The 71,681-nt window shown below is 42.3% G+C and overlaps 1 protein-coding gene across 3 annotated transcripts; it reads left to right on the forward strand.

Moving 5' to 3' along the window:
- Nucleotides 1–4,579: 4,579 nt before the first annotated feature.
- On the forward strand, nucleotides 4,580–44,399 carry RPF2 (ribosome production factor 2 homolog). 3 transcript variants are annotated; one of them, XM_055330561.1, is made up of 10 exons: nucleotides 4,580–4,648; nucleotides 6,884–7,016; nucleotides 8,758–8,795; nucleotides 14,567–14,606; nucleotides 19,490–19,571; nucleotides 20,218–20,294; nucleotides 27,365–27,464; nucleotides 37,371–37,473; nucleotides 43,309–43,453; nucleotides 44,211–44,399. In XM_055330561.1, exons 1-10 carry the CDS (start codon nucleotides 4,626–4,628, stop codon nucleotides 44,388–44,390), a joined length of 921 nt encoding a protein of 306 aa, XP_055186536.1. In that variant the 5' UTR covers nucleotides 4,580–4,625; the 3' UTR covers nucleotides 44,391–44,399. The 3 variants fall into 3 exon arrangements, with proteins under 3 accessions (XP_055186536.1, XP_055186539.1, XP_055186538.1); XM_055330563.1 differs by lacking the exon at nucleotides 4,580–4,648 and adding an exon at nucleotides 4,706–5,146; XM_055330564.1 differs by lacking the exons at nucleotides 19,490–19,571; nucleotides 20,218–20,294.
- Nucleotides 44,400–71,681: the final 27,282 nt, after the last annotated feature.

A 71,681-nucleotide genomic window follows, 5' to 3' on the forward strand; every position in this document is an offset into this window, starting at 1 on the left:
CTCTCAGAAATTTAGAAATGTTTTGAACTAAATGAAAACAAAACTTCTTAAAAGTTGTGAGACACAGTGAAAGCAGTGCTTAGAAGGAAATGTATAGCATGGAATGTATATATTAAAAAAGAAGAAAGACCTAAAATCAATCATCTAAACTTCCATGTTAGGGAATTAGAAAAAAAAAAGAGCTAATTAAATCCAAAGTAGGCAGAAGAAAGAAATAATAAAAATTAGAAGTAAATGAAATTGAAAACAGGAAATCAGTTGAGAAAGTCAATTAAAACAAAGGCTGATTCTTTGAAAAGATCAATTAAATTGATAAGACTCAAGTCTGGCTAAAAAATGAGACAGATTATTAATATCAGAAATGAAAGAGGGGAACTTCCTCAACTTGATAAAGACTGTCTACAAGACTGCTATCATATTAATGGTGAGAAACTTGAAGCTTTCCTGTTAAGATCAGGAACAAGGTAAGAATGTCCCCTCTCACCACTGCTTTTTAACATTGCACTGGAAGTCCTAGATTACCTAGGGTAATGCAAACAAGGAGAGGGAACTAGAAGCATACAGATTGGGAAGGAAGAAATAAAATTGTTCCAGATGATATGATCATCTATGTAGAAAATGTGAGAGCAACTATCAAAAAAGCTTAAAAACAAAAACTCGTGGAACTAATTAGCAATGGTAGCAGAGATGCAGGATAGAAGTTAATACACAAAAGGCAATTGCATTCCTATATACCAGCAATGAACACATGAAATTTGAAATTTAAAACACAATATTATTTATATTAACACCGCCCAAATGAAAAAAACTAGGTATTAATCAAAATACATACAAGACCCATATGGGGAAAATAACATTCTGATAAATCAAAAAAGAACTAAATGGAAAGATATTCCATATTCATGGATAGGAAGACACAATATCGTCTGGATGTTAGTTCTTCCCAGCTTGCTCTTTAGATTCAGTGCAATCCCAAAATCCTAACAAGTTATTTTGTGGGTATTGGCAAAGTGATTCTAAAGTTTATATGGAGAAGCTTCTGGTGGCAGGGTCTGTGAAAGGGGTGCAGGTGCCATGCCTGGATGTGAAGGTGGCAAGAAAATGCCCCTGAAGTGGCCCAAGAAGCAGGCCAAGCAGATGGATGAGAAAGATAAGGCATTCAAGAAACAGAGGAGCAGGAGAAACTCCAATGGGCTAAAAGTGAAGGCTGTGGGGATGGGCCCTGGGGTCACAGGGGAATTAAGATATCTGACCAAAAAAAAAAAAAAGTAATCTGACAAAAAGTAAGCTGTTCCTTATGCTTGAGGCAATGGTGATTCGTAATTCCATTCTTGTTAAACATCTGGATTCCCTGTCATGTATCTGTTGCCACCTATAGCTAGAATGAACTGTTAGATCCTGTTGTACATTTAAGAATAAACTTCGGTAAAAAAAATAGTAATAAATCACTCCTTAAACAAAATAAAGTTTATATGGAGAGGCAAAAGACCCACAATAGCCAACACAATATTGAAAAACAAAGGATGATAGACAGTACCCAACTTCCAAGACTTGGTATAAAGTTACAGTAATTGAGACAGTGAGAATTGGCAAAAGAATAGACAATACTGAATAGACTGAATACAGGGCCCAGAAATATACCTACATACATGTAGGCCACTCATTTTATTTTTATTTTTATTTATTTTTATTTTATTTTTAAAAGATTTTATTTATTTGACAGAGAAAGATGTAGCTTACGGTATTAAGTAAATGATCCTATTTCTTCATACAAAAAGCATGTTACTGTGACTTCTTAATTTTATTTTTTAAAGATTTTATTTATTCATGAGAGAGAGAGAGAGACAGGCAGAGGGAGAAACAGGCTCCAGTCAGGGGGTCTAATGTGGGACTCAATCCCAGGACTCTGGGATCATGCCCCAGGCCAAAGGCAGATGCTCAACCACTGAGCCACCCAGGCATCCCGACATCTTTTTTTTTTTTTTTTTTTTTGTCCTGACATCTTAATTTTAGATCTGCATAACTAATTTCAGACTTCAGACTTCTAGAACTCTAACATTTACAGAGATTTAGAAAGATTTGCAGTAACTAATATATTCCTATATAAAATTATTTTTATATTTTTTCAGCAAAAGAAAATTGTAATATTCATACAATTCCTAGTGAATAAAGACCATGCCTAAAGCAAAAAAAGAAGAAAAAAAGAGAAAGAAAGAAAATAAAGGTGTAAATCTTTATCATCTTGGTTTAGGAAATGGCTTCTTAGATATGACAAAGAGTACAAAGCAACGAAAGAAAATAATGGATAAATTGGACTTCAGCAAAATTGAAAACTTTTGTTCAAAGGACACTCTAGAAAATGAAGATACTCAATGGGAGAAAATATCTGCAAATTGTGTATCAGATAAGGGTCTCAGGTCTAGAATATATAAAGAATTTATGTACACTCCACAACAAAGACAACACAGTTTTTAAAATGAGCAAATAATCTAAATAGACATTTTTCTAAAGGAGATAAACCTATAAATGTCCAATCAGCCCATGAAAAGATTTCAACATCATTTGCCCTCAGGGAAATGCAAATGAAAACCACAATGATACCACTTCACACCCAGGTATGGCTTAATAAAAAAAGATGGACAATAGCAATATTTGCTAAAGAGTAGGAAAACTGGAACTTGTGGTTGATAGAATAGTGCTCCCCTCAAAAGATGTCCTTACTCAGGGATCTGAGTTACCTTACTTGACCAAAGGGAACTTTGCTTTATAAGTAAAGGATCTTGAGATAAGCAATGATGTGGATTATCCAGGTGGGCCACATGTAATTACAAGGCTTTTATAAGAGGGATTCAGGAGTGTCAGAGTCAGGGACGCTGGGTGGCTCAGTGGCTGAGCGTCTCCCTTCGGCTCAGGGTGTGATCCTGGGGTCCCGGGATCGAGTCCCACATCGGGCTCCCACAGGGAGCCTGCTTCTCCCTCTGCCTGTGTGTGTGTGTGTGTCTCATGAATAAAAAAATCTTTAAAAAATAAAAACTACAATTGTGCCGTCACTCTGCACATAATTGGTAATGCTAAGAATGGGTAGGATTCATAACCTAAGGGATTAGAACCTGTAAATCTCTGTTACACGGGTGAGAACACTATCAGTCAAAATCAAATTTTTCTTGCCCAATTTAATGCACGATGAACTCTAGCCATGAAAATATGATCATAGTATTCTGATCTAATGTCATTGAGATTACGTACAGAAAATTCAGGAAATATGGTACATACAGCATTTCAAGTGTTTTACTTCCATGTAAACTTAAAAGAACATACATTTCCCACAAGGAAGGGTTAGTCTAGGTCATTGGTGTATATTTACAAAACATTTCATCACCACAAATGCTAAAAGTTTCAAGATGGGGCATTGGAAGTGTTTTGCTTCCATGAGAAAAAAGGTAATATGATAGAAAGCTGTAGCTTATGATATTAAGTACACAATCCTTATTTCTTCATACAAAAAACGCATGACTGTGACATATTAGTATTAGATCTGCAAAACTAATTTCAGACTTCAAACTTGTAGGACTCTAATATAAATGTGTTATTTTTACACCAGAAGGTGGGGGTAATAGAAAATAGAATCCAGGGGGTCCCTGGATGATGGCCCAGCGGTTTAGCGCAGGGCGTGACCCTGGGGTCCTGGGATCGAGTCCCACATCTGGCTCCCTGCATGGAGCCTGCTTCTCCCTTGACCTGTGTGTCTCATGAATAAATAAAATAAAATAAAAAATAGAAATAGAAATACCAATACAAAGAAAGAAAGAAAGAAAGAAAGAAAGAAAGAAAGAAAGAAAGAAAGAAAGAAAGAAAGAAAAATACCAATACCAAACCCTGTTCCACTGCTAGGCGGGAATGTAAGATGTTGCAGGCAGAGAACAGTTTGGCAGTTCCTCAAAGTGTCAGACCCAGGGTTACCCTGTGATCCAGCAATTCTACTCCTAGAGAACTGAGATCTCTACACAAAGACTTGTACGTGAATGTTCAAACCAGATTCATAATGGTCAAAAAAAGTGGAAAATAGTCTATTCATAATAGTCAAAAAAGTTCAATAGACTATTGAAAATAGACTATTCATAATAGTCAAAAAAAAAGTTCAAATTCATAATAATCCAAAAAAAAAGGTGGGAAAAACCCCAAACATCCATAAATCTCTTGAAGGAATAAACAAACGTTCGTAGAATGGGGGATGAGGCTCGGCGGCGTTACTCTCTGCACGTCCTTTGCGAGCCCAACTCGGCCTCGCTGAGCTTCCAGTGCGGCCACCAGCGCGCGCTGCGCCTCGACGTCGGCATTCCGAGGGACTCCCCGCAGGAGAACAGCGGGTCCCCGGACACCTCATTCCGCGTAGACGTCTACACACGGGCGCCTGCTGGAAGCGGCTGCGGGCGGCGTCCCCGCGAGCGCCCACTTCCGGCGAGGAGCCCAGACCGAAGTCTGTAACCAAGGGAACGGGGCGGCCCCCGGAAGTGGCGTGCCGCGCAAGTTCCGGTTCCGCCCGTTCCGGGGCGCTGGCCTATCAGGCGTGGCCGCGCGGCGCACGCGCGCCCCTCCCCTCCCGCCGGGTCCGCGTGGCCGTAGCCATGGACGCTCTGGACCGAGTCGTGTGAGTGCGCTGGGGGCCCTCTCGGGGGTCGTTGGGGAGCGGGACTCCCGCGGGGGGAAGGAGGGCGGAAGCCTCCGCTCCGCCGGGCTGCCCCTCGCTCCTCCCGCTCTTTGGCAGTTGGGCCTGCGGCGGGCCGATGGGTGCCCTCGCCGGGGGCCCGAGAGCGCGGAGGCCCCGGGCGGCAGCCCCGGCGGTAGCGCCCGGATGGTGGCCGCTTCCCTCCCGGCCGGCTGGAGACGCCCTGGCTTCCCGAGCGCTGTGAGGACGTGAGCGGCCGCGCGAGTGGCGTCCTGCCCGAGGCCTCGGGAGCCGACCGGCGGAGGGGACGCTCCGGGTCCGGCGCGGGCGTCAGGTGACTTTGGGCCCGAGGTCCCCCGCCCCAGCCCTGGCGGACGTGGAGCCCTGATCGTGCTTCGTGGAGCCGCGAGAATTCCTGGCGGGCAGTAGAGCCTTCGCTGCGCCGCACGCAGGACAGGGCGCGAGCTTGTTCTTTCTCGGGTCGGTGTTTGTTTTCCGCGCGTTCAGAAAATATGTATCGATCTATCTCCTACATCGTCCCGCTGCTGCGTCTTGGGAGACGCCTGGGTTGAGACCCCATCAAAACGACAGATTCTTCTTTTGGTCATTAACTCAGAGGTTTTTGCGCATCTTTTCTGTGTCTGATTGGGGGACAAGCAGCTGATCAAATACATGTGATTTGCATTAGCCGCTGGCCAGGGACAAGTGACAGCTCACACGGACTATAGAGCATAGAGCCCTTTTTTCTTTTTAGTATGGACATACTAAACATTTCGTGATTTAACACACCTGTGTCTTCATCAAACAGTAGATGATTGGAAGCTTTATATTGCTTGACGCTTTATCTGGAGGAGAATCTTTTTTTTTTTTTTTTAAGGTTTTATTTATTTACTCATGAGTGACACAGAGCCAGAGACACAGGCAGAGGGAGAAGCAGGCTCCATGCAGGGAGCCCCATGTGGGACTCCTGGGTCACGCCCTGGGCCTAAGGCGGGCGCTAAACCACTGAGCCACCCAAGGGATCCCCCTCTGGGTGGTAAATTAAGTATGTGTATATTCTGTTTTTCTTTTCCTGCCCAAAGTGTCCACAGGACTGAAAGGTTGGAGGGTCATAGTTCCCTAAGAGAGGAGGAACTCTTTCAGTAGATGGGAGAGAACTGTTGGAAAAGCAAGATACACGGTGGAAGCAGAAGTGAAGCCCTTTTTCTGAAAACAGAAATGTATAAAAACATTCTATTCCTGCTGTCCCGTCATAAAAATCAGGATAATGAATTTGTTGTCCCTTCATATTTTGCAGAGTGATTTGTCTAGATGAGTTTTCATATCTAGCTCATTTTGAAGATCGGCCTACTTGTGAATAGTGTGACCTTGGCCAAATTACCTCCCTGGCCTCAGTTGCCTCATCTGTGAAATGAAAATAAGTTTACCTGTGTCATGGGATCTTGGTGAAGATAAGCACTAAGAGTGGCTCTATAAAATGATGAGTCATCATTATCCCCCCCTTTGGTGGCAATAATATTTGACTTTTTTGCCTGTGATGTTGGAGTGGGATATTGTATACTTCCTGGTAAGGATTGTGGTCTTAAAACGGGACGGAAGATAGGCAGTTAGTAGCCTCTCTGTGTTTAGTGACTGCTCACAGATCGCTCTTTGGTGTGCAAGACTGCAGAAAAAATAATGCAGTAAAAATAGCCACAGTATTCATTAAATCTTTAAAAACATTTTTTTCTTTTTTTTTTTTTTAAGATTTATTTATTTTTTCATAGAGAGAGAGAGAGAGAGGCAGAGACAGGCAGAGACACAGGCAGAGGGAGAAGCAGGCTCCCTGCAGGGAGCTGGAGGTGGATCATGCCCTGGGCCCAAGGCAGGTGCTAAACAGCTGAGCCACCTGGGCTGCCCACATTTTTCTTTTTTAAGTTTAGAAAAAAGCAGTAATAAGAATTGCTGGGGATATAAAAAAAGGAAAGCCTTTTTTAAAAAACCAAAAGCTAATAAAATTAACACTTAATAGTAACAACTAAAAACCCTCTACTAATATCTCCCTGAAAAGTGAGATTTTGTTTAATGGTAGAATCCTAACTGATAAATGTTATGTAATATTTGTTGATTTTTAAGAATTTGCACCTTAGCCAAGTTGTGGTTTTGTACCATGAGGATAATGTTTTAAGTTATTTTTTTTTGTTTTAAGTTATTATAAATTGTGATTTTTCTGAACAGAAAGCCCAAAACGAAAAGAGCAAAGAGATTCCTTGAGAAGAGAGAACCGAAACTCAGTGAAAATATTAAAAATGCAATGTTGATTAAAGGGGGAAATGCGAATTCAGTGGTGACACAAGTACTTAGAGATGTGGTATGTATATGTATACACTTATTTTTTTAATTTTCAAAAAAGATTTTATTTATTCATGAGAGACACACAGAGAGAGAGAGAGAGGCAGAGACACAGGCAGAGGGAGAAGCAGGCTCCATGCAGGGAGCCCAACGTGGGACTTGATCCCGGAACTCCAGGATCATGCCCTGGGCTGAAGGCAGGCACTAAACCGCTGAGCCACCCCGACTTCCCATGATCAGCCCTTTTAATCAGTTTGACCAGAGAAAACTGAGAGCAAACGTAGGAAACTGATTCAGCCATTGCTGTTATTGAGATCATGAGTATCTGGAGTGTGGTAGTGCCAGTGAAAATGAGAGATGATCGGAGAGACTGGATGTTGAGGGTAGAAGAGTGTGGCCATGGTGTCTGGATTGAATTCTTGAGTGGCAATCCCAATTCGAGAGTATACCAGGTGGAGCAGGTTTAGAGAGAGAAGTGATAATGTTCAGTTCAGGTCCTATAATTATAAGTGATGAAGATAAAAGTTTTATGTTTTTTTCTACCTCCATAGCCTGATTTTTAGCCCAGTTTGTGGAACATGGTAGATGCTCAACAAATGTTTAATCAGTGATCAAAAGGCACAGTCTATGGAGTCACCTAGTTGGTGGTTGAATATTTAGGCCTTGAATACAACAGGTTCTTTGAGTGAAATTAAGTAATTGAATAGATTTTTATACTTGACTAAACTCAAAAAGCTTGTTAAACACTATAGTTTGGATATATGAATGTCTAATACATGCTCATCCTTTGTGTCCGTGTCATTGTGTTGGTAGGATTCTGGCCCTGTATTTAAGTAAGCCTTGGGAACAGAACAATATTACAGGTTATTGCAGTAGTTAACATTCATATTGATGATTCTTGAGTTGTCACTGTGGTAACGTGCATGACACCAAAGCAGGGAACCACTTGGTCAAGAATTATCAAAACTTGTAGTACTGAAGGGACACCTGGCTGACTTGGAAGAGCATTGACTCTTGATCCTGGTGTTGTGAGTTTGAGTCCCACGTTGGCTGTAGAGATGACTAAAACAAATAAACTTAAGAAGTTTTAGTACTTAAAAAGAGCTTTTACTGCTGAATTTCCCTGGTTCATCAATTCTGATTGTTGATGAATGATCATTTTTCTTTTCATTATTTCCCTTATTTACCCCTTTCCCTAATGCAAGGGGATGCCTTAAGTCTTTTTTTATTCCTTACGGTAGAGCAGAACTGACCCTAAAGATAATAAGTGATTATTCATGAATGAGTGGAAAGAAGTAAGAAAAAAATGAAGGTTCAGTGACAGGAATTTTTTAAAGGGCTGTGTTTTAAACTTCAACTAGCGTTCTGATTGTTATTTCTGGGACTCTTTCTCTGGTCTCCAGACGTTACTTCAACTCTTTCAGCCTTTCCTGATAGGATTTATTTTTTATATTTTCTTTCTACCATCAAAGAGTTTGCCTGGAAAGAACGGAATGGGAATTTAAAGAAATGAAAGGAATTATTTGAGTTGTATAGATTTTTGAAAGGACGTAGAAACTTTGAGAAACTCCAGTCTAAGAGGATATTAAGCTTATGTTGCAGGGTTATATAAATGATTAAAAGGGAGCCAAGCAGAAGACATTAGAATAGGACCCTGGGACCAGGTGATCCTGTGTAATGCCTGATACAATGCAATTTTACTTTTACTTCTGCTTTTCTGAATGTAATTTGTTTTGAAAGCTATAAATTATGTCTTACAGTATGCACTGAAAAAACCGTATGGTGTTCTGTATAAAAAGTAAGTACTGACTTATTTTAAGTTATATTGTTCTATTATAAAAGTAACAGTTACCTATGGGAGATTCAGAAAACTATTTTGTTTAAAAAATATGATAGTTCCTTATATATAACTACGAGTATTTTAAAATTTTATTTTGTTCCAGTTTGTGTTTTTATTGTATTAAATATGATTACATAGTTAGAATCTTAATACATATATATTATTTTGAAATGATTATGGCCTTCCAGAAAAGTGGACAGAAATTAGTAGAGTTCTCATGACCTTCACGCACTTAATGTTTCATCTTGTGTAACCATAGTTATCAAAAGAAATTAACATTGGTATAATAATTTACTTGATTTGGTTTGCACCAGTTTTTCCAGTAATATCCTTTTTCTCTTCCAGGATCCTACACTGCACTTAATTGTCATGTCTCCTTGCTCTCCCATTTGTGACAGTTCCTTAGTCTTTCCTTTTTTGATGACTTTGACAGTTTTGATGAATGCTTGTTAATTATTTTGTAAAATATCCCTCAATTTGATTTGTCTTAAATTTCTCATGAATAGATTGAGCCTTATGCATTTTTGTCAAGAATACCAGAAAAGTGATGTGCTTTTCTCAGTAAATCATACCAGGGAGCACAGGATATCTTATGCTGGTAGCATTAACCTTGGTTAAAGTGGTGTCTGCTTGGTTTCTCCACTATACATTAACTATTTTTCCTCTTATAATTAATAAATGTTTGGTGGAAATATTTTGAGACCATGCAAAGACTATGCAAATAATCCTTTCTCTCCACACATTTTTTCTTATTAATTTTAGCATCCATCAATGGATCTTGTCTACAGAGGTGATTGCTCCTGGTGTTCTGATAGTGGTTTTCTATCTTCCTCGTTATATATTTATTAGTTGGAATTTTATGAAGAAAATCTCTCCCTTCTCCTTGTTGAATTACTCATTTATTAGTGTGGATTTACAGATATTTATTCTTTGGAGTTATAGTCCAGCGTTATTATTTTGTTGCTCAAATTCTACATTTGGCCATTGGGATCTCTTTCAGTTCGGCTCCTGTCCTCTTTCAATATGCTCCTTGTATTTGAGTACTTCCTTTCTGGTGCCACAAGATGCTCCAAGCTCATCTTTACTTTTTCTTTGTGGCAACCCTGAAATCAACCCCTTCTCTATGGAGACCTGTTTCTGTATATTGGAAATTGATAATTTAGAAATGAAGATCTGGGCATTAAGTATACTCTGTTGCTATGGGAGTGTCATTGTCCCTAGATGCCTATGCATACACACATCTAAATTTATATTTATCTATATTTGAAAAACTCTGAGTTCATACTGATACTTCCTGAAGAATCATGAGTTCATACTAATACTTCAGTTCCATTCCAATGCCACAGACTTCATTCCAGCCTTTCTTCTTTCCTTGTAACTTTTTTCTTCTGACAGTAAGAAACTTGGCTTTCTTTATTGGTAGTCCATATATATTTATTTATTTGTATCATTCTAGTACATACATAGTTTCAGAATTTCTAGCCCTATAAGAAACAAATTAACAAAAAAAAAAAGAAACAACAAATTAACTGGAGGATAAAATGTGTAAATAGTTCTTTTTAAGTTTAGAGTATCCAGTACAAATACTGTTTTCCAATGTAACATAAGTTAGGTTTTTTCCGCCTTTTTAATGTGTCTGTGTTGTTCCTTTAAAATACTATTAGGGTCATTTATTATAGTTTGAATTCTGTTTTGGGTTTTTCTCCACATCCTGGTTGTTGTTTTTTAAGATTTTATTTATTTATTCATGAGAGACACAGAGGCAGAGACATAGGCAGAGGGAGAAGCAGGCTTCATGCAGGGAGCTCGATGTGGGACTCAATCCCAGGACTCTGAGGTGTCCCTCCTGGTTGTTGTTTTAATTTATGTATGTAAAATTTACTCTGTGGTATACAGTTTTATCGGTTTTGAAAAATGCATTGAACTGTGTCAGCCACTACAGTTCATGATACAGAAACAGTTCCATCATCCTGAAAAATTTTTTTTTAATTTTTATTTATTTATGATAGTCACAGAGAGAGAGAGAGAGAGGCAGAGACATAGGCAGAGGGAGAAGCAGGCTCCATGCACCGGGAGCCCGATGTGGGATTCGATCCCGGGTCTCCAGGATCGCGCCCTGGGCCAAAGGCAGGCGCTAAACCACGGCGCCACCCAGGGATCCCCATCCTGAAAATTTTTTAGTGCAGTGTGCTCTTGTTGTTCTCCTCCTCCCCCTTAACCAGTGAACTGTTTTTCATCCTTACAGTTTTTCCTTTTTCAGAATGTTACATAAATGGAATCATATAGCCTCTGGAGTCTATCTTCTTTCATTAACAAAATGCCCCCAAATTACCTGTGTTGTTGCCATATATTAAATTTTATATTAAGCCTTTTTTATTTATATTGTAAATATTTTCCTATTGATAATTGATCCTTTAGGTATTATTTTCATTGCCAGTATAATGTCTATTAAGTGGTTACACTAAAATTTACTTGTAACTTACCTTAATTTGAGGGAATTTGGGTTTTTCTTTTTTGCTGTTCTTATAATAATGCTTAAATGACCGTTTTTACAGGAATGAGTTTTCCTTTTGAATTAGTTCCTATATGAGATTCTTAGACATAAGATTACTGGGTACAACTTCATGCCCAGTAGAGCATATTAATTATATTACTTTTTGAAAAGATTGTCCTTTGGGCAGAGTGCAATATACAAGTTCCATGGGCCATTACCTCCTTCGGGTTTATATTTTTTATTTATTTATTCATTCATTCATTCATTCATTTATTTATTATTTATTTATTTATGATAGTCATACAGATAGAGAGAGAGAGGCAGAGACATAGGCAGAGGGAGAAGCAGGCTCCATGCACTGGGAGCCTGACGTGGGATTCGATCCCAGGTCTCCAGGATCGCGCCCTGGGCCAAAGGCAGGCGCCAAACCACCGCGCCACCCAGGGATCCCCGGGTTTATATTTTTAAGCTAAGAAGTAAAAATCATACTTTGTTTAATCTGCATTTTCCATGTTTCCAACAGGTTATATTTGCTAATTTGTGAATTATAGTTTGCTATTAATCATAAATGCTGCAATAATTTTTCTTTGTTTGCCTTGCATCATTAAAAATAATAATTTTCTTCTGACTATGAGAGTAATACACATTTCTCTTAATTAGATTAATGTAATAATCACCCATAGCACTATGTACATTCTGACATATTTTTTTCCTGTACATTTTCTTTTCTTTTTTTCATTTGAGTATAGTTGACACACAATGTTACATTATTTTCAAGTGTAAAACCTAGTGATTTGACAAATGTGTACATTATGCTCTATACTCACTACAAGTGTAGCTATCTTCTGTCACTGTTATAATGTTTATGCTGTGTCTTTTATTTCCATGACTTTTTAAAAAAATATTTTGTTTATTCATGAGAGACAGAGAGAGGCAAAGACACAGGCAGAAGGGGAAGCAGGCTCCATGCAGGGAGCCCAATACGGGACTCGATCCCGGGACTCCATTATCACACCTGGGCCAAAGGCAGGTGCTAAACCGCTGAGCCACCCAGGGATCCCCCTATGACTTTTTTTTTTTTTTTAATATTTTATTTATTTATGAGAGATACACAGGGAGAGGCAGAGACAGGACAGGGAGAGGGAGATGCGGGCTCCCTGCTGGGAGCCCGATGCAGGACTCAATCCCAGGACTCTCTGGGATCCTGCCCTGAGCCAAAGGCAGACGCTTAACCACTGAGCCACTCAGGTGTTTCTATTTCCATGACTTATTGATTCCATAACTGGAAGCTGGTATCTCCCACTCCCCTTCATCCCTTTTCACATCTGTACAGATATTTCATGTCTTTACGTTTATTCTTTTTTAAAGACTTATTTATGTTTACATGTGTGCGTTCATGTGAACAAGAGAGAGATGGAGGGAGAGGGGGAAAGAGAATCCTTAAAGCAGATTTCCCTCTGAGCATAGAGCCCGGGGTGGGGCTTGACCCTGGACCCTGAGATAATGACCTGAGCTGAAATCAAGAGTCGGCTGCTCATCTAACTGAGTCACCCAGGAGTCCCATTTTATTCTTTAAACAAAATTGAGATCATGTTATATATAGATTTTGCTTCATAAAAATTATGAACTTTTTTTAATAAAAGATTTTATTTATTTATTCATGAGAGACACACAGAGAGAGAGAGAGAGAGGCAGAGACACAGGCAGAGGGAGAAGCAGGCTCCCTGCAGGGCTCCCCATCCCAGGACTCCAGGATCACGCCCTGAGCCAAAGGCAGACACTCAGCCGCTGAGCCACTCAGCATCCCTGAACTATTTTATAGAAGCTTTGTTTACATGATTGGAAATCAAAAATTCTAAGTGAAAATATAAATACTCTTCTCAGAACAACTACGTCTCAGTTTATCATGTATTTTACCAGAATTTCTTTATGCATATTTAAGCAAAGAAAAAAAATATATTTGTATTTCTTTCCTGTTTACTTGAAAAATAGCGCGTTTTATTCACTGCTTCTTCAGTTCTCCTACTAGGGTTCTTGGTCCAATGCACCATTTATTTCTCTCTTCTGGATTTCTGTGATAGCTTCTTATTAACTCTTTCCAGTCTTGCCATACTACAGTGCATTCTCACACTGTGGACAGAACAGTCCTTTAAGTAGAAAATTTGAGTCTGATCTTTTTTTTTTTTTTAAAGGTGAATTTATTTTATTTAAAGATTTTATTTATTTATTCATAGACACAGAGAGAGAGGCAGAGACACAGACAGAGGGAGAAGCAGGCTCCATGCAGGGAGCCCAATGTGGAACTCGATCCTGGGTCTCCAGGATCACACCCCAGGCTGCAAGCGGCACCAAACCGCTGCACCACCGGGGCTGCCCGAGTCTGATCTTTTTATCACTCCTGCCTGAAACTCTTTAGTGCTTCCTGTAGTGCTTCCTGTTACTCAATATTTACATTCATTACCTTGACCAACAAGGCCCTATATCATCTGGGCCTTGTCTACATCTTTGATCTCACGCCCCACCATTTTCCCTTTGGACACCAAGCTTCAGTGATACTCTCCTTCTTTCCATTTCTTGAATAGTCTAAGCTTGTTTCCATCTCAGGATATTTGCTTATTCTGTTCATTCTTCTTAGAATGTGCTTAGCCTCAAAACTTTTCAACAGCATATTCTTCATCTATCGAGTCTCAGCTCAAATAGTCATTTTCTACTCTTCATAACAGACTACCCTATTTTATTTTTGTCACTACAGTTACTACTTTTTGCAATTTTAATTTTTCCACTAGAATGTAGGCTCCAGGGATCCCTGGGTGGCGCAGCGGTTTGGCGCCTGCCTTTGGCCCGGGGCGCGATCCTGGAGACCCGGGATCGAGTCCACGTCCCTGCATGGAGCCTGCTTCTCCCTCTGCCTGTGTCTCTGCCTCTCTGTCTCTCTCTGTGTGACTATCATGAATAAATAAATAAAATCTTAAAAAAAAATAAAAGTTTAAAAAAAAAAAAAGAATGTAGGCTCCATGAAAGCAAGAATCTTGTTTGTTTTCTAGGATCCTTAGCTCTTATAACAGTGCCTGGTACGTGATAGGTACTAAATACATGTTTGAATGAATGAATATCCCTCCAGTTTCATTTTTGATCATCTGAACATAAAATTATCTTAATATATTACTTAATTGTTATGGGTGAATAGCTTATTAAGATTACTGAAATTAAGGTAACCTTTTAAAAATATTCTTAGGAAAAACATTACAAGACCATTTGAGGATCAGACATCATTGGTGAGTACAACAATCTTTTTGCTTGTTTTTTATTTTAGGGCACATGGAGGGAGGGTAGGACCAGAGGGAAAGGGAAATACAATCTCAAGCACACTCTAAGATGAAGGCAGACCCCAATGCAGGGCTTGATCCCATGACCCTGAGGTCACAACCTAAGCTGAAACCAGGAGTCATTCACTTAACTGTGCCATCCAGGCACCTCAAGAATCTTTCTGATTTAAGAGAGCGTATAAATGATTACTCAAACTAATTACTACTCGTTTGGTATTCCTAATTTGTGATGTTTTGAATTAGAAATCATCCTATATGAGGTAATTTTAATACAAAGTGGAGGAGAAATAAGATATTATTTTGAAATAAGACTTATACTTTCAAAAATATGACTATGATCTTACATTTCACTATGACTAGTATTACTGTTCACTGCTTGGAAATATATTCACAATTTTTAAAAATTGAATTTTATGTGTATAATTAGATTATCAAAAGGAAGCTTGATACAGGTCTTTTTATAAAGCAGGTTTTATTTTTCAAAATCTGACTTCTTTCTTTGGGTATTTTTAGAACAAGGAATGCTGCTTGAACTGTTGCTAACAGTTGTCAGTTGCTTTACTAATTGAATTCCTTTTTGAGTGTATTGGCAACCAAACTAAATGAAAAAAGCTAGTGAATGGAATTAGATAAAAGATAGTGAATGATGGACTTTGGGCATGTGATTTTTTTGCTTCCTTTTAAAGAAAATCTTAAGGGAATAAGTAGGTTAAAATAAATTGAGCTTAAAAAAGTCAGAATGGGAGATGCCTGGCTGGCACAGTCAGTAGAGCATGTGACTCTATTTTATTTTATTTTATTTTATTTTTTATTTTATTTTGAGATACAGAGAGAGAGGCAGAGACAGAGGGAGAAGCAGGCCCTCTGCAGGGAGCCTGATGAGGGACTCCCATCCTGAACCAGAGATCACGCCCTGAGCCAAGGGCAGATGCTCAACCACTAAGCCACCCAGGCGTCCCGAGCATGAGACTCTTGATCTCTGGGTTATGAGTTCAAACCCCACATTGAGCCTAGAGCTTACTTTTAAAAAAAGGAAAGTAAAAGATACTGAAAAAAAAATCGGAATGGAATTATGTTCTCCTAAGGGGAACACCATTACTTATTTGTTTTTCCTTTTAGTGAATTTCTTTTATTTCTTTATTTAAATACTTACTTTAGAGAACGCGTGGGCAGGTACGCACATGTGGGGGAGGAGTGGAGGAAAAGAATCCTCAAGGAGACTCCCTGCTGAGCATACAGAGCCCACCACAGGGCTCCAGCCCTGGATCCTGAGATCATAACCTGAGCTGAAATCAAGATTCAGATGCTCAAACGACTGAGCCACCCAGGCACCCCTGGTTAGTGAATTTAGAAGAAAGAACTTTTGAATAGAATCTTAGTAATTAATTAGAAGGCAAAATTGGACATCTTAATTCTAATGTAGCAACTAACTAATTAAAAATTATAACATTTTAAGAAAAATCAATATTTAGTTTTTGAAAAAAAAATTTTTTTAAATTTTATTTATTTGAGAGAGCACAAGCAGGGAAAGGGGCAGAGGGATAAGCAGACTCCCCACCAAGCAGGGAGCCTAATTTAGGGCCTGACCCCAGGCCCATGACTTGAGCCGAGCCAAAGGCAGATGCTCAACTGACAGAGCAACCCAGGTACCCCAATATTGAGGGGTTGTTTTAAAGATTTTTATTTATTCATTCATGACAGAGGAACAGAGACATAGGCAGAGGGAGAAGCAGGCTCCATGTAGGGAGCCCGATGTGGGACTCGATCCTGGGACTACAGGATTATGCCCTGAGCCAAAGGCAGATGCTCAACCACTGAGCCACCCAGGCGTTCCAATATTCATTTTTTTACAAAATTACTTTCATTGTAGTTTTGAGTTTTCAGTCATTTGTTGAAGAGATTATGAAATTGAAAGTAAGGGCTCTAACCCAAAATTCTGTCTCTCATATACTGCTTATCAAGGGCTTGTTTTGTCTAGGCACCATGATGCTTTTAGTTGAGTGATCACTTTGTAGCAGTGATGTGATGTAGAATTTGTAGCATTCTGCACTTCCTTTTCTTTCTTGTTTTTCTTTTTAAAAGATATTTATTTATTCATGAGAGACACACACACACAGAGGGGGGGGGGGGCGGGCAAAGACATAGGCAGAGAGAGAAGCAGGGAGCCTGATGCGGGACTTGATCCCCAGACCTGGGATCTCACCGTGAGCCAAAGGCAGACGCTCAACCACTGAGCCACCCAGGCATCCCCGTACTTTTTTCTGTTTTTTTTTTTTTGTTTTGTTTTGTTTTGTTTTTTTAAGATTTTATTTATTTATTCATGAGAGGCAGAGAGAGAGGCAGAGACACAGGCAGAGGGAGAAGCAGGCTCCATGCACGGAGCCTGATGCAGGACTTGATCCCTGGACCCTGGGATCATGCCCTGAGCTGAAGGCAGACACTCAACCATTGAGCTGAAGGCAGACACTCAACCATTGAGTACAGGAGTCCACCTGTACTTCTTTTTCAATCCAGTTTTGAGGGCAGCCTGGGTGGCTTAGCGGTTTAGTGCCGCCTTCAGCCCATGTCATGATCCCGGGGTCCTGGGATCGAGTCCCACGTCAGGCTCTCTGCATGGAGCCTGCTTCTCCCTCTGCCTGTGTCTTTGCCTGCCTCTCTCTCTGTGTGTGTGTGTGTCTCTCATGAATAAATAAATAAAATCTTAAAAAAAAATCTAGTTTTGATATTACAGCTTTTCTTACACTTGAAATTGTGTTTTCCTCTCTTTCATCTCCCACTTCCAGAGATAGCAGATATTTCACTGGACATAGAAAATCTCAGATTACTAGAACTCAGAATGGCTGTGGAAACAGTGGTCATGTTGGAAATGTGGTTGAATTCCTCCTCCTGACCATGTATCCCTCCAGTAGCACTTTTTTTTTTTCCAGTAGCACATTTCTTATACTACGATCTTGGAACTGCTTTAGAACAGAGTTGGCAAATTTGTGGGCCAAATCCCTGTTTCTGTGAGATATATAAACTAAGAATAATTTTTATATATATATTTTTAATTTTTATATTTTTAAAGGGTTTCTTTCTTTCTTTTTTGGGGGGGGTTTCTTTATTAAAAAAAGCATGTAAAAGGCTTAAATGTATTTACTACCTGGCCTTTTGCTGATAATTTGACAGTGTTTTCTCTAGTTTGAACAAAAACTGGACTTCTTAGGGAGAACAACAACAGATGAATACTATAGTTATGTGAGCGGTAGCTCATGGATAGCTTTGGGGTGTTAGTGATAGTAAGAGAATGTAAAAAACATTTTTTTAAGAAAGCATTTTCATTTATTTGGACACTTAAAATTTTTTTTTTTTTTAAGTGGGTTCCACACTGGGCAGAGTAGAGCCCAGTGTAGGGCTTGAGCTCCCGACCCTGAGATCAAGACCCAAGCTGAAGTCAGGAGTTGGACATCAACTGACTGAGCCACCCAGGCACCCCTAAGAATCCTTTTTTTTTTTTAATTTATTTTTTTATTTATGATAGTCACAGAGAGAGAGAGAGGCAGAGAGAGACATAGGCAGATGGAGAAGCAGGCCCCATGCACCGGGAGCCCAATGTGGGATTCGATCCTGGGTCTCCAGGATCGCGCCCTGAGCCAAAGGCAGGCGCCAAACCGCTGCGCCACCCAGGGATCCCCAGAATCCTTTTTTGGAATGCCTGCTTTGTACTAGACACAGGATAAGGTACTTGCACATATGACTTTCATGTGGCCCTTGCAGATTTTTGTAGGAAGGTCTTATTGTCTGCGATTGTGTAAATGATAAAACTAATTCCTAGGAAGGTTGACCAGATCTGACAGTAAATGGCAGAGCCAGAATTCTTGGACTTTCTGACTCTACATCCTCTATATCAGGTGGATAGGCAGGTTTGGTAGTTTTTTGCCCCGTTTGCTTCTGCTTAAACACTGGAATGAATGTAAACCAAACTAGGAGTCCACACCCCAGGGAGTCTTGTAACCTGTAAAGAAAACTTGAGGATTATGATCGTTTCATCTAGAGTTAGAGGTTTAGGGGCCCCTGTGTGGCTCAGTCGGTTAAGGTCTGCCTTCAGTTCAGGTCATGATCTCGGGGTCCTGGGATTGAGCCCCATACCGGTCTCTGTGCTCAGTGGGGAGTCTGCTTCTTCCTCCCTGCTCATGTTCCCCCCCACCTTGCTCTCACTTTCTCAAATAAATACATTTTTAAAATCTTTAAAAAAAAAAGTTTTAGGCTTTTTGAACCCTGAAGTGTCCCTATTCATGTGTATTTTAATGCATGGTAAGATGTACCATTGATGATAGCAGTAATGTCTAATGAATAAGGGCGTTTATTCAACAAATGAAATAGTGTGTTAATCCAAACTGCATAGTTGAAAATAGTCTCATTTATTTTATTAACCTAAACTTTCCAGCATATTTTTAGTCTTCAATTTATATATTTTTCTTAGGTACCTCAAATCAGAAAAATTGAAGTAAAAAGCTAGAAATAAAGTCCTTTTCTATTGTTTATTCCTATCTAGTTCATTAAGTATTCAGTACTGTTTTTATTTTTATTTTTTTTAAGATTATTTATTTATTTATTCATAGACACACAGAGAGAGAGAGTCAGAGACACAGGCAGAGGGAGAGAAGCAGGCTCCATGCAGAGAGCTTGACCTGTGACTCGATCCGGGGTCTCCAGGATCACGCCCTGGACTGTAGGTGGCGCTAAACCGCTGAGCCACCGGGGCTGTCCTCATTACTGTTTTTAAAGTTCAGAGGTACAGTTTTTAAAGTTCTTATATTAATGCATTAACTGGAGTTTCTTTGGTTTTTCAGGAATTCTTTTCAAAGAAGTCAGATTGTTCTTTATTTATGTTTGGCTCCCATAATAAGAAGCGGCCAAATAATCTAGTAATAGGTAAATGTCACTTACTTTATAAATACTGTTATTTACAGCTTGTGACTCAGAATAATTGATGGTATTGAGAGTTCAGGAGTAACAAGTGAGTGCTAAGCTAGTTTTTTTAACATTTCTTTGTGAAAATGTTCCCTTTTTTTCTCTTTTTTTTTTTCCTTCTTATGACTTTGAATAAAATTTTTTATCTACCAGACTGCAGGTAAAGAATAGGCATGTAAATACTACTTTACCTAAATTTGCAGAAATTTTCCTAATATAAAACATACGTACCTCTTAAATCAGTGTTAGAGAAAAAAACAAAGTAGTACACCTAGCCATATAAATTAACCCTTCCCTGGTAAGTATTGACACTTGGTCTGGCATAGTCACTGGTGTAAGCAAGTCCCTTTCCATCTGTGGGCCTTTATTTACTCATAAAATAAGGGAGTTTAGTTAAATGATTTTTAAGATTCTTTCAAGGCCAAGACTGCAACAATTTATTCTAGGTAGAATTGAAAGTTTAAGAAAGAGGGAACATATTTGGTGGGGCCTAAGAAGAAAAAAGGAGGCAGATTCTAACATTTTGAACATGCCAGTTTTAACATACCATTAAAGTTGGATGTTTGGGAAAAATAAATGCTTACAAGAAAATGTATTTTCCTTCTAGGTCGTATGTATGATTACCATGTGCTGGATATGATTGAATTAGGTATCGAGAAGTTTGTCTCTCTAAAAGATGTTAAGGTAAGATAGCATAAAAGTAAAAAGCATTTTGTAATATTGCTCTTGGGCAATAGTGACATCTTGTGGTGAAGAGTACTGTTACAGTTCTGTAACTTAAAACTATTTTTATTCTGTGCTCCGAGATTAAAAAAAAAAAAGCGAGTTTCATTTTATCTTTTAAAATAAGGTCCGTTGGGACTCCTGGGTGGCTTAGTGGTTGAGCATCTGCCTTCAGCTTGGGGCATGATCCTGGGGTTCTGGGATCAACTACCACATCGGGCTCCCCACAGGGAACCTGTTTCTTCCTCTGCCTGTGTCTCTGCCTCTCTGTGTGTCTCTCATGAATAAATAAATCTTAAAAAATATATGTATATTTAAAATATATCTATATCTATCTATCTATCTATCTACCTACCTATCTACCTACCTACCTATATATAGAGAGAGAATATAATACATATGGGGATCTCCTGACAGACTTCAGAGTAATTATTAACTCTTGTCTGGGCCCACAGTTTACATGCTATCCTCTCCCTCTGAATTGTCACAGCACCTATTTTATGGAATTTCAGAAATACCAGAGTTTTAAAAGTGAGCCCTGTTTGAAACCTAGGATACTTTAGCTGATCCTACAGTAGTTAGGCTGCTGGCCAGCAGAATGCTAGTTCAGTACTTAGGTTTTGCATCTTTGTGACTCCTTTGTTTGAATGGTATTATAAAATAGAAGGTAGTAAATAGTCTTAGAAAGGCAAGAAAACTGTCCTGATTTTGCTTCTGGGTCCAAACGGGGCTTCTGCTCTCTCAGAATTCTGCTTCTGGCTTCTGTTCCATCAAATCGTTACTTCATTTAGATTTAGGAGGTACCCTGTGTAAGGCTGAAATTACTTTCCCTATTATGTAGATTTGGGGATTAAGCCCCAGAGGAATTCTCTTGGTGACCTGGAGTCATACATGTAGTAAATGGTATAACCAGAGTGTTGAAAGAATACGTATTGAATTTTGTAATGGAAAGTTACATAATTGTTCTTATTTGTGGGTCTTTGAGGGTCATGGTATAGTTGGGAATTGTAAAATATATAATGACTCCTTTTCCTAGGCTCCCCTAAAAAGAGGACTGCCTTCCAAGTTTTCAGTGGGTTTGAGAAAGGCTCTTACCAGTTCCTTACTTAGCGACAGCAGCTTCTTCAGGTACAAGGTAGAACAGTGGCCTGAGATTAGATTTAGAGACAGAATGTTTGGGTTGAAGGTTTGTGCTTGCCATTTAGATGATTTTTTGTGACATGACAAATCAGTTACTTCCTTGACCTTCAATCGCAATCAAGTATTAAATAGGTATATAACAATACCAGGCGCAACTTGGTGGCTTAATCAGTTAAGTGTCCAACTCTTGATTTCTGCTCAGGTCATGATCTCAGGATCGTGAGATCAAGCCTCTTCAGGCTCCATGCTCAGTGGGGAATATGCTTGAGATCCTCTTCCTCTGCCCCTGCTCATACTCTCCCCCTCTCTCAAATAAATAAATAAATCTTTAAAAAAATTAAATAGATATAACAATATCAAATGAGATGATATATGTGAAAATGCTAATCAGTGAAGATGATACTTTGGAAGGTGTTTGGTAAAGTGTGTAAACTGATGCTTTATTATGGTGGGAGCTATCATTTTATTACAGTTTATCTTTAGGGCAATTCATGACTCCTTGGAGATGAGCACTGTATCCCCATTTCACCTTCACTGTTGCTAACTTGGTCACCAGTTAGTGGGGTGTGAGCACTGGCTGATTATGCATGCCAACTCCTCCACTCTTTGCATTTCACTTCCTAAGCAAATAAATACTTCCAATACTGTGTAGCTTCTATATCAGACCACAGAACTATTATTGTCAGATCTTATTCTTAACAAGAGCCATTTAAATTGAATACTAAGTGTTCACTCGTGAAGCATATCCATAACTGTAAAAGTCACTATGCTTACATTGGCAGTTTCTACACAGACTGTTATTTTAAGTTTATTTTTTTATTTTTATTTTTATTTTTTTATTATTTTTTTTTAAGTTTATTTTTTTAAATTCTTACATTCATTCTTATTTATTTATTTAAAGATTTTATTCATTTATTCATGAGAGACCGAGAGAGAGAGAGAGAGAGAGGCGGAGACACAGGCAGAGAAGCAGGCTCCATGCAGGAAGCCTGATGTGGGACTTGATCCCGGGTCTCCAGGATCAGGCCCTGGGCTGAAGGCAGGCACCAAACCTACTGAGCCACCCAGGGATCCCTGATTTTATTTATTTATTTGAGAGAGAGAGACAGGGATAGCAATAGAGATGGTGAGAGACAGCATGAGCAGGTAGGAGAGGGAGAAGCACTCCGCTATGAGCAGGGAGCCTGATATGGGGCTCCATCCCAGAACCCTGGGATCATGGCCTGAGCCGAAGGCAGATGCTTAACCGACTGCGCCACCCAGGTGCCCCTTTACTTATGTATTTATTTGAGAGAGAAAGAGAGAGCATGAGCAGGGGGAAGAGGGAGAGGGAGAAGCAAGCTCCCTGCTGAGCAGGGAGTGGGACACAGGACTCTATCCTAGAATCCTGGGGTCATAACCTGAGCGAGCCGAAGGCAGATGCTCAACCAACTGAGCTGCCCAAGTACCACGCCCCCCCCCCCCCGGACTACTAGTTAGACCTTCACTTGTACCTCTTATTCCATTATAGCCTTCCATTTTTAGTTTGTTTTGGAATTGCATGTTACAGTATCTCTTTTTCACATCTACCTCCTTATTTTCAAGACCTCTCCACCAGTATTTCTTTTTTCACTTGCCTGTTTTTATTGCCAGGCCAAACCTCATCCTCCTATTTACTCTCAAGCAACAGGTGATTCAATTCTACCAGGAAATTGAGTCATTCTAGGAATCTATGTTCTAAGATGTGGCCAAACTTCTAGGGATGGTTATTTTATGTAAAATTAGCCTTAATGAATGAGATGATTAAAATTTAAGGCTAGTTGGTTTTAATTTTATTTTACTTTATTTTATTTTATTTTATTATTTTTATTTATTTTATTTTATTTTATTTTATATTTTATTTTATGATATGATATGATATGATATGATATGATATGATATGATAGGCACACAGTGAGAAAGAGAGAGGCAGAGACATAGGCAGAGGGAGAAGCAGGCTCCATGCACCGGGAGCCCGAAGTGGGATTCGATCCCGGGTCTCCAGGATCGCGCCCTGGGCCAAAGGCAGGCGCTAAACCGCTGCGCCACCCAGGGATCCCCTGGTTTTATTTTAGATAGGATAAGATATATATTGCAGGTGCCTGGGGACATTTTATTTTGGAAGTATGTATATGACTTATTAGAATTATTTCCTTTTTTCTGTTAAAAAAAAAAGCTTAATTCAGGGGCAGTAGGGTGGCATAGTAGGTTAAGCATCTGACCCTTGATTTCATCTTAGACATGATCTCAGGGTTTTCAGATTGAGCCCCACATTGGGCTCCATGCTCAGCGCAGAGTCTGCTTAAGTTTCTCTCTCTCCTCTGCCCTTCACTGTGTATGCTTGCTTGTACTCGCCCTTTCTGTCTCTCAAATAATCTTTTTAAAAAACTTAATTCAGACTGTTAGTTCAAGAATGTCACATAATTACGATGTTTTTAGTTTACTATAGTCATAATACTAATATAGTATTTTGAATTTTTAGTGCCTTCCAGACTATTCAGATAAAGCTCATCTGTTGTAGTTTCTTCTAGTTCTGGGTTTTCACACTGTGAAAAATATTAGTGACCGAAATGTTAAATACTGTTTCATATAACTTGTTCAGTCATATTTTTTTGATGTGTATTCTGGGTCATAGAATGATGCTTATCACTACACATTGTGGTCAGGATGTTTGTTGTGTCACTCTCTCCTACCGTCTGTACACTTAACAGGCCCCATAGACCTGGGAGCAGGAGCAGCTGGGTCAGGTTGGCACAGACAGTAAGTGGAAGAATCAATGGGTCTGGTGGGTCCACTCAGGCCCCAGATCACACAGACAGATCTTAGGCACACGTCCTAAGTGTAGAGAGTTAAGGTTCAGAGTTTAAAGCAGAGAATGTCAAGAAAAGTCATGGTGAACAGGGAAGCAACAGGTGACATCTGGTCCTAGGGCAGAGGATGTTTGTTTCTTGTCTGTTTGTTTCTAGATTTGTACAGTCCTTAATTGGAACCAGAGTAGAGGTGCTTAGAATCAATGGAAAGTTCAGACTAACACCCATTCGCCTTCATAAACTCATCATTCAGTTAAATAATTTTTTCTATTAGATTTTTTCTTTTATTTTGGTGGCTTTTAAAGGTTTTTATTATTCATATCACATTCTTTGTATACAAAATCCCAAACTGGTGAAAATCTTTTATAGTAAGAGCTTCAACCATGTTGAGTAAGGATTGCCCCTACTAGCTATAGGTTGTATGAAATTCTGTTACTTCATGTGAATGTTTAGTTGGTTGTTTACATTAGCTTTCATTTAAAAATACTGTTTATGTGATTCAGTAGGAAAGGCAACAGTGGTAGTAAATAATTTAAAGAAATTAACTTTGGACTCTGGGATGTTGGCTATTAAAGGGCTATGTATGTTTTGCAGCAGTTTTAGCTTTTTATTTTATTCTTAGTATAGAATAATGTTAAAAAGTAGCCTGTGTCATTCTTTGACCACTTGTTCATTTGCAATGTGAGGGAATGAAACAGAAAATTATTTTAGCTTAAAAGTTGAAAATACAGTCTTAAGTCTTTAGCTTTTATTCACTGTTCATAAATATAGTTTTAGGATAGTCAAAATATGAGAATGAATCACTGTAAGTATTGACTACTTACAAAATAATTTTGATTTTTTGGGGAGAGTATTAAGTCGCTTTTTTTTTTTAAGTCGCTTATTGATTACACATGATAATGGACGATACACAAGCTTTAATCCTATCTATAATTTTATCTGATACCATAATTCGATTTAGATATATTGCATAGGATGTGTCAAAATCATAATAACCAAATAAACTCCAGGACTTTGCTTGGGCCACCTTTTGAACGGTGAACTCCAGGTCACAACGCATTAACTGTCAGTTCACCTACACTGAGGTTTGTGGAGACGGTGGCTTCTGTGCCCAAACAGATTGCAAATAAATTTAGGATGGAACCTGGTGTCACCCTGAAGGAATTCTAACTTTGCACTGGTGGGGTAGTTTACCAAGATGGTTTCAGAGCAGACTAACTTTACACGGCACATTTTTTAAAAAGACACATTTACTCAGTGTCATGATCAGACTTACCACATTTAGCAATCAACAGCATGAGTGCAAAAAAAAAAAAAAAAATCTACATTAAAACCCTTTGTTGCTGGGCAGCCCCGGTGGCACAACGGTTTAGCGCCGCCTCCAGCCCGGGGTCTGATCCTGGGGACCCTGGATCAGTCCCACGTCAGGCTCCCTGCATGGAGCCTGCTTCTTCCTCTGCCTGTGCGTCTCTCTCTCTCTCTCTCTCTCTTTCTCTCTCTCTCTCTCTCTCTCTCTCTCTGAATAAATAAATAAAATCTTAAAAAAAATACCTTTGTTGGAATGCTTTACATTTTCCACAGAACAGAAACTAACCTGTTACACAATTATTCACAAATACTGTCCTCGAGTTTTTTTTTGCCCATACACATGAGTAGTGTCTGAATATCTCTTTTTTTTTGTAGCAGCTACACCCTGCCACCACTATGCTTGGCCGAGTTCATAGATCTGTTGTAACCTGTAGCTTCCCTGTCGGTTCTTTGCCTCCTGCTAAGGTTTGTTTCCTGGCAGTAATTAAAACCTTCTGTCACTGCCTTAGCTGCTGCTGCTGCTGGAACCACCATAGCCACCCTGGTTTTGTGGTTTGGCAAAGTATTGGCCTCTACCACCATAGGGGCCAGAGCTTCTGCCTCTAGAATTTCCTCCTTTCATGGGTCTAACATTTGAAGATGGATTGTTGTAATCACCAGAATCATTATAGCTTCCACCATCTCCAGAGTTGTTCCCATCATTATCAAATCTGTTAGAGCCATCCCCCTGCCACCGTATCCACCACTACCTCGACTGCCACTGAAGCCACCTCACCCAGTGAAGTTCCCTCCACGACCAAACTTGTCATTCCCACCAAAACCACCTCCACAACCACGACCAAAGTTTCCAGAACCACTTCGACCTCTGGAGGAAGCACTAGCCATCTCTTGCTCAGTAGGGCTTTCTTACTTCACAGTTGTGGCCATTCACAGTATGGTGTTTTTGAATGTAATTTGTCTACAGAGTCATGGTCGTCAAATGTTACAAAAGCAAGACCTCTCTTTTTGCCACGGCCTCAGTCACGTCATGATCTCAGTCACTTCAATTTTCCCATACTGTTCAAAATAATCTCTTAGATGATGTTCTTCAGTGTCTTCTTTAATGCTACCATCAAAAAGCTTTTTCACAGTTAAGTGGGCTTTGAGAATCTTCTCTTGAGACGTCCCTCTTTGGTCCCGCAACTCCTCCATCCACTTGGTGTGGCCTTGCATTCATGGCTGCATCCACCTCCTCCACAATGGCATACATGACCAAAGCCTCTGGAGCACGTGATGTTTGGATCCCTCATTACGCACAGTCTGTAAGCGTTCCCCATTGCTCAAAATGGCTCCTCCGACTTTCATCAGTTCGTTTGTTTGTTTGTTTATTTATTTATAAAGATTTTTATTTATTCATTCATGAGAGACACAGAGAGAGAGAGGCAGAGACGCAGGCTCCATGCAGGGAGCCCGACATGGGATTTGATCCCGGGTCTCCAGGATCACGCCCTGGGCTGAAGGCGGCGCTAAACCGCTGAGCCCCCCGGGCTGCCCTCATCAGTTATTTTAAAGCTCAAACCTCTTACAGAGATTCTGAAGCTGCTCAGACTCTTTGGGAGATGCTGACTTAGACATGACAGCAATGGGAGGGGAGACTTTAACAAAGGTTACTTACTCAGTGGCGTCCACCGCCATAAAGAAAGTATTGACTACTTTAAAATCAGCTTATAAACAATTTAGAGTTGATAATTATATCATTTTTTTTTCATTTCCTAGAATAGTAAATGTCCCGAGGGAACAAAACCCATGTTAATATTTGCTGGTGATGATTTTGATGTAACAGAAGACTATAGAAGGCTGAAAAATCTTCTTATTGGTAAGCATTTTAGTACTTCTTAGCCCCAGGGTAGCTGAGGTAGGCAATCTAGGGCTGTCATTGGTAGCACTTTGCCACTTGACTGTAGATACACAGCTTTTTCTTTATTATGATCTCTTTCTTTTTTCCCCGTTTTCATTATTTGCTTTATTCCCCACTAGGAGCAGGGGAGAAGTTAAGGGATTCTTTACTACATAGACCATTATTATTTTTTGATGTTGTAGTAACTTCAGTATCAACCTATTTATAAAGTGTTTTATGCTTTATGAAATGCTTATACCCATATCCCATCATTATTGGCATCATTAAAGTAAATTTAGAAAATTGAAAAGTTAAATTTTAAGATAATTATACATCATCTGCTTTGAACTCAAAAGCCTCTATTAATTTTTTAATTTTTCTTAGTCTTATTTTTCTTAGTCTGGGCTTTTTACACTATAACTCTTTATAACTTAGTTTTGTTTTGCTTTTTCTAATCTCTCCTAATTTCCTCCCTCCTTTTTCCATTAAAAAAGTGGCTTATTGAAAATATATTAGGTACATTCCTTTTTTTTTTTTTTTTTTTTTCTGATTTCATTCTTATTTACCTAATTTCTTTGATTCTTGCAAGTTTCAGATCAAGTTTCTTCCCTGGAAACCTTCAGTGACTTCCCAGCTCTTTTTCTTTTTTTTTAAGATTTTATTTTTTATTTATTATGAGAGGAACAAAGAGAGAAGCAGAGACGTAGGGAGAGGGAGAAGCGAGCTCCCTGCAAGGAGCTCAAGGTGGGACTCAATCCCAGGACCCCAGGATTACGCCCTGAGCCGAAGACAGATGCTCAACCACTGAGCCACCCATACGTCCCGACTTCCCAGCTCCTTTTATCTCATTATCATTGTCATCCCTAAGTGCCAGGCGTGTACTAGGTACTTTATATGTAGCTTGATTTTCATAAGCTTTATTCTCATAATCTTGTAAGGTTGTCTTACAGATGACTTATTCTTAGTCAGCTACCGTTGTTCCCAATGATTTATGTATTGACTGTATCTTTTCCTATGTGTTCAGAAGTCACCTTAAAATCCAGCATATATTTATTGTCATTGTCTGGGATTGACATTAAGTTTACCTATTTTAAATCACTTTTTCTCCCCTTTATTGAAAAGCTGCCATTATTGTTCTCTGTAATTTCTTAAAGGTTGCTAATATTAATCCTACTTAAAATTTTGTGATCACATTTGCCAGCTCTTTTCTAACTCTGGAGAGTAATTTGGTTTGTCCCTAGGGATATAAACTCTTCTGATATGCTAACATTTTTTTCAAGTTTAAATAATTTATTCCATTTGAGCTTTTCTTGCACCATTCTTACAAGCTTTTCTGCAGTGTTTTGGTTGCACTTCTTTTGGCTTTTTATATATACTTTGCCCTAGACTACTTTTGGAAAGTTGATGGAGTATATGTTACAAATAAATTATTATTTTTTGGTGCACATTGTTTTTATTAACAGGAACAGGACCTATGGGCAGGAAAAACTACCTATTATAAATAAATTAAATTACAGACATGCTCTTTACGAATCTAAGCCAACTGGGATCCTTGGGTGTCTCAGGCAGTTAAGCAGCTGATTGAGGTGGTGATCTCAGGTTGTGATCCCAGAGTCCTGTGTTGGGCTCTGTGCTCAGTGGGGAGTCAGCTTGAGGATTCTCTCTCTCCCTCTGCCCTTTCCCCACACTTACATTCTCTTTCTCTCTAAAATAAATAAATCTAAAAAAAAAAAAAAAAAAAAAACCTGAGCCAACTGAAAAACATTTGTGGGCAGACACATTGCTTTCATTTTCCTTGTGATTATTTATGGTCTTATTGTTGAGATTGCAATTTTCAAAACTTTTCATTTCTCTTGTTAATAATGGCTATTTGGGGGACACTTGGCTGGCTCAGTTGGTAGAGTATCAGACTCTTGATCTTGGGGTTATGAGTTCAAGCCCTGCATTGGGTGTACAGATTACTTTAAAAAGTAATTAAAAAATTACCTTTTAAGAAGAAAAAAAAAAAGAAAACCTGAGTAGTGTTGTAACCTGTTAAAACCTTACTAAAGCTCTTGAGTTTAGTGATACTCCATTTTACAGGTGGGAAAATGGAAGCTTAGAGAGGTTAAGAGCTGTTAAGTAGGTGAGCCAAAATGAAAACCAAAGCCTGAGCTTCTCTGCCTCCACTGTCTTGCCTATGCTGAACAATTGACTCATTGCAGCCTTTGCTATAGATTTACTTGAATTTTTCATGAATTAAAAAAAAAATGCATGAAAGGCAGTGACCAATATTTCCTTCTTTGAATATTACACACCCCAAAATATCAAGGTGATTTTTAGTCAAGATTTCCTTTTTCTTGTACTCCATTGGTGCAGATTTTCTGCCTTTCTTCCCCCTACTTCTTCTGTATAATTGTTAACTGTTAGTACATACTTATTAAAAGAGAGGCTTTCATTTGCTTTTAAGTGGTTTTTATAAAAACTTATTTCGTGTTTCCACTAGATGGCAGGAATAACTCATATAATGCAATGGTGAAGGGAAGGGAGTGAAAACTGAAAAGGAATCTGGGGAAAGAAGAAAGGTAGAGGAATGAAGTGAGATTGTCAAGTCCCAAGGGAAGTTAGTTTTTAACATAAATAGGAAGTAAGACCAGCTGCAGAGTCCTTGGTGTATGTTTTGTTTTCATATGAAATAAAGTAGAACAGTAGGTAAAGAGAATTTTATTATCAAGGGCTTCCTTCCTTTTAGGAAGTTTTGGGGTTTTTTGTTTTTTTTTTTTTTTTTTTTTTGTTTTTGCAATTGGCCAGAAAGAAAAGTTAACTTATTAATAACTTCAGTGTTTTTATGCCTGGAACCCATGTTCATTCTGAATTTTGTTTTTGTTTTGCTTTCTTAAATATTCTCTGTAGATTTGTAGTGAATCTTAGTGGTCTTGCTTTTCTTTATAGGAAATCAGTAAAATATCTGTTTTTAGATTGCATCCTAATTTTTATGGTTATTATTTTTTTTTTAAGATTTTATTTATTCATGAGAGTCAAAGAAAGAGAGAGGCAGAGACATAGGCAGAGGGAGAAGCAGGCTCCCTGCAAGGAGCCCGATGAGCAACTTGATCCCAGGACCCCAGGATCACGACCTGAGCCAAAGGCAGATGTTCAACCACTGAGCCACCCAGGCGTCCCTGGTTACTTTTTGATAATACTATTTCTTATATACAAAGATGACAGTATATCAAGTAATAGGTTAGTTTTATTAAATGTTCCTTTAAAGTCTGCCTTAAAATTTAACTACCTAACTGGGTTGTTTTTTCTAATTGCCTTTCTCTATATCAGTGTTGATTTTAATTTTTTTAACCTTTCTCATTTCCTAATTCTTACTCTACTTGAAAAAAATATATTGAAAATAACTGCCATAGATTAGGTCAGGTAATCTGCAACTTTACAAAGGTAATCATATTAGTCTACTTGGGCTGCTATAAAAAATACCATATACCGGATGGTTTTTTTTTTTCTCAGAGTTCTGGTGGCGGAAGTCCAAGATCAGAATTTCTGATGAGACTCTTACTGGCTTCTTGCTAGTGTACTCGCCTGGTTTTTCCTTCATGTCTGCGTGGGAGGAAGGAAGGGAGAGAAAGGAGGGAGAGTGTCAGCTTTGTAGGTTCTCTTCTTAGGACACTATCCTATGGGACCAGAACCCAACCTTCTGACATGCCTCATTTAACCTTAATTTCTTCCTTAGAGGCAGTTACATTAGGAGTTAGGACTTTAGCTATGAATTTGGCAGGGATTGGAGGGTAGAGGGAGCAAAAATCAGTTTATTATGGTAATATTCCCTTGTAGATGAAGAAATTGAGATCAGTTAACTTATTTGTCTAAAGTAGAGAATCAGGATCTGATGTATTCTCTAACTTCAGATCTCTTGGTCTTTCCCATCAGTGTCTTAATGAAACTTCTGTGCCCTTTCTCAGTTTTACTCATGGACACACAGCCACACCTGAGATCTTATTTTTACTTGGAATTGATCCATTGAGAAAAGGTCCAAGCTGGGGCTTTCCTTCCAACCATTACCAATTTATCTTCTATTTAACCAGGTTTTTATCTTTATCTGTACTTAATAATATCTCTTTTTAATCTCAACCATCATTCCTGCCCATTTTAGGATCAGTCTTTTCAGCAATGTTCTGAGTTTCGATACCTTTTAATTCATTGCCCCTTTGATTTTTCAGATTCCTCCTATACTTTCATTGCTCCATTTCTGGAATCACCTGTTTCTCCAAGGAGCCCTGAACTTTTTTAAATTGAGAAATTATTTTAGAAATCACAGTCTGTGTGCTAGGGATTGTTTCATGACTGGTCTTGTTTGTACACTTTTTTAGTGAACAGAACTATGAAATCTGTTTTGTTTGTTAAGATAAAACATATTCCTCAGTTCATATTGAAATTTCTAACTCAAATTTAGGACAATAAGATCTTAACTTCATTGATTTCACGTATGTACCTTCTTTCATCCATGACAAAAAATCCAGGTTCTCAGTGATCCAATGTAATAATGTATTAATGTATTTATTTTATATTGTACTAACCATACAGTAGTCTCTCTTTTTTTTTTTTAAATTTTATTTATTTATGATAGTTACACACACACACAGAGAGAGAGAGAGAGAGAGAGAGAGAGAGAGAGAGAGGCAGAGGCAGAGACATAGGCAGAGGGAGAAGTAGGCTCCATGCACCGGGAGCCCGATGTGGGATTCAATCCCGGGTCTCCAGGATCGCGCCTTGGGCCAAAGGCAGGCACCAAACCGCTGCACCACCCAGGGATCCCTAAACACTCAACTCTTGATTTCAGTATCTGCTTAGGTCATGGTCTTGGGGTAATGAGATTGAGCCCTGTGTCAGGTTCCCCCCCTTTTTTTTTTTTTAAGATTTTATTTATTCATAGACTCAGAGAGAGAGGGGCAGAGACACAGGCAGAGGGAGAGGGAGAAGCAGGCTCCATGCAGGGAGCCCGATGGCGGGACTTGATCCCGGGTCTCCAGGATCACACCCCAGGCTACAGGTAGCACCAAACCGCTGCACCACCGGGGCTGCCCTGTGTCAGGTTCTATATTGAGTGTGGAGCATGCTTTGGATTTCTCTCTGTCCCTCCCCCTGCTCTGCTCTTGCTCTCTCTCCCCTAAAAAAAAAAAAAAAAAGAAAGAAAGAAAAAGGAATATATGGTCAAATCACTGTGGTTTTTGTTTTTTTTTAAGGTAGATTTATTTATTTATTTATTTATTTAGAAAGCTTAAAGGTGGGAAGAGGGAGGGGGAGAATCTCAAGCCGACTCCACGCTGAGGGTGCATCTCTACGAGGAGTTCAATCCCAGGACCCTGAGACCATGACTTGAATAGAAATCAAGAGTCGGACACTAAACCGACTGAGCCACGTAGGTGTCCCCAAATCACTGTGTTTTGAAGTCACTTGAAATAGTTCTTTTCTGTATAATCATGATCAGTACAAAGGTTCATTTTTTATTTTTAAGTATTACTTTACATTTTTTCATTTTAAATTATAAACAGCTTTTGAGGCATAATTTACATACAAGGAAGTCTACATATTTGAAGTTTTAAAATTTCATGGATTTTGACATGTATATACCTGTGAAAACACCATGGAAGTCAAGATACAGAACCAGTTACACCCAAAAATTAGCCTGTGCCTTTTGCAATCTATCCTGTTTCTGTATTCTAAGCAAACATTAATCTGCTTTCTGTCATTATGGATTATTTGCATTTTGTAGAGCTTTAGGTAAATAGGATCATACAGTATGTAGTTGTTTTGGTCTGGTTTCTTTCACTCAGTTTTGAGATTTGCTGTATCATTAGTTCATTTCTTTTTATTGCTGAGCAGTATTCTACTTAGAGCTATTCCTCAATTTGTTTATTTCTTCATCTGTCATTGGACATTTAGATTGATCGCAGCTTTTGATTAGATTAGAATTTTAGTCAGGGAACACCTGGGTGGCTCAGTGCTTGAGCATCTGCCTCTGTTCTGCTCAGGTCGTGGTCCCGGGGTCTTAGGATCGAGTCTCACATCAGGCTCCCCCACAGAGCCTGCTTCTCCCTCCGCCTGTGTCTCTGCCTCTCTCTTTATGTGTCTCTCATGAGTAAATAAATTAAATCTTAAAATTTTTTTTAATCAGTTGAGCTGCTGTGACCATTTGTGTACAAATTTTTGTGAGGGCATAATGCTCTGATTTCTTTTGGGTAAATCCCTAGCTAGGAATGGAATAGTTGGGGATCCCTGGGTGGCGCAGCAGTTTGGTGCCTGCCTTTGGCCCAGGGCGCGATCCTGGAGACCCGGGATCGAGTCCCATGTCGGGCTCCCAGTGCATGAAGCCTGCTTCTCCCTCTGCCTATGTCTCTGCCTCCCTCTCTCATTCTGTGTGACTATCATAAATAAATAAAAAATTAAAAAAAAAAAGATTAGATACTTTAAAAAAAAAAAGAATGGAATAGTTGGGTCATTTGAATAGTGTTTGTTTAACAGTTAAAGAAACTATTCTGTAATATGGCTGTACCATTTTACATTCCCACGAATAGTATATGAGAGCTCCAGGTGTTCCATGTCCTTGCCAATACTACATTATGCTGATAGTAGTGTGTTTCTAGAGTCAAATCTACAAAGTAAAGTAGTGCTATTATTGAAGTTGTAATTTGAATTTTCTGATGACTAATTATGTTAAACATCTTTTCATGTGCCTATTGGCCATTCGTATATCTTTGGTGAAGTGTCTTCAAATCTTTGCCTTATTTATTTATTTTTGGAGGTTACTTATCTTCTTGGGCACTAAGAGGGGTGTGGGGTGTGTGTGTAATAAAGTAGGGATATGAGTGTGTGAGAGAGAGAGATCCTTTGTCTCTTTGTCTGACATGTAATTTTTGAATGTTTCCGCCCAGTCTGTGGCTTGCTTTTTTCTTTTAATGATGTCTTCAAAGAGCAGATGTTTTTAATTTTTGTGAAGTCTTTTTTCCATTTTTTTTCTGTAATGGTATGTTCTTCCTATATTACGTTTAAGAATCCATTGCTTATCCCAAGATCACAAAGATTTTTTTCCAAGATTTTCTTCTTGAAGTCTTAAGAGTTTTAGATTTTACGTTTAATTATGATCCATTTTGAGTTAGTTTTTGTGTATGGTGTGAAGGAAGAGTCGATGTTCTTAAACCTTTTTGCCTTCTTTTCATTCTTTCTTTTTTTCCCTTTGTGTTCTTTTCATTTGTTTACTTCTTTCAGAGGTGGGGTGCAGGGAAAGAAGGAGAGTGTCTTAAGCAGACTGCACAGAGCTGATACCAGGAGTTTGACATTCAACCAACTATGGCACCCAGGCGCCCCTTCCTTTGCATTTTTAAACGCTTATGGAAAAAAACATATATGCCTGTAGCATTTGCATTACAAAAGCTGTTTCAAGGTAAACAGAAATGTACATATCTTACAGAAAGACTGACTTTATTAGTGTTACCAACACAGTAAGCAGGCTTTATTAACTTGGCCCCTGAAGGAGAGTCAGATTGTGACAAAATCATTGGAAACTTCTTCATTAATTATGTTGCAAATTTAGGTCAAAATACCTTGAGGGGCGCCTGTGAGGCTCAGTGGGTTCAGTGTTAAGCAACTGCCTTCAGCTCAGGGTATGATCCCAGGGTCCTGGGATTGAGCCCCATGTTGGGCTCCCTGCTGGACAGAGAGTCTGCTTCTCCTCCCTCTGCCTGCCACTCCTCCTGCTTGTACTCTTGTGCGTGTTCTCTCTCTCTCTCTCTCTCTCTCTCTCTCTCTGTCAAATAAATAAAGAAAATCTTTAAAAAAGAGAGAGAGAATACCTTGAAAAAGTACATACTTTGTTTATAAAAATTTCCCTGAGAGAGATTTTTGTTTGGGAGAGTAGAGAAGGGTGGTGTATATATGTGCATATACACTTGTGTCTATTTTATTCACGTTAGTGATTTTCTTTCAATTAACCACAAAAAAGAAAATGCAAACAACAAAGGATGTGTATGTCCATGCATAAGATGATTCCCTTCTGAGCTAATCAGAAGAGAGACAAAAAATGGCTGGGTGGCTACAAATTGGGACAATCTCTTTACCACATCACTTGCCTTGTAATTCTTCCTAAGTAATTAAGTTGAGTAAATTTTTTTTTTTTACATACAATCTTTTTTTTTTAAAGATTTTTTTTTTTAAATTCATTCATGAGAGACACAGAGAGACAGAGAGAGGCAGAGACACAGGCAGAGGGAGAAGCAGGCTCCATGCAAGGAGCCTGATGTGGGACTTGATCCTGGGACTCCAGGATCACGCTCTGGGCCGAAGGCAGGCGCCAAACCGCTGAGCCACCCAGGGATCCCCAAGTTGAGTAAATTTTTATGTGTAACTGTTTCTTAGCTAAATGTTTTTGTGTACTTCCATTTAGCCTCTTCGGGGTTCAGTCTACATAGCTGTATACTGAGAGGACCAAACTTGATTGCTGTTTTTCAGACTTCTTTCATTCCTATGCTACCTTCATAACACTAGCCAAGCCCATGTAGTGTTCATAGTGTTGTTCACTGGGGAGGTTTCTTTACCCTGACTCCTTTTTTTACAGGGAAACTTTATGGCTCTACCATGAATGGAAAATGGTATCTGATAAAATGATTAATACATAGTAAATTATATCTGCTGTGTATCACTTAAGATCATTTCATGTGCTATCAGTGGTAGGATGACCACACTGGGAATACAGTCTACTCATGGATCTCTGTGGTTCTTTTCTGGTTTTAACAATTTAGTTTATTATCTTTGATCATATAATTGAGATTTCTTGTTAGAATTTTCTCCCATGTTGGCCTCTACTAGAAAACAAAGGCAAATTTGATTTAATATTCAAAGTTTGAATAGCTGGGTTTTGTGTGTGTGTGTTTTAAGCTTTTATTTATTTGAGAGAGATCACACATGCAGGAGGAAGAGCAAAGGGAGAGAGAGACAAGCAGACTCTGTTGAGTGTGGAGACCTACTTGGGGCTCGCTCTCACAACCCTGAGATCATGACCTGAGCTGAAATCCAAGAGTCAGATGCTTAACTAACTAAGCCACCCAGATGCCCCTGAACACCTGTTTTAATAGAAACTTGCCATCTTTTTTTTTTTTTAACTATTTATTTACGAGAGAGAGATAGAGGGAGAGAGAGAATATGGGCGTGGAGGGGGGGACAAGAGGCAGAGGGAAAGGAAGAGAGACAATCTTAAGCAATGGAGGCCTGGATGGATCGTACAACCCTGAGATCATGACCTGAGCTGAAATCAGGAGTCGATGCTTAACTGACTAAGCCACCCAGGTGCCTCATAGAAATTTGCCATCTTGGGACGCCTGGGTGGCCCAGTGGTTGAGCATCTGCCTTTGGCTCAAGGTGTGATCCTGGAGACCCCGGATCGAGCCCCACATCAGGCTCCCTGCGTGTGGAGCCTGCTTCTTCTCCCTCTGCCTGTGTCTCTGCCTCTCTCTGTGTGTGTCTCATAAATAAATAAATAAAATCTTTTTTTTTTAATTTGCATCTAACCTACCTGACTCATAGATAAAAATTTTATGTTTTGACTTATATTTTTTAAAAAGTTAATATAAATACAGTGTACTCCTATGCTAAGCATTGGCTTAGGGTGAGAACTTCAGAAGTCAAAAATTCCATGGTTCAACGAACTAACCAGTAAAGTCATGAGCTTAAATGGTAGAGGGATGGGACTCCTATTCTTCAGGGATTAGTTTTTATGCCACCTTTTTATCTTTTTAGGTGAATATTGATACAATGTGGAGCATTTTACAGCGTGGCTTTCTGTAACTGGATTTACAAGCATGTTAAAGTTTTGTTTTTTTTTTTTAACACTCTCAAATTTGTTTTCAGATTTCTTCAGAGGCCCCACAGTATCAAATATCCGTCTGGCTGGTTTAGAGTATGTTCTGCACTTCACTGCACTGAATGGGAAAATTTACTTCCGAAGCTATAAGTAAGTCATTTCTTAGCATATTTTTGAATTCAGGGTTAGTACTTCAGTGTGACTTTTGTAGAGCTTAAACTTAAAATTGGTGTTGGGTCAAAAGTTTGTTTGGAGAGCGTGCAAACTAGCAGTGGCACAGCAGATCTATGCTGATCCTCAAATCTGTCATTCCCCTGCCCACTTCTGCCTCTGAAACCCTGCTTTTCCAGGACCCCAGAGCATCTGATGCTACACTCCTCTGATCTTAGAACCTGATTCAGTCTTGACCCTACTTCACGCAATATTTCCTTTCCTTTCCTTTCCTTTCCTTTCCTTTCCTTTCCTTTCCTTTCCTTTCCTTTCCTTTCCTTTCCTTTCCTTTCCTTTCCTTTCCTTTCCTTCCTTCTTTCTTCTCCTTTTCTTTCTCTCTCTTTCTTTCTTTTCTTTCGATCTTTTGTTTATTTGAGGGGGAGCTGAGGGGGAAGGGCAGAGGGAGGAGGAGAGAAAGTCCCAAGCACACACCCCATGGAGCCCAACACAAGGCTTGATCCCATGACCCATGAGATCATGACCTGAGCTGAAACCAGGAGTCGGATACTTTTAACCAATTGAGCGACCCAGATGCCCCTCTTTTACCTCACTGAATTTAAAGCACCTAGCCACAAGTCTTAGGCCAGCCAAAGCAAATCTCAAAACTCTGAACCTAAAAACTGGAATCTGAAAGGAATGAGAAGATTCAGTGGCTAGATGCATTTTACCCTCTTTCTCCAGCCTGGACCTAGCCCTACCTCTACCACAATATAAATATAAATCCTAACACTGATTTTATTTTCATTGAAAAGCTTAATGACATGCTACAATTGTGCCTTTTGAGGTAGGCATGGTGTGTGTGTGTATTTTTAATTTAAAATAAATTATTTGTAAATATTCACTGCTTATCAATAATTCCCATCTTTGTCTTAACTGTATTGAGTCAGAGATACTCTTTTTACCATGATTAGATTAGTATCATTTCTTTTTTCCTGTTTTGCTTTTGTTTAGATAAATAATAATAGTAGGCAAAATGCAATAAAATATCTACATGATTGCAATATCTAATTAGAGATTTTATAATCATTTTTATTTTTTTAAAGCAAGACCGATTTTGTAATCTTTTGAGCTTGTTGAGATTGAAAGCCTTAAGTCTGTTTAAGTTTCCAAAGTTAGCTTTGGTGCTATGAAGAATATATTACGTTATAAAGTTAGAGGATGGGACACCTGGGTGGCTCAGTGGTTGGGTGTCTGGCTTTGGCTCAGGGCATGATCCCAGATTCCCAGGATTGAGTCTCACGTCAGGCTCCCCGCATGGAGCCTGCATCTCCTCCCTCTGCCTATGTCTCTGCCTCTCTTTCTGTGTGTCTCATGAATAAATAAATAAAATCTTTAAAAAAATAATAATAAAGTTAGATGACTCCAATTTATAGATTAAGAAAGATGAAAAATCAATAACAAAAATTTTTTTGAAAACTTGTGTCAGGGGGATCCCTGGGGGCGGGGGGTGGCTCAGCAGTTTAGCACCTGCCTTTGGCCCAGGGTGTGATCCTGGGGTCCTGGGATCGAGTCCCATGTCAGGCTCCCTGCATGGAGCCTGCTTCTCCCTCTCCCTGTGTCTCTGCCTCTCTCTGTGTGTCTCTCATGAATAAATAAATGAAATCTTAAAAAAAAAAGTGTCAGCAGACCTTGGGGCTACAAAGGAGCTTAAAAATATAAAAATCAAAATCTTTGAATGAGAGATGAATTATTATTCATCAGTAATCTAAAACTCTTTCATTGTAAACAGTTTCAAAGAAGAGTATTCACTTGTATCAGAACTTCTATTTAGTGAGAAATATTAATTTGTGAAGAAAGAAATGCAGAGAAAACAAAATGGACAGAAAATTAGCAAATCAGACTTCAGAACATGGATAAATTAGCAGTGTAATTCCATATATCCACCCATCCACTTACTTTAAGAAGTATTGTTGGAATTGCCATTAGGTTAGCATAGCATGTCCCATAGTGAAAAAAATAAGTTTGAACTTTCAAGATGAGAGACCCTACTGTAAATTTAATCCCAGGTGTTTTATGTAGGCCCTGTAATACCTACTAGCTATTGATTTATAATAGAAAATGGACTGTGTGATTGAGAGCAAGCTGTTAGTTGCGGGGGCGGGGGGGGGGTAGGATCATTCAATGTAGATTAGGTTAGTCTGCAGGGGCTGTGCCACCCTTGGGAGAGGAAGAAAGCAGTGGTCTGAGGAATGAGCATCACCTCTGAGCAGTGAGCTGGCTCTGGGCCAGGCTTAGCCACATTACCTAAGCAGGTCACTTCATAACCTAGGCCTCCATTTTTCTTTTGCAAAAGGTGGTGAGACCATTTAGGTAATTCTGCAGTCCCTCTAAGATCAGTAGTAATTCCTTTATAAAAGGGAGAGGGTTGCGGTTAGAGGTGGGAGTATGCCAGAGAAGTGGTGTGACCTAGTGTGGCTCCTTAAGCACTCTTGCAGGGTATGCTTTCTTTGGTGTCCTGCCCTCTTTCTTTTACTTGGAATCAGCCCTTAAGTAATTAGTAAAAGGTAACAGTTAACATTGATACACATTATGAAGATTAATACACTTAATCTTAGAAAGTGGCTTTGAATTTTTTGGATGAAAAAGTATAAACATGAAATTATGTTAGTATAACTTTTGATCTGACCTTTTGGGAGGGAATGAATCATTGTACTGACCTCTTCCCATGTATCTATCATATGCTAATTAATTCTTCATTTGCAAGTGACCATTTATATTCCTTGGAGAATTTTATTCACTGTAAAGTGAAAGCCATGAATATAATATAGGAAATTTTTAGTAACTGCCACATTTGCCTTTACCATGGCATTCATTAGGTTCTATGGGGAGAAACATGCAAAACAAGGAAGTATTAGCATACCTTAAAAAGCAAATAGTGTCATAGGCAAGGAGTTTAAGTAATGAAAACAACATCAGCAGAAGAGAGGGTTATGGAAGGGAGAAAAATAGGGAAATTACAACTTGAACAAGATTGGTACTGGCAATCTTTCTCAAGAAATAGGCAGATAATGTTTTAAAAGATACAGAAATTACCCATCAACATCTCTAATAGCCTGAGCCCATGTGAGAAGGAAGGAGTTGGGTTGTCTTTGTGTCCCTGCGTCTTGTACCATACAGTCTTGCAGAATTGAATGTCAGTTTTGATTTAGAGCTTATAGGGAGACCAAAGGAAATGAAGCTTAAGGTTAGGATCTGAGATGGAGAGTAATAGGCATTTGATGTAACAGTTTTGGGTGTAGGTATTTGGCTGGAGACATGATGGCCTGGAAATGAAATGTCTATCTTTAAAAATAAAGTGCAGTGTGTATGATGGGATGGAGGTGAAAGAAAGGGTTTTAATTTAGTTTTTTAATGAGTCAGTGTCAGTCTTTTCTTTTTGCTTAGAGGGATCACAAAAATAATTTGTAAGTCTTTATTAATACATTTCCTCTGGGGCTCCTGGGTGGCTCAGTCGGTTAAGTGTCTGCCTTCTGCTCAGGTCATGATCCCACAGTCCTGGGATCGAACCCTATGTTGGGCTCCCTGCTTGGTGGGGAGTCTGCTTCTGCCTCTTCCTCTGCTGCTCCCCCTGCTTTGTTTGCTCTTTCTGTCAAATAAATAAAAACTTTAAAAAATATATTTTATTTATTTATTCATGAGAGACACACAGAGAAAGAGGCAGAGACATAGGCAGAGGGAGAAGCAGGCTCCATGCAGGGAGCCCGACGTGAGACTCGATCCCTGAACTCCAGGATCAGTCCCCGGGCTGAGGGTGGCACTAAACCGCTGAGCCAGCAGGGCTGCCTCTAAATAAAAACTCTAAAAAATACATTCCCTCTGAGAAGGAGTAAACAGATTGTTTTCTTAAAAGACTAATAATAATTTTGGATTCTGAAATAATAATTTTAGATTCTAGATTTCACTGTTAAAAGTTTAATAAAGAAGAAGAATTATAGGTCTATTACCAGAAACCTTACATAGAAAACTGAAAACTGAAGAAAGTTTTCTTGTAAACGTGCCCATTGAAGTAATTATTGGTAGGAGGATACTTGTATAGATAAAAGGTGCCTGGGTAATGTGAATGAATCCATCAGACATGCATGCCATGGGTTGTTCTAGATCTACAACTTTTCCATTTAGCTGAAAATTAGCATCTTAAGTGGTAGAAACATTTTTAGTTTGCCATTTTTATATATACAGGTTCCCTGATTTCTTAAGTCTACTGAACACAAGATGCTAATCAAGATACTAATCTTGTTATGAGTTCAGTTTTATAAATATCATTTATTTGGATGTATTGAAAATGTGGATGCAGAAGTACATGAATTACAACAGAGTCAAAGGGTTACTGCCACCATATGCTTTGAATCAGCTTTTAGGAAAGATGCCCTGATATCACCAACTTGAGCTTCTAAAAATATTTTCCCCCACAGTGGCCCTGAGATAGGCAAATTCCCCCATTATGCAGAGAGTGGCCTAAGAGCTCTTGTTTTGGCCTTTTCCCCTCAAGTCCTATATGAATATTCATGTTATCTTTTACTGTTTGTTGTTGTTAACACTTCTGCTTTTTATATATCCTAGGTTGATTTTTGTTTTGTTTTTGCCTTGTTCAGTTTGGTATAACTAACTGTCTGATACAGCATATTTATCATTAAGACTTTTTACAGCAAGTAGGTGCACCTCCCAGTGGGTGGACTGTCTGCATGTCATGCTTTGGGGCCCAAAGGGCTGTTAATGAGCTTCTGAACACTACTTCTGCTTCCTGGAGTTTGTTGTTCCTTGGTATTTCTTACTGTGCTTTTACTCTCTCTCATGTCATTTGTTGCCTCTCTCACATTGCACCTTTAGTGTGAAAAGTTTGATCTTTTATAAACATTGTTATTCATTAAATTCTTTTTTTTCCATCTTGAGATCTGGCCACTATAACAAATTGAGTCAGTTCAAATCATCAGGTCTTTGAGCTGTTCTTGTGGTATCACTCACAAAAGGAATTTGTTAGTTTCCCCTCCTCCCGACTGTGTCCCTCATCTATTTCCACATTCAGAGCTATTTGGACGTATGGAATCTAGAAAGTTGTGGTTTTGTTATATTAAGATTTTATTTTATTTTTTTAAAGATTTATTTATTTATTCATTCAGAGAGAGCAAAAAGAGAGGCAGAGACACAGGCAGAGGAAGAAGCAGGCTCCACGCTGGAAGCCATATGCAGGACTCGATCCTGGGTCCCCAGGATCACACCCCGGGCTGCAGGCGGCGCTAAACCGCTGCGCCACCGGAGCTGCCCATATTAAGATTTTAAAGTTCATTCCAATCAGTAGAGATCAGTAGGTGTCTGTACTATGGACAAAAGTAGATTCTGAATGGGAGTGTTAGAGAAATAAGAATTTGTTAATTATGTAAGCGTAATGTTTCAAAGGCCCAGTTTGAAATTGTTTTTATAATTACGTAAATCTATAAATTTTTATAATTACGTAAATCTATAAATAAGATGAAGAAATCAAATCAAAGGATTCCATTTCTGGGGTGCCTGGTTGGCTCAGTTGATTAAGCATCTGCCTTTGGCTCAGGTCATGATCTACATCCAGGTCCTGGAATCAAGCCTTGTGTCCTCATCTTCGGGCTCCCTGCTCAGCAGGGAGCCTGCTTCTTCCTCACCCCCTATCATGCTCTTTGTCTCTCAAGTAAATAAATAAAATCTTTAAAAAAAAAAATTTCATTTCTTAGAATTGTCCATCTCACTTTGTTTCTCAACAATATATATATTTTTTGACCTTTTTTTTTTTTGTACTTCATACAGGTTGTTGCTGAAGAAATCCGGTTGTAGAACACCAAGGATTGAATTGGAAGAGATGGGGCCCTCGTTGGATCTGGTTCTGAGGAGGACACGTCTGGCTTCAGATGATCTTTATAAATTATCTATGAAAATGCCAAAAGCCCTCAAGGTTTATAACTTGCATATTGTTGCCATATTTATTTGTAAATTCCACTCTTCTTTCCAAAAAGGGTTTGCAGGATAGTACAGTAAAGGACAGACAGAGATCAATAATGGAGATAAAATTAGACTCTCAGAACAAAGAAAAGGAGGAAGCAGCAAGTAAGACAACCATAAAGGATAATAAGAGAGTTGTAGAAACCACACGTTAGCTGTGGTTGAGAGCTTTCTGGTAGCAAGACTGTCAGTTTTCAGCAAGAAAGAGAATTGTTTGAGGCATGTGGAGATTGGGAATTTAGAGCACAGGCTGTGTAAACCATACTTGGATAAAATGTATTTTGACTTCTGAATGGTTCTTAAAAACAAGTAGAAATGGCATCTCTGGAATGCCAGTAAAGATTGAAATGATAGTCACAATTCCTTAAGCTAAACACAGGAAATTCTCTCAGTGCATGACAATGGTTAACATAGTCTATAGTGTTGTTGTCCAAAGTGTGGTCTGACAGTTTACCTGAGAATTCTTAGAAATGCTGAATCTCAGGTCCTACTCTAGACTTGCTGAATTATAACATGCATTTTAACAAGATCCTCAAGTCATCTGTATGTATTTGAGAAGAAAGGTCTCTAGGGTTATAGACTATATTCTTAAGGAGGTGCTCACTAGTGGGAATTGTTAGTAACATAGTTGTACACTAGATTTTTACAAGGCTATGATAGTAGATACTATTATGTATATTTATATACATATATATATTCTTATTTCACAGCCAAAGAAGAAGAAAAATGTCTCCCATGATACTTTTGGTACGACTTATGGAAGGATTCATATGCAGAAGCAAGACCTAAGCAAACTACAAACCAGGAAAATGAAGGGGTTGAAGAAGCGACCTGCAGAAAGGATAACAGAAGACCAGGAGAGAAAATCAAAGAGAATTAAAAAAAATTGATAGAATTAACCAGTGCCTATAATGTAAATTGTAGTCTGTTTTCTTAAGAGAATTATCAATCATCAGTCAGCTCTAAGTTTCTTACAAGATTTTATTGTATATTTTTATAACATGGTAATTTATCTCAACTATGTATTATATATATTATGAACAGTGTTATACTAGTATTAGGTTGAAGGTCAGCCTCTTACATGAGACATATCCAGGTGGGCCATTTTCTCTCTCTGTTGTGGTACTCCCTCTGCGCACCCCCCCCCCCCGCCCCCTGCAAAGTCTCATTGGGTTGGTAGGTGAGGAGGGATCTCTGGAACAACCATTGATATTTTAAAGAATTTCTGGGTTAACCTTTCTATAAAGGGAGGAAACCGAGGAAAGTGGAAGTGGCCCAAAGGAACTGAATACGCACTTAATATGAGTTACCTGGAAAGGTAACCCCATCTTCCAGCACATACCTCAACCTGACTTTGGTGTTTTACTCTTCTGTTATTTTGCCAGAGTTTCTTTTGAGATTTTTAACTTTGTGTCTTGAAACATTCCTTGAGCATGTCCACTACGTGACCATTGACATTACCGTACTATGGGGTATCTGAGGAGATACCGCCGCTGAGCCCCATCTCCCCTTCTGGGAGAGCAAAGCGGTTTTGGTAGGGCTGGAAGTGAGAAAGGGGAGCCTGGGGAAGGTGTGAGACCGAGCACTTCAGGGTGCTGAATAGCTCTAGGCAGCTAACGGTAGTGAGGACCCTGGTGTTTGTATACCAAGGAGGAGTGAGGTTTTCTTGAAGATGTGCCTTATGCCTCGGGAAATGGGAAGCAACTTTCTACTGCCTTTTCCTCTTTGCGTATTTGTTTTCCCTCACTTCAAATTTATCTTCCTGGTAAAGAAGCTCCTTTATACAAATACAAACCAACCATGTGGCAAAAACACAAACCTATAGAAACTAATTTGTTATAGGAGGTAGAAATGCTTTTTGTTTGTTTTTTAAGATTTTATTTATTTGAGACAGAGATAGCAAGACTGCAAGTGGGGAGGAGACAGAGAAACAGGATCCCCCCCTGAGCAGGGAGCCAGACTCGGGGCTTGATCCCAGGTCCCGAAGACAGATGCTTAACCAACTTCGCCACCCAGGCGCCCCAATGCTTTTGTTTTCAATTCCATGTCAAGGAGTTCCTTCATGCCTGTGTGTGTGCACATTTACAAGAGTTTGCTGACACTCAGCAAAAGCTAGAGCCTCGATTTTCTTTATCTTTTCCCTTCTCTGATAAACCCATTCCTGATCCCCTACTTTGAGCTGACACTTAAGGAAACAGTGATTCAGCAAAGCAGTGGGTTCTCGCTAGCCACCTACGTGAAGGACCCTGCCATCCTTGATGTCTTTCAGGAACACTTCTCCCAGCAGTTCACCTGGTAGAGATGGCCACATTTTTGGTACGTCGGACATTGTCTGGGGGGTGTTTAATGTTTGTTTTTAGGTAATCTATACACCCAGTGTGGGGCTCAAACTCAGCCCCCAAGATCTAGTCACATGCTTAGCTGACTGAGGCAGCCAGGCACCACTGAGAGTGTTTGTTTCAATCAACCCTCTTTAAGATCTGGTCATGCAGCTTTTGTTTCCTATGTAATTTTTATCTCAAGATGATAAAAGTAATAAGTATTTGGATGCATCCAATTCATTAAGAGAAGTGTTACTGAAATATAGTATTACTGAAATCTAGTTGGAAGACTTTTTTTTTTTTTTTTAATCTTTATTGGAGTTGAGCCATCTGGAACCCCTGATCCACCATTTATTTCGCTGTTTCTAGGGAAAATGCATTTTAATTTCCACTTGTCCTTGAACTTTAGGACACTACATACAGAAGTTGAAGAATATATATTCATTTCAGTAGAGGTGGTAAACAGCCTGTCTTGGTTTTTACTTAACTAAGTTATACTTAACCCTTTGGATTTTGGCAGGTTTTTTGGTTTTAAATTTTTTTTTTTTAATTTTTATTTATTTACGATAGTCACAGAGAGACACAGAGAGAGGCAGAGACACAGGCAGAGGGAGAAGCAGGCTCCATGCACCGGGAGCCCGACGTGGGATTCGATCCCGGGTCTCCAGGATCGCGCCCTGGGCCAAAGGCAGGCGCTAAACCTCTGCGCCACCCAGGGATCCCCTGGTTTTTTGGTTTTAAATACTAAATTTGTCTTGTTTTTTTCTAGGATGTTAATACTGATACCAAGCAATATACAATTTAATGGAATTTGGTTCCTTTTTATGACCTAAATGCTATTTGTTTTCTTGGTATTGAACATAATCCAGAGTTGTTAGTACTTAGGAAAGGGGAAAGAAGATACTACCCAAGTCAGTTTTCAGCTATCTGATCATCTAGCTTCTGAGCTCTCCTTCCTTTTGTTTATATTTTTAGCCATTTTGTGCCCCCCCCCCACACACACACACCCTTTCCCCCATGTGGGGCCAGGAAAGACACTTTACAATGGAAGAAGTTAAAACCACTGCTAGCATTTGACCAACAAAGGAAAGCTTATTTTTTAATTGAATTTCAGTTGTTGGCGCTTTGTCCATCATAAAAATTAAGAGCCTGCAATATACAGGGTCTTCATTCTGCCCTTAGAGCACTTTTAACAGTTGTTTAAAACAGCAAAGCCATAACTGTTTTCCCCATGATACGAATTTTTAACTGCCTTGGTTAAAGTGAAGCCATTTGCTTTTCCATCTCAAAGCCCTTTGGGAAAAAGTTTTAAAATAAGGGATAAATATATTTGAAATCTGTTCTTGTTCTGCTTCCTTTAAACAAGTTCCCCTCTTCCCTCTCCCAGCCCATTTCACCCCCACCTCCATCCTTCACTCTGAGCATCAGAAAATAGGTCCCAAACACAGGGAGAAAGGTCCAGCACTGCAGGGTCCTGCTGAGCAGGGCTGGGGCCCCTGTGAAAGAAGGCAGATGATGGGGAGATGCAAACCTAGCAGCTAGGGCTTTTACCAAGCACAGATCAAAGCACCTGAGCTTTAAATACTTTACTGGATTTGGATTGATTCTTCAAACTCAAAATCCGGTTTTTGAGAGCTCAGCAAGAAGCAGGATGGCAGGGACGCCCGGGGGGCTCAGCGGTTGAGCGGCTGCCTTTGGCTCAGGGCGTGACTCCAGGGTCCTAGGATGGAGTCCCACGTCGGGCTCCCTACATGGAGCCTGCTTCTCCCTCTGCCTGTGTCTCTGCCTCTCTCTCACTCTCTGTGTCTCTCATGAATGAATAAATCTTTTAAAACAAACAATGGCAGATGTTGGCTCTGAGGGCTCATCCTCCCACTCCGCTGGAGCCCAGGGCTTCAGAGGCCACCTCTGGATGCCAGATCAGGGTAAGGGACTTGCAGCCAGAGTTGGGGCTGTATTCGGGTAACCCCTCTGCCCCTTTCAAAACACCGCAAGTGAGCTCAGAGTTTCCTAAAGTACAAGCTATTTACTTGGTGCTTTGGATATAGACTTGGAAGATTCACACATCCGTCAACTTGAGAAGTTATTACCCCAATCCCTGTGCTCCAGAGTCAGCTGACCAAGGAGGTGGCAAGGTGACCCCACAGATGAGAGCCATCACTTTAGATGACAACCTGTCATCTGGTAGCTCGGGTTTGGGGCATTGAGGGAAAGAACGAGAATTCATCGCTGTCCCCGCTACGCCCCATTTCTCTCCACTTGGCTCATCATTAAATCTCACCCAGGTCACAAACGGTTTGAGTTTTACCGCCTGCACGTTCCTCCATATAGGGAGACCTTCGGGAAGGGTTAGATGGAATCTTGAAAAATCAAACAAAACTCAAATGGCCTGGGAGCTCCTCAAGAACAGAATCCTGGCTGTGGATAGGGGACGCCTGGGGGCTCCGTCGGTCCAGTGCCTGCCTTCGGCTCAGGTCCTGGGATCGAGCCCCAGGTCAGGCTCCTGCTCAGCAAGGAACTCGCTTCTCCCTCTCCCTGTCTCCTCTCCCACGATCTCCCTGTCTCTCAAAGAAACAGATCTTAAAAAAGACTTCGGCTGCGGGATATGTGGGAAGGGTGGACAGCAGGCAGGGCCGTGTGGGCGGAGGGGCAGTGGCTGGGTTTCAAAGAAACGAGTCCTCTGCCCATGCTCCCCGAGAGCTCAGCTGAGATTTAAAAGGACAAGGATCCAGTTAAAGACAACCACGCACCCTACCAAGGCGGTGGTGGTCTCTAAGTCGTGTTAGGGCGGTTGGGAAGCCCGTGTAGTGGCGGTGGCGGGACAGAGTGTGACTTCCACCTAAGAAGGCAGGTGGCACAGTGCTAGGTGGCAGTTCTGGGCCATTTCCCTGCGGAGGCTATGAGGGGAAGAGCCATCGTGCTTGGCTCCAGAGGAGTCCTCCTGCTGTCCGGGGGGCTGACGTGACTCGGGGTCTCCATCCCAGAACTATTTGTATTTTTACTTTTTTTTTTCAAGATTTATTTATTTATTCATGATAGAGGGAGAGAGAGGCAGAGACGCAGGCAGAGGGAGAAGCAGGCTCCATGCCAGGAGCCCGACGCAGGACTCGATCCCGGGTCTCCAGGATCGCGCCCTGGGCCAAAGGCAGGCGCTAAACCGCTGCGCCACCCGGGGATCCCCATGTATTTTTAGTTTTTAAAAATATTTGTTTATGAGACAGAGGCAGAGGGAGAGGAGGCTCCCTGCAGAGCGCCCGGTTCGGGACTCGATCCCAGGACCCTGGGGTCACAGCTTGAGCCAAAGGCAGACGCCCAACCACCACTGAGCCCCCCAGGGGCCCCCAGAAGTATTTTCAGAGAGCATTTTCACGTGTTCATCTTATTTGCTGTTGAAAATCTCCCCTCAGACGGGTAGTGCAGTCAGTCTTAGGTATGATCGCAGGCGAGGAAACCGGCTCAGAGAGGTTAAGGACCTTGTCCGACGTCACACAGCTGGAAGATCCCCGCCTTCTCCTTTCTGGCCCAGGGGCTTCTCCAGCGGAAATCTGAGTCTCGGCGTGCTCTTGTGAATCAACTGGAGAGACGCTACACCTGGAGCCCTGAGGCCAGCCGGCCGCCGCGGGCCGCTCCCCCGAAGGATGCTGGTGAATGAGCGGCTGTGGCACCTGCAGAGGGAGCCTTGGGCCGCGAGCCGCACGGCTCCGTCCTTGGCCTTCGTCCCCTAAACCGTCTTCTCTTCCACTCGAGGGAAGACAAAGCAGACACACGTATTGAATCTGTGGATGACAGAAGGCCGCGAGAATGTTCGGTGACACATGCGATAGAAAATGTCTTGGAGGCTGGGAAGGCGACTGAAGCCAAGGGAGAAAGTCAGTAAGATAAGTAAGAGGTTCAGTATCCAGAGGGGGGACATAAACAGGGTAGGGGCGCCCAGCTGGCTCGGCAGGTAGAGCCTGCGACTCTCCATCTTGGGGTTCTGCGTTCAAGCCCCATGTTGGGCATAGGGATTACTTAAATGTGAAAAGCAAACATAGGAAAAGGGAGATCCGGTCCTACAGTTGGGAAGCGACCCAGGGGACAAACCCATTGTCCGTCATCAGTGTGAGCCTTCCAGAAAGGTCCACAGAAACATAAGCTCAGATTCGCTGACACAGTATACGTGAGACCGGGAAGTCGGAACGCGGCGCGGCCCGACAGGAATACGTAGCAGAAAGGCAGAGGGAACGGAGCCCCGGGTCTCGAAATACCCCAAACCACATGCACGTGGTGATCCCAGTTCTGGGCGCTGCCTTAGAGGAGCCCGAGCTCCTGGAGCGTGCTCAGAAGACGGTGGGGACGGTGACGAAAATCTCCAGACCTCGCCAGATGGGGTAGAAATAATTTCTCAAGGGGGGAGAAAGGCATTCACTGAACAAAACTGGTTTTCTGTCGGCTGAATCGGAATATAATTTTTGTATAATAAAAGCACTTCCATTTAGGGGCGCCAGGGTGGTGCCGGGGGTTGAGCGTCTGATTTGCTTTCTGCTCGGGTCATGATCTCAGGGTCGTGAGATTGAGGCCCGTGTCGGGCTCTGTGCAGACTCTGCTCGAGGCTCTCGCCCTCTCCCTCTGCCCCTCCCCAACCTCTCTCTCTCTTTCTCTCTTTAAAATAAATAAATAAATCTTTTTTTTTTTTTTTAACAAAGAAAGTACATCCACTTAAAGTATATCATTTGGCGAGTTTGGGCATTTGCACATTATATCCATGACAGCACTGGCACGTTAAAGACGGGAACGTTTTCATTACCCCAAAAAGGTTCTTTGTGCTGCTTTGGAGTCCACTATCTCTAAGCCCCACGCCCAGGCAACCGCTCGTCTGCTTTGTCACTACAGACTAAGGAAGATTTTCTGGAATTTTTTTTAAGATTGTATTTATTTGAGAGAGAGAGAGAGAGTGAGCCCGAGCCAGAGCACACGGGCAGGGGCCGGGAGGAAGGAAGATGGGAGAGGCAGATTTCCCCGCTGACGGGGAGCCTGGCACGGGCCTCCAGCCCGGGACCCCGGGACCAGGGGTCATGACCTGGGCCAAAGGCAGATGCTGACCTGACTGAGCCACCCTCAATTTTCTGGAATGTTTCATGGTCAGTGGAATAGAAAAGGGCAAGTCTTGTGACTGGCTTCCTTAGCTCAGCACGAAGACTTGGCGGTTCATGGGTCTTGCAGGATCCGTGAGCAGCTCAGTGCTGGGTGCGAGCCCCCCGCGTGGACGCCCCACCTTCTGGCCTCCTAGTCACGTCTCTGGACACGGGGGCTGCCTCCAGCTTTTGGCCACTATGAGCAAAACTGCCCTGAACCTTTGTGTCACACGTTTCCGCGGACGGACGTTCTCACTTCTCCTGCGGGGAGACTCCCAGGCGTGGACTGGCTGGGCTGTCCCGGGCACGCGGCCCACCAGGCAGCCAGCGGGCAAGCGCCAGGCCCTGAAACACGCCAACCCGACAGTTTGGGTTTAGGCAGTGCTAGTGGCTCTGCCCCGCTAGAAGGACCAGGAACGAGCCCTCTGGAAGTGACGACGCGGTGGCCCGGAGCCCTGAGTGCCGAGCAGAAAGCAGCCTACGAGGGTCTGGGGCGCACAGCCGGGGAGGGGAGGCCCCGGAGCCGGGACACGGGTGAGCCGAGGCGGGAGGGGTCTCGGGTACCCGAAAAATAATCAGCAGGAAGAGGCATTTACACTGATTCCATGAGACGTCAGCGTCATAAATGTGACCGCTGAGCGCCAGTTAGATGGAGAAGGTTCTGGGTCACTTTAACCTGTTAATAGTGGGACGTGGAACATGACCAAGGTCCAAGTTCTTTTTTATTGTTGTTGAGATTTTTTTTTTCTTCTTTCTTTTTCCTTAAACCACACACGCACACGCACACGCACACTTCCTACTAGATGGAACCGAAGCTCGGCTGTGCCTTTGGTCCCTCACAGGGAGTTCTGGAGCAGACACGAATCCAGCTTCCAAACCCACCGCAGCGCTTTGCACTAATTTGCAAGGCAACTGGTAGAAAACAAAACAACCAACATTTCTCTTTCCTCCTCAGGCTGGGTTTAACCATAGGGACCCAGAAAACAGAGCAGCCCGGGTGGCTCAGCAGTTTAGCGCCGCCTTCAGCTGGGGTCGTGACCCCGGGGTCCCAGGTTCGAGTCCCGCGTCGGGCTCCCCGCGTGGAGCCTGCTTCTGCCTCTGCCTGTGTCTCTGCCTCTCTCTCTGTGTGTGTCTCATGAATAAATAAATACAATCTTTAAAAAAAAAAACCACAGTCAAGTATTCCTTGGAAGGCTGGGAAAGGAAGGACGTGTTATCTTGCTTCAGTCAAATGACGTCTTCTGTGGTTCTGGGTAGGAAGCAGGGCACGTGTTAGTAACAAACGGGGGGGGGGACCCCGGCGTTTACCTGCACCTGCCCAGCCGAAAGCAGTAACAGGGATTTCACGTGACACCGACTGAGGCTGTAACCCAGGTAGATGATGGAATCACACAGCTGCACAATGTGCAGGACGACTAAGCCACATAATGAATTATGACCGTCGTGCAAACTTAGGAACAAGGAAGGAACAGAAGGAGGAGGAAAAGGACGAAGAGGACGAGGAGGAGAGAGAGAAGAAGTTAAACGTCCCGTGGTCACGAAACTGCTGCTCTCATTCCTCCACGATCTCCTTCAGCCCTTGCCTAAAGGCTTCTGGAACCATCAGGTAAGAGGCCAGGCCTAATTTCCATATTATGGAACTTTGTGGCATTTTGATTCAATCAAAAGAGTGTTCTGAGAATATCCTTATAGAAGTTTTTGCTTCATTTATTGAAGGATATTGTGGGGACTGTCATTTACTACATTTTGAAGGATCCCCTTTAGGGCCCCTGGGGGGCCTCAGTGGTTGAGCGACTGCCCTCGGCTCAGGGTGTGATCCTGGAGACCCGGGATCGAGTCCCACGTCGGGCTCCCTGCATGGAGCCTGCTTCTCCCTCTGCCTGTGTCTCTGCCTCTCTCTCTCTCTGTGGCTCTCATGAATAAATAAATAAATGAAATATTTAAAAAAATAACAGATCCTCTTTAGAAACATCTGTAGGAGAAGCATCTTTGGTTTCAGTACCAGGAATAGTCGTAGCATTCCTCCATGGGAGTAGTTTGCTTTTTTTTTTTTCTTCAAGTGTCACTTAATTTTTTTAATAGTTTTATTGAGATATAACTCATATACCATATGGTTCACACATTTTTTTCTTCCAGATTTTTGTTTAAATTCTGGTTGGTTAACAGAGAGGGTAATATTGGTTTAGGGAGTAGAATTTAGCGATGCATCACTTCCAGACAGTGCCCAGCGCCCATGCCAACAAGTGCCTGCCTTGGTACCCATCACCCAGCTAGCCCATCCCCCCACCTTTCTCCATCCACCTTCACTTTGTTCTCTCTCATTAAGAGTCTCTTGGGGGTGCCCGGGTGGCTCAGTCAGTTGAACGTCCAGCTTTTGATTTCAGCTTGGCTCATGATCTCAGGATTGTGGGATAGAGCCCCACGTCAGGCTCCGTGCTCAGCGCAGAGTCTGCTTGTCCTTCTCCCTCTGCTCTCCCCACCGTCTCTCTCTCCCAAATAAATAAATAAGTAAATAAATAAATAAATAAATAAATAAATAAAATCTTAAAAAAATAATCCAACAAGTCTCTTATGGTTTGCCTCCCCCTCTCTCCTTCCATCTTTTCCCCTCCCACGTGTTCATCTGTTTTGTTTCCTAAATTCCACATAGGAGTCAAATGATATGGTATTTGCCTTTCTCTGACTGACTTATTTTGCTTAGCATTATGCACTCAAGCTCTGTCCCTGTTGCTGCAAATGGCTAGATTTCATTCTTTTTGGTGGCTGAGTTCCCATTGCATATACATGCAGTGGAATTTTATATATAATACATCTTTTTTTTTTTAATTTTTTTTTAATTTATTTATTTATGATAGTCAGAGAGAGAGAGAGAGAGGCAGAGGAAGAAGCAGGCTCCATGCACCGGGAGCCTGATATGGGATTCGATCCCGGGTCTCCAGGATCGCGCCCTGGGCCAAAGGCAGGCGCCAAACCGCTGCGCCACCCAGGGATCCCATAATACATCTTTTTTATCCATTCATCAGTTGATGGACACTTGGGCTCTTTCCATAGTTCGGTTATTGTTGATAATGCTGCTGCAGTCATTGGGGTGCATGTACCCCTTCGAATCCGTATTTTTGTGTCCTTTGGGGTAAATACCCAGTAGTGCGATTGCTAGGCTGTAGGGTAGCTTTATTTTTAACTTTTTGAGGAGCCTCCATACTGTTTTCCAGTGGCTGCCCCAGCCTGCATCCCCACCCACAGTGCATCCTCGCCAACATCTGTTGTTTCCCGTGTTGTTAATTTTAGCCATTCTCACAGGTGTGACGTGGTTGTCTCATTGTGGTTTTGATTTGTATTTCCCTGATGCCGAGTGATGTGGGGCATCTTTTTATGTGTCTAGGAACCATGTGGATGTGTTCTTCAGAACAATGTCTATTCGTGTCTTCTGTACATTTCTTAACTGGATTACTCGTTTTTGGGGGTGTTGAGTTTGAGAAGTACTCTATAGATTATAGATTTTGGATATAAGTTTTGTTGATTGTTTCCTTTGCTGGGCAGAACTTTTTATCTTGAGGAAGTCCCAATAGTTCATTTCTGCTTATGCTTCCCTAGCCTCCAGCGATATTTCTGGTAAGAAGTTACTACGGCTGAGGTCACAGAGGTCACTGCCTGTCCTCTAGGATTTTGATGGTTTTCTATCTCGTGTGTAGGTCCATCATCCATTTTGAGTTTAGTTTTGTGCGTACTGTGAGACAGTGGTCCCGTTTCATTCTTCTGCATGCTGCTCTCCAGTTTTCCCAGCACCATTTATTGAAGAGGCTGTCTTTTTTTTTCCCAGTGGGTATTTTTCCTGCTTTGTTGAAGATGAGTTGACCATAAAGCTGTGGGTCCATTTCTGGGTTCTCTATTCTGTTCCTTTGATCTCTGTTTTTGTGCCAATACCATACAGCTGCTAATATAACTTGACTTGATGACTACAGTTCTGTGATGTAACTTGAAGTCCAGAATTGTGATGCCTTTAGCTTTGCTTTTTTTTTTCAGTATTGGTTTGGCTATCTGGGGTCAGTTCACACATTTAAAGTGTTTCATTAAATGGCTTTTGGAATATTCAGAGTTGTGCAACTGTGACTACAATCAATTTTATGACATTTTCATTATCCCAAAAGAAACCACCTCCCTGAGCCATCATCCTCCAATTTCCCTTGCTTTTGCCAGCCCTAGACAACTACTTATCACTTTGCTCTCCGTGGAATTGCCTAATCTCGATATTTCATATAAACCGTGATACAATATGTGACCCTTTGTGACTGCCTCTTTCATTTAGCATAATGTTTTTGAGGTTCACCCACTCTGTTTCATTGATTTTAATCTGTTGATAAACATTTGGATTGTTTTTGCCATTCAGTTATTGTGAACAATGCGGCTATGAATATTCATGTACATGTATTTATTTGAATACCTGTTTTTGATTATTTGGGGTATATACCTAGGAGTGGGACAAATGAATGCTGATTATGTGGTTAATTCTGTGTTTAACTTTTGAGAGATCTCGGGCTATTTCCCCAGCAGCTGTACTATTCTATATTCCCACCAGCCTTGTACAAGGGTTCCAATTTCCCACATTCTAACCAACATTTATTATCCTTCCATTTTTGAAAAGCATTTATTTATTTATTTGAGGGGGAGAGGGGCAGAAGGAGAGGGAAAAAGAGAAACTCCAGTAGACTCCCCGCTGAGTGCAGAGCCCACTATAGGGCTTGATCCCACAACCCCAAGATCATGACCTGAACTGAAACCAAGAGCCAGATGCTTAACCGACTGAGTCACCCAGGTGCCCCCTGTTTTTATTATAGCCATTCTAACAGATAAGAAATGCTATTTCTCTGTGTATTTTTGGATGCTTTTTATTTCATCTGCCAAAAAAAGGGATACTTCTTTGTCAGTAAATAACAAGCTGTCATAATGCTGTTTTCAGGCAGATTTGCTTTTTGTTGGGATTTTGATTTGCATTTCCCTGATGGCCAGTAATGTTAAGCATCTTTTCATGCACTTATTGGTATTTTTATATTTTCCTTGGAGAAATGTCTACTCAGAGCCTTTCCTCATTTTTAAACTGAGTTGTCTTTTTTTTTTTACTGAATTGTAAAGTTTTTGAATATATTCTAGATGCTCAGGTCCCTTATTAGATATATGACTTGCAAATATTTTCTTGTATTCTGTGGGTTGTCTTTTCAGGCTCTTGATGATGTCCTTTGAAGTACTAAAACTTTAAATTTTGAGGAAGTCCAATTTATCCATTTTTTTCTTCTGTTATGCTTTGGTGTCATATTTAAGAAACCATTGCCTATTCCAATGTCACAAAGACCTACTCCTGTGTTTTTCTTTGAAGATTTTTAGAGTTTTAGCTCTTACATTTAGGTCTTTGATCCAGTTTAGTTGATTTTGTGTGGTGTGATATAGGGGGTCCAGCTTCATTCTTTTGTGTATGGATATCCAGTGTCCCAGCACCATTTGTTGAAAAGACTGTTCCTTTCCATTGAGTGGTTTTTCACCCTAGTAAAAAATGAGTAAAATTTGTAAATATGAGGGTTTATTTCTAGACTCTTGATTCTGCTCCATTGGCCTGTCTTTCCTTATGCAAGTACCACAATGTCTTGATTATTGTAGTAATGAGTTTTGAAATGGAGAAATGTGAGTCTTTAAACTTTATTCTTTTGGCCGTTCTGGGTCTTTTGAATTTCCATATGAATTTTTAGGAGCAGCTTGCCAGGGCAGCCCCGGTGGCGCAGCAGTTTGGTGCCGCAGCAGTTTAGTGCTGCCTGCAGCCTGGGGTGTGATCCTGGAGACCCGGGATCGAGTCCCATGTCGGGCTCCCTGCAGGAAGCCTGCTTCTCCCTCTGCCTGTGTCTCTGCCTCTCTCTCTCTGTGTCTATGAATAAATAAAATCTTTAAAAAAAATCCTTCTCAAAAACAAACAATTCAACAAAAAGTTTATTTAAAAAAAAAAAAGGAGCAGCTTGCCAATTTCTACAAAGAAGTCAGCTGTCATGTTGACAGGGATTGTGTTGAATCTGTAGATCACTTTGAAGATATTTCCATCTTAACAATTGTAAAGTTTCTGTTGTTTCTCCAAGATTTTACTTAAATTCCCAGTAATTAACACACAGTGTAATATTAGTTATTAGTTTCAGGCATAGAATTTAGTAATTCAACATTTCCATATTATACCCAGTGCTCATCACAAGTGCCGTCTGTAACCCCCGTCACTCATTTAACACACCACACCCTAGCCCCCTGTAACTGTCAGTTTGTTCTCTGAAGTAGAGTCTGTTTCTTGGTTTTCCTCTCTTTCTTTCCCCTCTATGTTCATTTGTTTTATTTGTTAAATTCCACATATGAGTAAAATCATATGGTATTTGTCTTTCTCTGACTGATTTATTTCGTTTAGTGTAATACTCTCTAGCTCCATTGATGTCTTTGTAAATGGCAAGATTCCAACAATTGTAATTTTTTTAATGATTTATTTATTTATTATTTATTTATTTATTTATTTAAGAGAGAAGGAGAGAGAGGGAGAGAGCACGAGTGGGGGGGAGGAGTAGAGGGAGAGGGACAAGCAGACTCCCTACTGAGCAGGGAGCCCAACATGGTGCTTGATCCCAGGACCTCAGGATCATGACCTGAGCTGAAGGCAGATGCTTAACGAACTGAGTCACTCAGGTGCCCCTAATTTTAAGTTTTTTTATTATTATTTATTTATTTATTTATTTATTTATTTATTTATTTATTTATGATAGTCACACAGAGAGAGAGAGAGAGAGAGAGAGAGGCAGAGACACAGGCAGAGGGAGAAGCAGGCTCCATGCACCGGGAGCCCGACATGGGATTCGATCCCGGGTCTCCAGGACCGCACCCTGGGCCAAAGGCAGGCGCCAAACCACTGCGCCACCCGGGATCCCCTAATTTTAAGTTTTTTAATCCATGAACCTATGATGTCTTTTCATTTATGTAGGTCTTTTTTTTTTAAAGATTTTATTTATTTATTTATTTATTTATTTACTTTAGAGAGAGAAGAGTACATGAGTGGGGGGAAGGGCAGAAGGAAAAGAGAGAATCTCAAGCAGACACCATGCTCAGGTGGATGGAGCCCAACACAGGACTTGATCCCATGACTCTGAGATCATGACCTGAGCCAAAATCAAGAGTTGGATACTCAACGAACTGAACCACCAGGTACCCCTATGTAGGTCTTTAATTTCTTTCAAAGATGTTGGTAGTCTTCAGTGTAGAAGTTTTGTACTTCTTTTGTTAAAGTTACTTCTAATTATTTTATTCTTTTGATGCTATTGTAAGTAGAATTCTTTTCTTTATTTCATTTTTGGTTGTTCATTGTAACTATTGTGTAGAAATACAATTTATATTTGTTTTTTTAAAGATTTTTATTTATTTATTTATTTATTTGAGAGAATGTGAGTGGGGGGAGGGGCAGACGGAGAGGGAGTGGAGGAGAAGCAGACTCCTGGGTGGTTGCAGAGCCCAATGCAGGGCTCAGTCTCATGACCTCATGACCTGAGCCAAATTCAAGAGTTGGATGCTTAACCAACTGGGCCACCCAACTGCCTCACGATTTGTATTAGTACATTGATACTGTATTCTGCAAACTAGCTGAACCTATTTATTAGTTCTAATAGTTTTTTAGTGGCTTCCTTAGGATTTCCATATGCAAGATTACATCGTCAGTTAATAGGGTAGTTTTACTTCTTCCTTTCTAATCTGGATGCCTTCTATTTCTTATTCTTGCCTAATTGCTATGATGTCCTGCACAACGTTGACTAGAAGTGGGGTCTGGTTCCTCATCTTGTTCCTCACTCAGTCTCACATTAAGTGTGATGTTAGCTGGGGGTTTTCTGTAGATGCCCTCTATATGGTTGAGTAAATTCCCTTCTGTTCCTAGTTTGTTGAGTGTTTTTATCATCACGGGGTCTCGAATTTTGTCAAGTGCTTTTCTGGGTCTGTTGAGAGGATCCCATGGGGTATGACCTTTATTCTATCAATGTGATGTAGTTTGAATGTTTTGTATGTTAAGCCTATCTTGCATTTGTGGAATAAAACCTACATGGTCATCATGTATAATCATACAAGACAGGGGCACCTGGGTAGCTCAGTGGTTGAGCGTCAGCCTTTGGCTCAGGTCGTGATCCCAGGGTCCTGGGATCAAGTCCCACATTGAACTCCCCACAGGGAGCCTGCTTCTCCCTCTGCCTGTGTCTCTGCCTCTCTCTCTGTGTCTTTCATGAATACATAAATAAATAATTTTTAAAAAATCATACAAAATAAATCTGAGCCTCTAAATTCTGCTTTTTAAACACGGAAGAATTAAAAAGTGAATATTTTTATTATAAACATAATTATTAGTATTATAAGCAAAATTCAGTATTAGGATCCATAAAATAGTTGGCATCTTTAGATATTAGATCATTCCATTTCCAAAAATATTATTTGCTCAAAACCTTCCAGGAACACAATGATCCTTTCAAATAAGGCTCACCTATGGTTATGAAATGAGAAAAATGGGAGAGTTAATATTTGGATTTCTTTTAGAGGTAAAACCCTGATCTAATTATTGACAGTTGGCCAACTCTGTCCATATTTTATTCATTTAGCAGAAACATGCAGATGTAATATTTTTGCTTCCCTTGAACCTGTTCAGAGGAACAGAATCCTTTGGGTTAGAAACTACAAACACTTTTCGAAATAAATTTTATTAATGGAACTCCAGTGATTTTTATTATGTCCTTATTTTTGGTTAGTTCGTCCCTCTGCTTTTGCACAAACTTAGAGTTTTGAAATAATATTGCATTGTTCCAACAATCTGGCAGGCATGGAGTTTTCAGACAAGGAGACATTTATGGCAGCCGAGGCAGGGCAATCACTGTTCTGAATCTTGAGGTTTCAAGTTAGATGTTGAGACTATAACAGACTCTTTTTACTCCCGGCTCAGTGTTAAAGACTTGGAGCAGATTCCAATTTCCACTATTAGTCTTCCCCCACCCCTTGCCTTGCCCCACTGGTACTCTTTTGTTGAACAGTTCAACCTTTGTGACACATAATGGTTAGAATAATCTCCTTCTACAAACTTTTATTATTATTATTATTATTATCGTTATTATTATTATTATTATATTTTATTTATTTATTTGAGAGAGACCTAGAGAGAGAGAGAGAGAGCAGAAGCAGAGAGGGAGAAGCAGACTCCCTCCATCCCACAGGGAGCCCAATGCAGGCTTGTTGCAGGGCTCAATCCCAGGACCCTAAGATCATGATCCAAGCCAAAGGTAGACACCTAACAGACTGAGCCACCCAGGCGCCCCTCTACAAAACTTTTAAAATAGCTTGAGTTTTGTTTTTTGTTGTTAGATTGTTGCAAAGGGAACACATAAGGGTTTGAACATATTTGGATGTCTTCATTTAATGAGCTACATAGAGTTTAGAGCAGAGTTAGAGGAGGATTTGCTATGGTTCATGAAATTCTGACCAAGCTGTTACTAGAATCATTAACAAGCCAACTGGAAGCTTGACTTCATTCCATGCCGAGGAGGTCAGTAAAAAGCATTAAATGGCTCGAAGGAAGCAGGAGAGTGTTGTCCTCCAAGTCCCAAAGGCATATTTGTAGGTGTTGATTATATCCAACTGCTACCCATATTCCATTCCTTTCTTACTCACACATAGTTAAAAACAAATTTAACCAACAGGAAATACCAGATAACATCCTGTTCTCTCTTTCAGAAATTATTTATTGAAGGTATAGGATGTGCTAGGCCATAGGGACCCATCTATGAACTAGACGTGTTCCTGCCCTGATGGAGTTAGAGACATTTTACTGGAAAAGGCAAAAAAAAAAAAAAAAAAAAAAAGACAAAAATAACCAAATAAAATTATTACAAATCATTGTAATCTTTCATAAGACCTATGAAAGAAACATACCATGGTCTGGGATAGAGAATATCAAGGAACCACCTTCATTGCGTGAGGCAGTCAAGGAGGCATCTCTGAGGAGGTGGTATGTTAGCTGAGATCTGTGGGGACGGGGAGTTAGTCATTTAAAATGCAGGGTGAGGGATCCCTGGGTGGCGCAGCAGTTTGGCGCCTGCCTTTGGCCCAGGGCGCGATCCTGGAGACCCGAGATCGAATCCCATGTCGGGCTCCCGGTGCATGGAGCCTGCTTCTCCCTCTGCCTGTGTCTCTGCCTCTCTCTCTCACTGTGTGCCTATCATAAATAAATAAAAATTTAAAATGCAGGGTGAAGAGAGCTCTAGAGAGAAGGAACAGTGCACGCGAAGGCCCAGAGCCTAGAACAAGCCTCACCTGTTCTAGTAATCAGAGAAGGCCAGCCTGCCTGGAAGGCAGTAAGCAAGAGAAAATGGCATCAGAGGGAGTCTAAGGTTAGTGGGAACGCCGGTGTGCTCAGCTCTGTTAAGCGACTGTATTAGTTTGCTAAAGCTACATGTAGGATACGTGTTTTGTTCCCCAGATCACGAAGCAATTAACTCAGTTCAGACCCTATTTACCTGGAGGCAGCATCAGATCTTATAGGTTAAGGGCTCAGTCCTATAAGATTGCCCCATCCCTTCACCCTCCAGATGCCAGTTGCCAAGTCCAAGTCATCACCTGTGCTTTTGACCAACTCGGCTGTAGATCAGAGGTTCGAATGATCCCCTCCTTAGGTTCGATTAGTTTAGACAGGCTAGAATGGCTTATAGTACTCGGAAACATTTTATTTTATTTTATTTTATTTATTATTTATTTATTTATAGAATATCTTTATTTTTTTTCCTTTTTTTTAAATTTTTATTTATTTATGATAGTCACACAGAGAGAGAGAGAGGCAGAAACACAGGCAGAGGGAGAAGCAGGCTCCATGCACCGGGAGCCCGACGTGGGATTCGATCCTGGGTCTCCAGGGTCGCGCCCTGGGCCAAAGGCAGGCGCCAAACCGCTGCGCCACCCAGGGATCCCTCAGAAACATTTTTACTGACTGGAACACTGATTTACTCTGAAAGAACATAACTCAGGAACAAAGCCAGATGGAAGGTATGAGGAAAGGCCACGGGGAGTCCCTGCTGTCTGGGTGTCCCTCTCTTCCCAAAGCTCCACGTGTCGTCAGCCCGGGAAGCTCTCCGAATGTGGTCCTTTTAAGGTTTTGTGTAGGGCTTCATTGCTTAGGCGTGATTGATCGAATCATTGGCCATTGGCATCATTCAACTTAACTACCTCTCTAAAGGCCTATCTCCAAATGCAGTCACATTCTGAAATTAAAACACAAGACAATAGGCCCCAAAATGGAATTGCTTGTGCTAAGCCTCCCGTCACCAAACCAAGACTTCACTTACAGTGAATGACAGTTTCATCTCTCTCAGAAATGGAAATTTACACCAACCGGAATTAATTGCCTGATTAGCACAAGTTAGGTGATTTGCCTGATGGGCCCCTGCCATTCCCTAAAGGAAAGTAAACTTGTAACAACCAACGGCCTTTACGCCTAGTATAACTTCCTCGTTCCTGCTCCCTAATGGCGATGAAAGTCATTTTTGTACAGCAACTCAGAGTTCCTTTCTATCTGCTAGATTGGATGCTGCCCAATTTGAGATGATTTTTGCTTAAATAAACTCTTGAAAATTTCAATATACTTCAGTTTATCTTTTAATAAGGGGGTGGGGGGAGTAGGGGGGCCCAATTCAGTCCATAACAGCACAACTTTAAGGATTTCAGATTCGCTTTTTAAGAGTAGTGAAAAACCATTGAAGAGTTTGAGGCAGGGGCTGTGCCAAAGGGAATGTAGCCGATGCTGTTAGGTATTAATTTTTTGCCAACAAAACCTTGGTTTTTGCTCAAGGCATTGATGTGTTCAGCCAAAAATGCAAACTGACTGGTTCTCCTGGCACAAGGGGTGGCCATGTGACGGTGTTGCAAGTGGCTGATGGATGTAATTTGGAGGTCTAAAGAGGGGAATCCAATGGTCTCAGGAAAGTTTATTGTTTTACTGATGAAAAAGTATGTCCCTTTGCCCTACACTCTTTCTTCTTTTTCCTATCTGGGAAAGGGATACAATGCCTGGAAATGCAGCAGCCGTCTTGCAACCATGAGGACGAAGGTTTTATGCCAAGGATATTGAGCAGGCACATGGAAGGAGCTTGGTGTTCAGATGACACCTTTGAGCAGCTATGTAAGCTCTGGTCAGTTCCCTCGCCCCCACTACTTTTTGCTACATGAGAACAATCCCCTGCTTGTTTAAAACACTGCGATGGGGGGATGCCTGGGTGGCTCAGCGGTTAAGCATCTGCCTTCAGCCCAGGGTGTGATCCTGGATATCCAGGATCGAGTCCCCCATTGGGCTCCCTCCATGGAGCCTGCTTCTCCCTAAGAAGAAAAACAAAACAAAACAAAAAAAACCCCACTGCGATGGGGATTCTTGTTACAGCTGAATGCACTCCTAACTGATACAGAGGACTGGACCAGAAGAAGGAATGCCATTGAGGAGGTCTTGGCCAGAGTCCAGACCAGAGATAACAAGGACCTGGATTAGGAGGGCCGACTTAGAGCAAAGTGGATGAATTCCAGATTCAAGGTGCATTGCCTGAGCAGCACCCCATGTGGACACTACAAATTTTCCCTTACTTATCCAGGGCTCTTGAGCCCAAACTTGCTTTATTTGGCCTTCTCTTAAAGTCTTGTAGCATGTGCAGCCTAAGTAAACCTTTTTGGTACACCTACTTTGTGCTAGCTCTTATAGTTTTGAGGGATTTTTCCCTGGCTACTGAAATGTATATTGATCTGTTCTTCCTGGGAAGTCAGTTGTTTTCAAACTTTATAACCCACAATAATAAATATATTTTCTAACACGGCCAGAACACAGGTAACTGGAAAAAAAATCATATATATGAGAGAGATATATACACATAAACATAAACATACAGATATATAACTGAAAAAGGAGCTTTACAAAGCAATAATCAAAATACGTGCCACACATTCTATTCTACTCTATTAAAAAAGATTCTGGGCAGTCCGGGTGGCTCAGCAGTTTAGCGCCGCCTTCAGCCCAGGATGTGATTCTGGAGACCCAGGATCGAGTCCCGCATTGGGCTCCCTGCATGGAGTCTGCTTCTCCCTCTGCCTGTGTCTCTCCCTGTCTCTCTCTTTCTCTCTGTGTGTCTCTCATGAATGAATAAATAATTTTTTTTTAAAAAAAAGAAGATTCTGGTCACATACACCACCCACTAAATTTGCTTTCATGAACAAGTGAGGAATCAAGAACACTTGATCTAAATTATCGTTTTGAGATTCTTTCTTTACCATCTCGTGATAGCTCTTGCATTGGTATTTGCTCTTCATGCCAATGTCTTGTCTTACCGCCTGAACCATGATGCTCTCCCCACCTCGATTTTGTATCTGTCCATAGCGCCTAGCACCGTGCTAGGATTGTGCACTCTTTGAGATCAAGAGTCATGTAACATGGAATTTGGGGGTCTCCTCAATACTATAGATGCAATGAACCACTCTTTCCATTTGCCTGGGGTTGGATAGTTCAGGAAAATAGGACAGTCTCGTTCCCAACAAATGCTTCAAGCTGCTGTCTACACTTCCCTTCAGTAATCGCCCTCCTTTTAGGACTCTGTATGATTCTTATGTCAAACCTTAGATTTCGAGTGCCTTTCTGGGTATTTAGTGCGTGGATTCGTTGATTAAAATGCTAGCAGGATAAAGCTAGGGCAGAAGGCTGTGCCTCTAACTGGAAGCTGTCAAGCAAATGAAGAGAAAAGGGCTGTGGCAAGGAGATGCGGGGACGTTGGTGGGCAACATTGTCGGGGTCTGGGGAGGTTCCTAGAGCACAGGTGCTCCCACAAGCTAGTGAATGTGGGACAGAAAACAACCTCATTTAGGGGATCCCTGGGTGGCTCAGCGGTTTAATGACTGCCTTCAGCCCAGGGCGTGAGCCTGGAGTCCCAGGATCGGGTCCCACGTCAGGCTCCCCGCATGGAGCCTGCTTCTCCCTCTGCCTGTGTCTCTGCCTCTCTCTCTCTGTGTCTCTCATGAATAGATAAATAAAGTCTTAAAAAAAAAAAAACAACCTCATTTCTTGAGCAAAGTTCACTCTTCCTGTCTCATTTTTCTGTCCTCATTCATTAACAGGACACATCTTGGTCTCCGTGGCTGCTGAGCACCGCAGCCTGTGGGCGGGGGATGGAAACCTCCGACTTGCCCTTCCTGGCTCTCCTGCATGAGCAGACTGGCCGGCACGTTACTGCTTCCAGGAAGGGCCCGGCACTCTTGAAGAGCCGCTATTTGTTGCCTGCTAAGAAATGGCACTTCCAGTAAGAAGAACAAGGCAGCTTTGATTTGGCAATCTGGAAAAGCCTCCAGGATGCACTGATAAGTGAAAAAAGCCAAGTGCCCACCGTGTGTATAATATGCCAGCCAACCTCGGACGGAGAGGGTGCAAGGAGATTTATTTGTAGGTGCCTGTGTGCACAAGTGTGGCTTATCTCTGGAAGACCACACAGCAGACTAGCATTATATTTGAGGAGAACTGAGTGGCTGGGACATAAGCATGGGGGAGACTTATTTTTCATGTGTATCCTTCCTGCATTTTGAAAATTTTAAAAAGATTTTACAGATTTTATTTATTTATTTGAGAGCGAGCAAGCAAGAGAGCGCATGGGTGGGGTGAGGGCAGAGGGAGAAGCAGACTCCCTGCTGAGCAGAGAGCCCGACGAAGGGCTATATCCCAGGACTCGATCTCAGGACCCTGGGATCATGACCTGAGCCGAAGGCAGACGCTCTAACCACTGAGCCACTCAGGCGCACCTGCATTTTGAATTTTTTTTTACCACCTACATATTTGAACCTATTCGAATGAATTATTTCCAATCGAAGCAATCTATGCAGCCCCTGAAAATGATATTTATGAACCACGTATGATAACATGTTTAAAACACCATTTTCAAAAAAAACCACAAAAACACCATTTTCAATGAACCCCTATGGGGATGTCTAAAATAAACAAAAGTAACAATAAGCAAAATCCAGGACACCTGGGTGGCTCAGTGGTTTAGCATCTGCCTTTGGCTCAGGTCATGATCCTGGAGTCCCAGGATCGAGTCCAATTCAGGCTCCATCCACGGAGCCTGCTTCTCCCTCTGCCTCTGCCTCTGTCTCTGCGTCTCTCATGAATAAATAAATAAAATCTTTTAAAAAAAATAACCAAAATCCCTGTGTATATAGAAAAAGATTGGAAGAAGGTCCACCATAAGTTTAATGGCAGTTTCTGAAACTATAGGCATTCTCTCTTTTTTCCCTTATTTCCAACTTTTCTTTTCTTGTATATTTTACTTCTTGATGGCCAAAACATAAACACATTTTCTAACTGTGAAAATAAGTTGCTTTTCCTCGCCAGGGTACAGCAACTGAGCTGGCCGAGGAGAGACGTGGCTGCATCAGGTGTTCCTGGCTGGACACACGTACTCCTTAAACCTCTGTCCGTGCACTGGGTGCTCTCCAGGAGAAGACACTCAGGGGACAGTGGACAACATGAGACAGTAGAGGTAAGGACTTCTGGCCCTAGCGCACTCAGTGGGTTTGAATTGTACACGTGGCTCCCCCTTGACAAACCTACCCCCCCACCCAGGGGTCTCCTAGCTCGCCAGCCTTGAGGTTTCCCAGCCTTTAGTCCCATTCCTCTTTTATTTGTTTTTATTTATTTAGTTCAATTTGTCATTTTTATTTATTTTTTTATTTACTTTTAATTTCCTAAAAAATATTTTATTTGAAAAAAAAAAGATTTTATTTGAGAGAAAGAGAGACAGAGATAGCAAGAGCGAGCACAAGCAGGGAGGAGAGGGAGAAGCAGGCTCCCAGCCCAGCTGGGAACCCCACGTGGGGCTCGATCCCAGGAAGGTAGGCACTTAACCGACTGAGCCACCCAGGCACCCTTTAGTTTGACTTTTTAAGCCAGCTCCATGCCCAACATGGGGCTTGAATGCATGACCCTGAGATCAAGAGTTGCTTGCTCTACCGACTGAGCCAGCCGGGCGCCCCATCCAATCTATCATTGCAAAACCAAAGTCTCACCGAGCAGCTCTCCTACTTACATTCTCCCAGCAGAGCTGCAGTCACATAAAATCCAAATTTCTCGTGTGGTAGAACAGGTTCTTCAGAGTTATGTTCCCAGCTTGCCTCTCTGGCCCCATCCCCTACCGCTTCCTAAATTATCCCAGCCTTCAGCTTCTTCATGTTCTTTGAACAAAACATATTCTCTACAACTCTGTACGTTGGTACATGGTGTTTCTAGTACTTAGGGACCTCCTGCTCGACCTCACAGAATTACCTGATCACCTCCTCCCCGAAGCCTTCCTAACTTCCCCAGGAGGAGGTTTCTGCAACTCCCTTCTCTGAGTGCTTTGTCTAGACCTTAGTCCTTAATCCGTGCCGCTGCATAAGAACAAGGATTGTGTATTATTCTTTTTCACATCCCCAGAGCCTTCCTCACACAACGCCCAGCACACAGCAGGTGTTCAACACCTTGCACGAAGGATGCCTGGGTGGCTCAGTGGTTGGGCGTCTGCCTTCAGCTCAGGGCGTGACCCCGGGGTCCTGGGATCGAGTCCTGCATCGGGTTCCCTGCAGGGAGCCTGCTTCTCCCTCTGCCTGTGTCTCTGCCTCTCTCTGTGTCTCTCATGAATACATAAATAAAATCTTAAAAACAAAACACAAGAAACCTTGAATGAATTAGCAAAACGTTTGCGTTTCCTCAGTATTGCCAGTATGTTATCCAGGCCCTCACCAGTTGTCAAATCCCCGGGTGAGACGGAGGCGCTCGTGTGGCCTAGACGAGCCATGAGCAAAGAAAAGTTTCCTGCACCCGTTCCCCGGCCTCTCCCTTCAGCCCTCTCCCCCGTCTTTTCATCAGCAGACCGGTCAGTGTGGGTGGCGGTGTGCAGGATAAAACACCTATGCCTTTGATTTGATTCTGTTCTTAATTTTCATGCTACGCAACTGTGTTCTTTGTCAAGTCTTAATAAATCATGTGAATTCCCCTTGGCATCAGACTCTCGCTGGTTGGGCGGGGAACCCTCTGCGCAAACAGAGGAAAGGGGGGTGTGAAAATTGTGCCGGGAGGGAGATGCCTACGGGGCCGGGAAGAGGGCTGCCCACCCCGGCCTCTGGCTTTGATCTGCAGGCCTCCAGCGCACCCAGGTCTGCGCTTTAACCAGCCGCCTCTTTGTTTCTGTGCCAGGGAGGCAGGCCAAGGGGGCCCGCTCAGGAGTAATAAAGGGTAACAACAACAAATTGCTGTCAGCTCGGGCGTCGGCGTCGGGTCGGTGTATCACAGGGAGGGGGCTGGGGCCTCACGGAGCAGGGAGCTGGGGGAGAGGCAGGAGCAACCTCGGCCCCGGATCTGGAGACAGGAGGGGGGGGAATCCCTGGGTCCCTGGAGCCACGGCCCCTGCTGAGCCGAGGAGGCCCAGGCCTCCGGAGGGGCCCCCTCCGAAGGGATCAGCACCCCAGGGCCCCAAAGGGCGCTGCCTCTAATCAGTCCCTGGGCCCTCAGCGCCGCCACCGCCTCCTGGTCACAGGCACCCACTGTCTGAGTCTCCCGCTCATTCTGTCCCACCCTCCGTGGCCACCGCAGGGACCGGGTTGAAACAGGCCGAGGCGCAGCTGTGGAGCCCCACTAGAGCCCCCTCTCCGCTGGGCCCGGGCGTGCGCACCGGGTGGCAGAGGGGAAAACCAGGGGGATATTAGCTTTTCTTGACCCAAGATGACCCTGGAGCCGACGGACCCCCGGACGGTGTCCTAAGGACAGGGCCCGGCTCGCCCAGCATGGGCCGGGCCACCGCGGCCTTCTCTTTCATCGCTAGACGTCCCGCGAGTCACCCCGCAGTCACCCCGTCTTTCCTCACCAGGGGCCTGCTCCTCACCCCGCAGTGTGGCCCCTTCGCCTCTCTCCCGGGAAGACACCAAGGCTCCCGAATCTTCTCCGAGGGTGTCCTCTTGTCCTCTTGTAGCGCCTGTGACAGAACAAAGAGGGCAGGGGGCCTGGTCTCTCGGGCGCTGGCCGTGACACCTTGGTCACCTTCGCCCCTCGGAGCGCGGCCCCTACCCTCTCCTGCGTGTCGCCCGGTGGTCGCCAGGCCCGCTGAGCCCCGCGTGGGGTGCCCAGCCTCGCCGCCCTGAGGGGCTCGCTCGTGGCAGTGGGGGTGCTCAGCTGCTCTCCCGCCTCCCAAACCGCCACCTTCTTCCTGCTGATCGATGTCCTGGGGTTTCGAGGACTAATGTCACCATCCGAGGGCTTTAAAACAACACGGATGTACTGCCTCCTACTTCTGGCGGCTGGAAGTCCAGAGTCGAGGTGCCGGCCGGGGGGCTCCCTTCCAGAGGCTCTCCAGGAGGAGGTGCCCGTGGGGCGCCCGGGGCTTCTGGGGTGCCAGCCCGCCCGGCCATTCCTCGCTTTGTAGGTGCAGCACGCCAGGCTCTGTCTCTGTGTGCACTGGTATTTTTTAATCCTTTTTTTAAAAAAGATTTTATCTATTTGACAGAGAGAGAGAGCATGAGTGGGGAGGGGAGGGAGAAGCAGGCTCCCCCTCCAGTGCAGTGCAGGGAGCCCACGCAGGACTCGGTCCCAGGACCCCGGGTCACGACCTGAGCCCAAGGCAGACGCTCAGCCGCTGAGCCCCCAGGCGCCCGCGGGGGGCTGTCTCCCCAGGGCCTTGTCCTCTGCTGCCGGTGGCCCTTTGTCATCTCCCGAGGCCCACAGTCCCGGGACTCAGGGCCCCTTGTGCACGGTGATCTCACCCTCCGGGATTCCGTCTGCCAAGAGCCCACTTGCAAGTAAGGTCACATTGCGGGGCCACCGCTCACCCCGGGGCACAATTTTTCCAGCGGTTTGACCTCGTACCGGCCACACGCGGTCCTCTCTCCCCCCGGGGACCCCAGGGCACCCCGCTCGGTGCCAGCCCGTCTGTTCCAGCGGCCTGCGATGCCCGGGGCCCAGCACGGTCCCGCCGCCCAGCCTCCCCCTGCCCCCCCCCCCCCCCCCGCGTCCCTCGGTCTCAGGGTCCCTCCCGCCTGCTCGTGGGGAAGCCTGAGCCCCGGAGCTTCAGGCACCTGAGCCACGGCCGGGGCCGCCTCCCGGGGCGCCGCAGGGGGGCCCGCGCCCTCTGCACCCTGCACCCTGCACCCGCCCCCGGGGGCGCCGCTCCTCCGCCACGCCCTGCTCCGGGGCTGACACCGCAGCCCTCGGGCCGAGCCCCGCGCCCTCCCCCCCCTCCGCGCTGCCCCAGGCCCGGGCCCAGGGTGGCCGCCGCTTCCGCCCTCCTCCCCGAGCCCCCAAAGCCGTTCGCCGCGTCCTGCTGCTGGCGTCTGGCTCGGGCGCCCGTGCCCTGGGCCCAGGGAGCGCTCGCTCCCCCTGCGCGCGCGTGTGCGTGTGTCCGTGTGTATGTGCGTGTCTGTGTGTCCGTGTGCGTCTGTGTCTGTGTGCACGTCTGTGTCTGCCTGTGTCTGTGTCTGCGTGTGCGCGACTGTGCGTGTGTCTGTGTGTGTGTGCACGTGTGTTGCGTGTGTCTGCCTGTGTCTGTGTGTGTGTGCGTGTGTGTCTGTGTCTGTCTGTGTGTCTGTGTGTGTGTGCGTGTGTGTCTGTGTGTCCGTGTCTGCCTGTGTGTCTGTGTGTCTGTGTGTGTGTCGTGTGTGTCTGTGTCTGTCTGTGTGTCTGTGTGTGTGCGTGTGTGTCTGTGTGTCCGTGTCTGCCTGTGTGTCTGTGTCTGTGTGTGTGTCTGTGTGTCCGTGTCTGCCTGTGTGTCTGTGTGTCTGTGTGTGTGCGTGTGTCTGTGTGTCGTGTGTGTCTGTGTGTCCGTGTGTGTCTGTGTGTCCGTGTCTGCTGTGTCTGTCTGTGTGTCTGTGTCTGTGTGTGTGCGTGTGTGTCTGTGTGTCCGTGTCTGTCTGTGTCTGTCTGTGTGTCTGTGTGTGTGCGTGTGTGTCTGTGTGTGCGTGTGTGTCTGTGTGTCCGTGTGTGTCTGTGTCTGTCTGTGTGTCTGTGTCTGTGTGTGTGCGTGTGTGTCCGTGTGTCTGTGTGTCCGTGTCTGCTGTGTCTGTGTGTGTGTCTGTGTGTGTGCGTGTGTGTCTGTGTGTCCGTGTGTGTCTGTGTGTCCGTGTGTGTCTGTGTCTGTCTGTCTGTGTCTGTGTGTGTGCGTGTGTGTCTGTGTGTCTGTGTGTCCGTGTGTGTCTGTGTCGTCTGTGTGTCTGTGTGTGTGCGTGTGTGTCTGTGTGTCCGTGTGTGTCTGTGTGTCGTGTGTGTCTGTGTCTGTCTGTGTGTCTGTGTCTGTGTGTGTGTGTCTGTGTCCGTGTGTCCGTGTGTCGTGTCTGCCTGTGTCTGTCTGTGTGTCTGTGTGTGTGTGCGTGTGTGTCTGTGTGTCCGTGTGTGTCTGTGTGTCCGTGTGTGTCTGTGTCTGTGTGTGTGCGTCTGTGTCGTGTGTCCGTGTGTCCGTGTCTGCCTGTGTCTGTCTGTGTGTCTGTGTGTGTGCGTGTGTGTCTGTGTGTCTGTGTCTGCCTGTGTGTCTGTGTCTGTGTGTCTGTGTGTGTGCGTGTGTGTCTGTGTGTCCTGTGTGTCTGTGTGTCCGTGTGTGTCTGTGTCTGTCTGTGTGTCTGTGTGTGTGCGTGTGTGTCTGTGTGTCTGTGTGTCCGTGTGTGTCTGTGTCTGTCTGTGTGTCTG

Source organism: Nyctereutes procyonoides, unplaced genomic scaffold (genome assembly GCF_905146905.1).
Source record: "Nyctereutes procyonoides isolate TBG_1078 unplaced genomic scaffold, NYPRO_anot_genome, whole genome shotgun sequence".
Lineage (NCBI taxonomy): Eukaryota > Metazoa > Chordata > Mammalia > Carnivora > Canidae > Nyctereutes > Nyctereutes procyonoides.

Bases quoted from the DNA above. Each gene is read 5' to 3' on its own strand.
- RPF2 (XM_055330561.1), top strand. From the start codon at position 4,626: ATGGACGCTCTGGACCGAGTCGT. The intron at 7,017-8,757 runs GTATGTATATGT...TATGTCTTACAG, and splicing joins CACAAGTACTTAGAGATGTG to TATGCACTGAAAAAACCGTA. The intron at 27,465-37,370 runs GTAAGCATTTTA...ATTTGTTTTCAG, and splicing joins GCTGAAAAATCTTCTTATTG to ATTTCTTCAGAGGCCCCACA.